Source organism: Acinonyx jubatus, chromosome E4, assembly GCF_027475565.1.
Source record: "Acinonyx jubatus isolate Ajub_Pintada_27869175 chromosome E4, VMU_Ajub_asm_v1.0, whole genome shotgun sequence".
Taxonomy (NCBI): domain Eukaryota; kingdom Metazoa; phylum Chordata; class Mammalia; order Carnivora; family Felidae; genus Acinonyx; species Acinonyx jubatus.
This window is the reverse complement of record NC_069395.1, coordinates 3674100-3745475: the sequence shown is the minus strand read 5'-3', so window position 1 is coordinate 3745475 and position 71376 is coordinate 3674100. Positions and strand designations below refer to the sequence as shown.

General features: G+C 42.9%; 5 protein-coding genes across 5 annotated transcripts in view; all 5 read left to right on the top strand.

The window, feature by feature from the left end:
• Window positions 1-21879: 21879 nt before the first annotated feature.
• Window positions 21880-22841, top strand: LOC106987122 (olfactory receptor 6K3-like). Its single transcript, XM_053209471.1, has one exon. It carries the CDS (start codon window positions 21880-21882, stop codon window positions 22801-22803), a length of 924 nt encoding a protein of 307 aa, XP_053065446.1. The 3' UTR covers window positions 22804-22841.
• Window positions 22842-26521: 3680 nt separating this feature from the next.
• On the top strand, window positions 26522-29812 carry LOC106987123 (olfactory receptor 6K3-like). The gene is given in 4 exon segments (XM_053209711.1): window positions 26522-26846; window positions 26849-26940; window positions 26942-27461; window positions 29619-29812. Coding segments are annotated over 4 exon segments (1131 nt in total).
• Window positions 29813-33312: 3500 nt separating this feature from the next.
• Window positions 33313-34397, top strand: LOC106987124 (olfactory receptor 6K3-like). The gene has a single exon (XM_027048522.2). The coding sequence runs from the start codon at window positions 33450-33452 to the stop codon at window positions 34395-34397; it is 948 nt and encodes a 315-aa protein (XP_026904323.1). The 5' UTR covers window positions 33313-33449.
• A 9794-nt stretch (window positions 34398-44191) lies between these two features.
• Window positions 44192-45173, top strand: LOC106987143 (olfactory receptor 6K2). The gene has a single exon (XM_015085385.3). It carries the CDS (start codon window positions 44211-44213, stop codon window positions 45171-45173), a length of 963 nt encoding a protein of 320 aa, XP_014940871.2. The 5' UTR covers window positions 44192-44210.
• A 9451-nt stretch (window positions 45174-54624) lies between these two features.
• Window positions 54625-71376, top strand: part of SPTA1 (spectrin alpha, erythrocytic 1) — a 64674-nt gene continuing 47922 nt past the window's right edge. The window contains exons 1-13 of the mRNA XM_053209127.1: window positions 54625-54960; window positions 55943-56182; window positions 57729-57854; window positions 59762-59902; window positions 60627-60773; window positions 62829-62962; window positions 63518-63662; window positions 65814-65968; window positions 66934-67069; window positions 67169-67270; window positions 68727-68864; window positions 69457-69567; window positions 71322-71376. The exon at window positions 71322-71376 is cut by the window's right edge and continues 23 nt beyond it. Of these exons, the coding sequence (XP_053065102.1) occupies window positions 55946-56182; window positions 57729-57854; window positions 59762-59902; window positions 60627-60773; window positions 62829-62962; window positions 63518-63662; window positions 65814-65968; window positions 66934-67069; window positions 67169-67270; window positions 68727-68864; window positions 69457-69567; window positions 71322-71376 (1627 nt within the window). The 5' untranslated portion in view covers window positions 54625-54960; window positions 55943-55945. The remainder of the gene's footprint in view (window positions 54961-55942; window positions 56183-57728; window positions 57855-59761; window positions 59903-60626; window positions 60774-62828; window positions 62963-63517; window positions 63663-65813; window positions 65969-66933; window positions 67070-67168; window positions 67271-68726; window positions 68865-69456; window positions 69568-71321) is intronic.

Genomic DNA, 71376 nt, shown 5'->3' with positions numbered 1-71376 from the left:
TTATTTCATTTCATTTATTTCTACCTGTGACAGAGAGATTATTATTGTTTTATAAGTAGAAAAGCTGAGAACTGAGAGGGGAGAAATAACTTGTTCAAAAACACTTTTCGGGGATCCCAAACAGTTGCTAGGAGCCTGGTCTGTAGGCCTTAAAATTCCACGATTATTTTTTTGTTCCACAGTGGGGGATTTAGGTCCGGAGTCACCAGTCGTTCATTCTGTCTGCTTCGTACCCTGCGTACCTCTCTATCCTCAGGACTGTCCTGAATGTGAGATGAGAGCGTTGTTGGGTTTTCTTCTTTCTTTCTTCTTTCTTTCAGGTCAAAAGCAGATGAAAATAAATGCATCGCAGGTTAGGAAAAGCAATTTATATAAAATGCCTCTCGCCTTCAGCCTCAAGCCTCGAAGAAGGCTTTGGAAGGGAAGAAGCTTCAGTGCTTAGCAGAAGGGCGGAGCCTGCATTGGGAGAGCTGTGAGATCTGAATGCTCTCTGACTGAAGCAGCCGTTTACTTCTCTGTCCTTTCTCAGCCAGAAGCAGCCAGACAATGGCCATGCTGAGTGGTCTTTATGGAGAACGTAGATGGACAAAGTGGGAGGCTACGGTGTTAGGAGAAAAAGGAAGCAAGTTCGGCACTAAGTGGCTCATAGCGGGCAAATAGAGTGGCCGCTTTGCAGCCCTGAGTGAGGCCCTTCTCACTAGGAAGGCTGCACCATTGGTCACCGTTCAAACATTTATTCAGTTACCAGTCACGTATTGACTGACCTTCCGCTAAGTGCCGGTCGCTGCCGTCGGTTCGAGAGCTAGCTGCGGGTGAATAAAACCGCTCTCCGAGATTCTGCGCTTCATTCTTTTGACCGTTTCGCTCATGTAATACAGTTCTAAAAATATGAAGTTTTACCCCAGACATGGAGGAAACTTTACCTTGGAAAACGAGGGCAAATCCGAGTCCGGAGGAGTTAAGGATACGAAGAAAGCAGGAGGAGGGGAGGCGGGTTAGCAGGTAGATTGGAAAACTTCCTTTCAACAGTCTTTTGCACTCGCCTTGCCTGAGACCACAATGACGTTCTTCAGAGTCTCTGCAGCTACCAGCCCCTGCCGATTGTCAGCAGGGGTATTGATGTCGGGGAATTTCTAGAGAAAAAATCCTCTCCTGGGACTTTCTCTTTAGAGGATGCAAGATCCGAAGGCAAGTGGTGTATTTGACTCTCCCCCTCTGAGGGATAAATTAAGGGGAAAGTGTCACATAATAATTAGAGATTCCCCAGGGTCGGGTCTCAAAGGCCTCCTTGTGGCCAAATCACCTTGTGTCGCACAGGGGAGTACAGAGCTGGGCCCTGGGGCTGGACTAGTGGTGGGCGTCAGAACTGACCAGTCGGGGCCCTGCTTCTCTGGAAACACTCTCCCAGCTTTCACCATGCTGTCCATTCCCTCTGCTGCTCTCAGAACAATGATGATAATACTAATGATGAATCACTTGGGTCATCAACAAAAATAAGGACCTGTAAAGGATGTGTCACACAAAGACGCAGTACGTTATAAAACTATGTTGGAAGATATCAAACACCCAAATAAATGGATTGATATGATGTATTAATGAATAGAATGTCTTGATTACAGAAACACGGCAAATCTACACAAATGAGTCCATTCCTTCAATGCAATTTCCACCAAAATTCCATTTGGGTAGGTGGAGTGGGGAACGTCAGGAGGAGGGACAAGACTAAGATATTTCAAAGGAGAAGATTAAAATGGTAAGGCCTGTCCTACTATGGATCAAAGGTTATAACAGCGACATAACAAGCAAATGGAAGCCAGGGAATAGACCGACGCAGTGTGGAGCTTTGACATATGGCGGAACAGAAACCACAGAGCAGAGTACGGGGGGAGGATGGGCAGAGACGCACAGTGGGTCTACAGAGTAAGGGCTGATTATTACTAGGTGGTGCGGGAATCTCGATTTAAACATACGAGAGACATAAAATAAAACTCGTCCTGACATTACATTCCCATACAGCTACAGGTAGAATGAAGGTCTAATATGAGAAATCAACTTTAATGCTTTTTTTAAAAAGATTTTATTTTTAAGTAATCTCTACACCCAACATGGGGCTTGAACTCACAACCTTGCGATCAAGAGTCACATGCTCTACTGACTGAGCCAGCCAGGTGCCTCCCTTTGAAAAAAATTTTTTTTAGTTTTAAAACTTTAATACTTAAAATGAAATTTGAGAGACTATTTTATTACTTCACATAGGGAAAAAAATCTTAAGTCAATAGAAATATAAATTACAAAGGAAAAGATCATTAAATTCAGGTATATTAGTATTTCCATTTACCAAATGGTACCATTGAGAAAATAAAAAGACAAAGTTCCTGTTAGGAAGCTGTATTTGTAAATGATATAACTGACAACAGTATTTGTAAATAGCTCCTGCAAATTAAAAAGAAAATGATGTTTTTTTAAGTTTTTTAAATGTTTATTTATTTTTGAGAGGGAGAGAGAGACATAGTGTAAGCCAGGGAGGGGCAGAGAGAAAGGGAGACACAGAATCCGAAGCAGGATCCAGGCTCCGAGCTGTCAGCACAGAGCCGGTCGTGGGGCTGGAACCCATGAACGGCAAAATCACGACCTGACCCAGAGTCAGGTTGCTCAACCGACTGAGCCACCCAGGGGCCCCTAAAAAGAAAATGATTTTAAAAACCAGGTGAATACATGTATATAATATACATGCAGATGCACACATATACACTCAACCTCACTGATAAGCAGGGAAATGCAAATCGAAAAAATAGTGCATTATTTATACGTACAACTGAACAGCAACAAATGTGACCACACACAATGATGAACAGTAGTAGAAATTCATGCTTCATTGATGGAATACAGACGTTGAAAAACAATTTGGCCATCTCTCACAGAGCTGAAGGTGTAAATGCTCGACAACACAAAATGTTCACACCTAACGAATGATTAATTTGTGTCCCATTAACACGAGATGGAAGTATGTATTTAGAGCTGCAGCCACATAGGTTGATATGAATGATTCTCAAAAATATGCTGAGTGAATAAGCAAGTGGCGCAAAAACACCTAAAATATCATTCAATTTACACAGAGTTAAATAGACAAAACTAAACACTGTGTTGTCTTTGACTGAATATCCACGCGCTTACAGGGCAATGAACACAACATCCAGGTTAACGGTGATATGCAGCATTTGAGGGTTTGGGGACAAGGATCGGATTGAGGAGGGGCGTTTAGTGGACTTCAAAGTTATTAATAATGTTCTTTCTTACCTGGGGTCATGGGTTCGTGTGAATGAGAGGTAAAAATGTAAAGCAAAATGGACATAAGAAGGTAAACTACTCTCTAAAGAAAAGCAAGAAGGGGGAAATGAAGGCCATGCAATAGCCCAAAAGCAACCATAAATAGAGGGTGAGTATGTATTTTAAGATGAATGCATTTGAACATATTTATAAGTGGAAGGAGCAGACAACATAGAGAGGAAGCAGTGAGAAGATTCTTAAAATTAGTGAATTCACTCATTCATCCAATTATTTTTTTAACAATGTATCCATTCATCAAGTGCTTATCAGGGGTCTGTTTTAAAATACCACCTTCTTACATGCAAACATTTGTTGAATGAATAAATAATTTTGGTATAATTGATGGGTGCCACCTTAATAAGGTGATTCTTTAAAATTATCTTAATGTTTATTTTATTTGTAAGAGAAAGAGAGACAGACTGCGAGCAAGGGAGGGGCAGAGAAAGAGGGAGACACAGAATCTGAAACAGATTCTCGAACCCACGAACCATGAGACCATGACCTGAGTTGAAGTTGGATGCTTAACCAATTGAGCCACCCAGGCGCCACCTTCATAAGGTGATTTATATTGCAAACAGCATGTACTACAAATGTTTAATTAAAGCTTCATTGTATGAAATGAAATGAAATGAAATGAAATGAAATGAAATGAAGTGACATGGAGTGAAGTGAAGCGAAGTGAAGTGAAGTGAAGTGAGTGAAATGAAATAAAATAAAATAAAAATAAAGTAAAATAAAATACTACCTTTTTAAAAACTAGTCACTGAGTCAACAGTGTCACCCTTACTCTACCATGTATATTCCTTTCACTATCAGGGTTGTTGTTTTTGCTTTTGTTTTTGTGTTTAACTCAAATCCATTTTCAAATTCTGTTTCCTTTCTATATGTACTGCTGCCAGTCCATTAGATTTTTAACACTTCATACCTGTTTTATATGTCTTTTTGTAAAAGGATAAAAATCATCTTGTGGTGTACGTTTTTTCTTCCTCTGGCTTTGCTCACCTGGAGGTAAATGTTAGACTCACGTTTTAGTTTAAAAGAGAAAAAGAAAGAATGAAAGTATCCTTCTGGTTGTATTCCCCACTCATTATGTGGGGGAACTTGTCAAACCCCAGGTCTCTCCAAGGGCTAGCTCGTCAATACCTCTTTCTAGTGGCAGGAAAAGCACCTGCCACTGAGACCATCGAGGTATGCCACATACCCTCCATGGGACCCCCTCGTTCTCACTCCTGCCTCTACTGCTAATGGCTCTGTGACCCCCAGGATGCCTCTGAAAAGCTCTGCTGAGCCTCGCTGGGCAGCTGCTGGCAGAATCTTCTATGTTGTTCTACAGGGGTGCTGTGTGCCACTGAACTACTCTGAAGCTGCTTTGGTGCAAAGTGGAGAAAACCTTCTGCCTTTGAACCACATTTTGTTAGCTTCACTCCTCTTGTTCCTCATCCTTCTTCTGTCTCGGCAGATAATTTCTATATAAACAATCCTCTCACCCTTTGGACAAGAAAGGAAACCAAGTTTCCCTTGCCATGAGGCGTCTAGCCAGACTCAAAGACCTGGCTTCCCAAAGGTGTGGCAAATTCATGAAAGGGGAGCATGGCAGCCAGGGTTCCCCTAATTAACCACAGGGGACATGGAGTTGCTTTCTCTGGGACCAGAGAGAACCTTTCTGAAGAGACCCCTTCTCCCACTGGACGATCCCCTGAGACGCCCGGGGCTGTGCTTGCAGTCATAACTCTCCTGTTTGTAGACTGCACAACCATGGAGATGAGGACATTCATCAGACAGAGGTGGCCCCTGGGTTCTGGAAGAGGTGGCTTTGGGATGAGGGGTGGGCTCTGTACTTTGGTGTGTGCATGGGTGGCATTTGGGGCTGTGTATTGGGGAATTTTATTTTTTCTGTTCGTTTTCAGTGCAGACCTGTGGAAGCTTGGTCTAGGCTTAGCAGCATGAGTGAGGTAGGGGGAAAGGCCCATAGCTCAGGGATGAGGGGGGTGGTGGACTTCCCAGGACTACCAATGGTCATAACAAACATCATTGAATTTTGTCTGGGCCACTAGCTGTATGACTCTCTTAGCCTCCATGATTTCTGGGTTAACTTCTGATGCAGGAAGCTTGCGTTTTATTTAGTGGAATCAGAAAATGCCCTCAAGATAAAGCAATGCCGTGGCAGCCAGAGGAGCCTAGTCATTGAGATTCTAAAAGGGAGCTCCACTCTTCCAGAAAATACACAAGTCCAATTAGATACGATTGGAAGGCCCAATATTGCCTTCCTATATGCATCTCCTTTCCTAAAGACTCAAGTTTCTGAAGACCTGCCAATTTTCCTCTTTTCCACGTTTCGATTTCCTAATTCCAAAATGTACTGGCCACAGAGCAAAATGTTAGTTTCCCTATTGATCTCCCCGCTGCCTCTGAAAGAAGAATTCAGAACATTATAACAGTGTTAACTTCTGTCATGAGGAGTTTATACAGGGAATAACAGAACTGAGAGATCTTGGGATGTCAAAATGATTTAAAAGTCTCATGTACATTCACATTATTTATCATGCTAGGATGTTTAGGCTTTATTCGGCAGCCTCTACGATTCACCTCCACGTCTGTTTTCAGACACAGTATTGACAGCTTTGCATTTAAGAAAGATTATTCCAGAATCTGAGTGGACGGTAAATTGGGACAAATCAAGTCTGAAAACAATGAGTCTAGATAAGAGTAATTAAGGCAAGACACCATCAGAGCCTACATTACTTTTGCTTGTAAACTTCTGTTTTTTCTTAAGTAGACGTTTTCTTAAAGAAAAACAAAGGGAAATTTTGCCTTTCGTATTTCTCCTGTTTCAACATAGGTTTAATATTCTGCTGTATTTACAAAAAGGAAGAACGAAAAAAATTAAAAAATATTTGGCTGCCATATACCATGCTGACTCTCCGTTTGTTTAAATCCTCTGGAATTCTACTTTCAGAATAATTTTATCTATTTTTTGTACCTATTGTCAGCTCACAATTGCCTTGACTCTTTGGGATTGATATCAGTTGTTTTCTCCTTCGAGGTATTTATTTTAATATAAAAGTTTTGAGATATGACTGGCACTTAACATCGTGTAAGTTCAAGGTGTGCATGCCGGCGTGATGCATTTGTAGACTGCGGTGTGATTCCCGCCTCAGCTCGATTAACATCGCTCCCCCGTCATGCGACTGTGGAGTCCCCATCTCTGACAATTTCACCCCGAGGTGGTTTAATACAGCGAAGGCACGTCTCAGAGTTCCGCCACACATACAAGCATTTAAGGGCAAACAGGCACATTATCACACCTGTTCTTCGAAGTTCATGGAAGTCCCAACTTTATTCTTTTTTTTCCTTTTTATTATTGAAATATAATCGACATCCAGTCTTAGGTTAGTTTGGGATGTGCGACATCGTGATCTGACACCTGTATGCGTCACGCAGTGTTCACCGCGGTATCTGCAGCTACCTCCTGTCGCCATACACTGTCATTACGACACTGATTGTATTCCCTATGCTCTACTTGTCTTTCCCATGACTTATTTGATAACTGTGTGTTAGTGCCTCTTAATGCCCTTCATGCAAATCTCTGTACTTCAGGCTCTCTGATTATGAGAAGAAAGAAAAAATCAAAGACAAAATTAATCAGACAAAGTAAAGACAAAATTATCAGAATTCTCTCTGGCGGAAAAGCTAACCTGGTGAGATCAGGTGATGGACCATCTGTTAAGGGAGGGGCACAGAAATGTATGTGTCACGGTCCTATTGCTATCCCCTCCCCTCCAGCCTCAGAGGCTGCTTGGCTTGTTGTGTTATTTTATCATTTCAGATGAGGGGGTAGGTATATTTCCAGCCAATCTACGTATCTTGGTCACCTGGTTTTTTTGCTACCCCCCCCCCCCTCCAATTCTAACATTCCGTATGCCACGGATTCTCAACTGGGGCGATTTTACTCCCTCTTCTCCCCTGCAGCGACACTTGGCAATGTCTAGAGACATCTTGGTGATCATGGGGGAGGGGTCCATGCCACTGACATCCAGGAGGTAGAGGTCAGCGTTGCTGCCAATCGTCCTACAATGGACAGGGAAGCTTCCAGCCTTTCACCTCCAGCAAAGAACTATCTGGTCCGAAATATCAGTTGAGGAGATCTGCTCTATGCTAATTAATGAGCCCTATAGTGTGGATACAGACATGGATATTTGACGCTCTTACAAAACCTGTGCAGTGTGGACTGCCGATTAGTCTTCTTTTAAAAACATTTTTTTAATGTTTATTTTTCAGAAAGAGAGAGAGAGAGTGAGGGGCGGGGGGGGGGGGGCAGAGAGAGAGAGGAAGGCACAGAATCTGAAGCAGGCTCCAGGCTCTGAGCTGTCAGCACAGAGCCCGACGTGGGGCTCAAACCCACAACCCCTGAGATCGTGACATGAGCTGAAGTCAGATGGTCAACTGACTGAGCCACCCAGGTGCCCCTAAGATACCCACTTTAAATGATCTTATTCTTACCCACAGAGGGGATCATTCTGTCACAACTCATTTTGTGTCTCCAACATTTCATCTCCAGACAATAAAGATGTCTACCGACTTAAGTTGTTTCTAATTTACTAGTATAACAAATACTCCAATGAGTCTTCGTATACAATATTTTACTCTTCAGAATATCTTCCTCGTGCTATTTTGGTGAAACGGAGGCTCTAAACAGTCTCAAGAGTCTCAATAAAAATTGCCAAAATGCCATTGAGAAGAGTCTGTACCAACTTAAGTGTCCGAACAGCAAAATCACTTGCCTAGTTAACAGAATAGTTGGTCCCATATGGTGTCATAATTACTGCTAAGTGTTTGCAAATTAGACAGGATCACCTTATAGCTTGCAGAGCCACTCACAGACACATGTCGGCACTGACTTCGTGACGTCTCTGTCATCTTGTCATCATCAACCCCATTGTGCTTATGGTTCACATTGTCTGAAAAATTCCAGAGTAGGTAGGTACTCCTAGAAGCTTGAAGGTTAAGTAGATGACCTACATAGGTTTGGGACCAAAACAAAAAATGTACACATCATGTAAACACATGTATGTGTCCATTTTTAAAATTAACAGCACTATATTAAAATGCTCTGTGTTGTGTCAGGCTGTATTAAAATTTCACACCAGTCTCACCTCAGTGTCTTTTTTCCTTACTATTTTTCTGCCCCGGCTTGTTTCTCCCTGCCTCTCTCTCTGCCATGGAATTTATACTCACCATTACAAAGGCCACACACATTCTATCCCCTGGGATAAAGGTCTCTGCCTTCTCCCCAAACGACACTAATAATTTCAGGGACTGAGGTAAATGTCTCTAGAAAAGTAAGTGTTGGCCCAGCTGCTGTGGGAAACAGACCAAGGACACAGGGTAATTGTCAGGGGTTTCATGAAGAGAAGGAAGGCAGCCAGCAGCTGGGGGAAGAAGAGAGACGTGTCAAGAATGGAAATGTCAGTAGCATAGGACACAAGAAGCAGATCTCAGTCACCTCCATCCAGGTAGCTGGATAAATTCTCGGTCCCATTTGGGGGTGCCGACCTGGAAGAAGAAGAGCTTACCTTAACCCCTCAACCCTTGGAAATACAAATCCTTTCCTATATTATTGTGAGCTTTTTGAAACTCAAGAAAAAAGTTTTCTGTGTGAAGAAAATTGTACAGAAGTTTCTCTGGTTATAAAATCAAACTACATTTATTTGAAGTAAGTATTTAAGAATCTAGTTCTTTGATATTTGAATTACTGCTTAAAAATCTTAGTATTCCAGGGGCACCTGGGTGGCTCAGTCAGATAAGCGTCCGACTTCGGCTCAAGTCATGATCTCTTGGTTTGTGGGTTCAGGCCCCGCGTCAGGCTCTGTGCTGAGAGCTCAGAGCCTGGAGCCTGCTTCAGACCTGTGTCTCCCTTTCACTCTGCACTCCCCCCCCAACTTGCTCTCTCTCTCTCTCTCAAAAATAAACATTAAAAAACATTTTTAAAAATCTTAGCATTCTATTTATAAATCTAATAGATTTTATCCCTCACTATTAAAGATGTTTGACAACTATTTCATCTGATTGATAAGCTTGGCGATTAAATCCTTTTAAACATTTCAATGATATACATTATTTTGTTTTTAAGAACCTCAATATTCTAACTTAAATAACAAAGCCTCTACAGTTTCTAAAAATAACCTTTATAATAAAGAAATAAAAAATATGGCTACTGCAATATCCTTTTTTAAAAATGTTTATTTACTTTCGAGAGAGACACAGAGAGAGAGAGAGCATGAAGGGGGGATGGGGGGAGAGAGAAAGAGGGAGACACAGAATCCGAAGCAGACACCAGGCTTTGAGCTGTCAGCACAGAGCCGGACACGGGGCTCAAATCTGTGAACCTGGAGCTTAACTGACTGAACCACCCAGGCACCCCCAATCCTAAATTCTTTTAAGTGTTTCCATCCTGTGATAAATATGGTGAGATCCCAATTTTAAATAACAAGCGTAATGTTTTGAATTTTATTAACTATAAATTTTACCTCAATAGAGTTGATTTTTAAAAAGTATAAATTACTTACTCTATTACAAATTTAAAATTTGAATTAGAAGTTAGATTTGGTATTCTAATAGGTCAAACTGTTTTAAATAATGCAAATACACAAAATACTAAATGCATAGGCTTTTCTTAGAGCAAAAGAGAAATAATAGTTTTGATTCTATTACCTGTTTCTACAGTTGGCTCTAAAATCTTTCTGGGCTTAAAAGATGCTAACCCACTACAGAAATTATTATATGACCCATTTCTTTATTCCTGCAACAATTATTTACTGAGGCTACTATGCCAAGAACTGTTTCAGGTGCTTGGGATACAGTTGAGAACAATTTCCTGCCTTTATATAGCTAACACTGTGGTGAGGGGAGATGTTTTTTAAAATACATATTAATAGTAAACCAGAAAATTGGCAAATTATATGAAACTATGTCCTGTGGGAAAAAGAAAAGAAAATGTTGCAGGACAAGAGGGTCTGGTATGGGTAAGGAGATCATAATTTTAACCAGAGTGGTCACGTTGGACCTCATTTAGTAGGTCACATTTGGACAAGGATTTGGACAAGAAGTTAGTCGTATGGTTATGTGGAGGGAGAATAGTCCAGGCAGCAGGTAAACCTGGTGAGAGAGCCCCAAGGTGGGCAAGCACTGGCCTGTTCAAGGATTCAAGGAGACCACTGTGGTTGGAATGGAGTAGAGGTGGAGGGAGACCACTGCAGGGAGAGTGCAGGGAAATAAAAAAAGATAGAACCTCTAGGGCCTCAAAGGCTATTGTATGTATTTATAATTTCTTAATTTATTCTGAGAATGGGGGCCAGTGAGAGTTTGGAACACAGGAGAGTTATCCTGATTTAGAATTAAAAAAAAAAAAACATGGCTGCTTCCTGTTGAGAAGACAATGAAGGGAGATACGGAGAAAGCTGGAGTCCTGGGGAGGATATTGCTACAATCCTGTGAGAGATGATGGTGGCCTAGGTCAAGATGGCAGCAATGGAGGTGAAGAAATGTGGCTGAATTCTAGATATAATTTGACAACAGAGCTAACAGAGTTTTCTGATGGATTGAAAATGAAGTGGGAAAGGGAAGAGTCAAGGATGACGAACTGGGATGGCAGAGATGCCATTAACTGAAACCAGAGGGGATGTTGGGAGGAGACAAATCATAAGTTTAGTTTAAGCATAAGTGGACTTTTGAAAATCTACTAAAAACACTGGGCAGGTGGGCCTTCACACTTGGGAGTGAAGGCCAGGATGAAGACATATGTGGCCATCATTAGCGTATATCAGGTATCTAACGCCATGAGACTGAAGGAAACCACCCAGGGTATGAGTTTTGGGGCACTCCACTGTTACAGATTTGGGGGAAATAGGGACAATCAGAAAATGTGACTCAGAAAGAGTGCCCAATAGGAAGAAAAAAACAAGTGCCCCCCAAAGCCAAATGAACAAGATAAAGGAGGAAGAAGTGATTGACTTTGCCAAATCCTGCAATAGTCAAGTAAAATGAAGACTGAAAATTGGCCATGGACGTAGTCACCTGGAGGCCACTCTTGAACTCAATGAGAGAAGCATGCATGAAATGTTGCAGGGAACAACCCGAACTGAGTAATGTCATAGAAAAGAATCAAAGAGAAATTGGAAACTTCAAGTACAGATCATTCTTTCATGGAGTTTAACTGCTGATGAAAGCAGAGAAGTAAGGTATTAAGGAACAAGTGGGATCACGGAAATATTTTAACTGAGATTCACAATAAAGAACGTATTTTAAGTCACAATATAAGATCCACATACATACATATTCATTTCCATATTTGTAACAAAAACACTTTATAAAACAGTACTTACACTTACTCCATTCAGTGTTTCTTGTCTTTTGTATTCTTTTTTTTCTCCTTATTCTATTCCATTAACATTGGAACTGATTTCACCACCCATTAACGGGTCGCAACCCTTAGTATGAAAACAAGAAGAACTTTAACGTAAGGAGTCTTTAACTCTAATTACACTTGTTTATGTGTGTGTTTCTGTTTATTTGTTTTAATTTTATTTGGTTAACATAGAGTGCAATACTGGTTTCAGGAGTAGAATTGAATGATTCATCACTTACATACAACACTCAGTGCTCATCACAAGTGCCCTCCTTCATGCCCACCACCCATCTAGCCCATCCCCCCTCTTTCCTCTATCAACCCTCCATTTGTTCCCTATCATTAAGAGTCTCTTGTGGTATGCTTCCTTCTCTCCTCTTCCCTCCCTTTCCCATATGTTCATCTGTTTTGTTTCTTAAATTCCATATATTGATGAAATCATATGGTATTTGTCTTTCTCTGATTTACTTATTTCACTTAGCATAATACATTCTAGCTCCATCCACATCATTGCAAATGGCACGATTTCATTATTTTTGATGGTTTAGTAATATTCCTTTGTGTATACACCACATCTTCTTTACTCATTCACCAGTGGATGCATATTTGGACTCTCTCCATAATTTGGCTACTGTTGATAATGCTGCTATACACACTGGGGTGCACCTGCCCCTTCAAATCTGTATTTTTGTATCTTTTGGGTAAATACCTAATAGTGCAATTGCTGGGTCATAGGGTAGTTCTCTTTTTAGTTTTTTGAGGAACTTGCATACTGTTCTCCAGAGTGGCTGCATCAGTTTGCATTCCCACCAACAGTGCAAGAAGGCTCCCCTTTCTCTGCATTTTCATCAACACCTGCAAAGCACATTTAATCTACACAGCTAATGCAATCCCTATCAAAATACCACCGGCATTTCACAGAGCTAGAACAAACAATCCTAAAACTGATATAGAGCCACAAAAGACCCCGAATAGCCAAAGCAATCCTGAAAAGGAAAAACAAAACTGGAGAAATCATGATTCTGGAGTTCAAGCTATATTACAAAGCTGCAGTCATCAAAACAGTATGGTATTGGCACAAAAACAGACACATAGATCAATGGAACAGAATAGAAAACCCAGAAATGGACCCACAACTATATGGTCAACTGATCTTTGAAAACTCAGGGAAGAGTATCTAATGGGAAAAAAAGAGTCTTTTCAGCAAATGGTATTGGGGAAACTGGACAGCAACATGCAGAAGAATGGAAGTGGACCACTTTCTTTCACCATAAACAAAAATAAATTCAAAATGGATGAAAGACTAAATGTGAGACAGGAAACCATCAAAATCTGAGAGAAGAACTCAGGCAACTCTAATTACCTTTGTATACATATTTCACAGGTTGTTTCTATGTTTACTTTTGTATTTAATTATAGTTTCTAATTTATTTATAAGAGTATTGCATGTTATTAAAAGCCACGTTGTACCTTAAAAAATGATAGTTTAAATGTGATGAAGAAAATATACACTCTCCAACAGTACTGATGTGATGTCAAAATGGCACAATCTTTTCTAGAGTGATTTAACAAAATGTGTTGAAAGAATTAATATACATCGACATCTATTCAGAAGTAATGCCAGAGAAGTCTTCTTTGATGAAGTATCATTTAAATTGACACTTGAAGACTGAGAAAGAATCGGCAAGGAAAGTGCATAAGGGAAATCATTTGTGCAAATGCCCTGAGGTGATTAAATAGCGGAGTGCACTATAGGAACCAAATGCAGATGTGCAGATGGGACAAAGGAAGAGTCACGAAGTGAAGGCTAGAGGCAAAATATGCAGAACCTTGGAGGTCATGTTGTAAGATACTGGAATGTATCTCAATTGCCAAGTGAGGACCCTGGAAAGATTTAAGTAAGCAATTACATTCTTAGAATCACATTTCTATTGTATTGATAGGCGATCAGAGTGGAGCCAAGGTACAGGTGGAAAGGTTGGTTTAAGAAACCGTATCAATTGTCTTTCACTACAGAAAGGAAACATCCCCAAAATTAGTGACTTAAGACAGAAACTATTTGTCTGTTAATTTATGGGTTGACAATTTGGCCTGGAATCAAATAGTGGTTCTTCTTGTCCTGGTTCACTCATGTATCCAGGGTCAGCGGCTGGCCAGGAACCCCGGGCTGAACAGGCTGGCATTAGCTAAGACAGTTGTACTCTCTTCCCTGTTTTCTTTCACCTTCCACAGGCTAGTGTGTGTTGTTCACGCAGTGGCTGGTAAAAAACTTCTTATGACATTGCCTATCACATAGTCAACAATGCTATTGCCATGGAAATTGTGTGTTGGGGAAATGCAACAGACCTTGAAAAATGCGACTACTCTTTCAGAGAGTAAAGAGGGGGGAGAAATCCCTAATCCAGTTGAAAGAAATTCTTCATTAAAATGTGGCTTCAGGAGTGACATCACCAAGATGATGACATAGGTTGTCCCTGACTTCACTCCTCTACACAAGAACAAATAACAACTATTCAAAAATAGGACACCCCTGAGAGAACCCTAGAGTTCAGGGGTGGGTCTGAAGCAGCCCTTCACCACAAAGACCGTGACCGACTGTGGTCGAAGGGGAAGAGAAGTGTGTATAAATTGACCCATCACCCTTCCTTGCAGGCCAGCACATGGAGCAGTTTCCCTGAGCCTTAGGTTCCTCTAGTGGGAAAGGAGAACCAGAAGGGGGTGGCACACAACCATCAAAAGAAGCCATCAACAAAGTGAAAAGACAACCTATAGAATGAGAAAAAAACATTCGCAAACCATATATCTGTTAAGGTGTTAATAGCCAAAATCTATAAAGAATTCATTCAACTAAAAAGCAAAAACTCAACCCAATTAAAAAATGGATAAAGGACCTAAGTAGATATTTCTCCAAAGAAGATAAATGGAAGGGCAACAGGTACATGAAAGGGAGCTCAACATCACTAGTCATTGGGAAAATGCAAACCAAAACCAATGAAATATCACCTCACACCTGGTAGAATGACCATCTCCAGAAAGACCAGAGATACCAAGTGCGGGTGAAGATGTGGAGAAGAGGGAACCCCCCCGCACTGCTGAACCGTTGGTGGGAACGCAAACTGGTGCAGCCACTCTGGAAAACAATATGGAGGGTCCTCAAAAAATTAAAAATGCAACTACCATATGTTCCAGCATCTCCATTTCTGAGAATATACCCAAAGGAAATGAAAACACCAACTCGAAAAGATATTTGCACTCTCATGATCATGGAAGCATTATTTACAGTAACCAAGACATGGAAACAACTTAAGTATTCATCAATAGATGAGTGGATAAAGAAAATGTGATATATATATATGTATATCACAACCTATGTCATATATATATATCACATTTATAATATATATATACACACACATATATACATATATATATAAGAAATGTCTTATATATGCATATATATAGTGGAATATTACTTAGTCATGAAGAAGGAAATCCTATCACTTGCCACACATGGATGTAACTTAAGGACATTATGCTAAATGATATAAGCCAAACCTAGAAAGACAAGTACCATATGATCTCACTTATATGTGGAAACTTAAAAAGAAAAAACATCTCAGAAAAGAGATCAGACTCTGGTAGAGGGGGAGGGGAGGGGAGAGGTAACTGGAGGAAAGTGGTGAAAAGGTACAAACTTCCAGTTATGACATAGATAAGTCCTAGGCATATAATGTACAGCATGATAACTAGAGCTAACACTGCTCTATGGTATATAGAAAAGTTCTTAAGAGGGGAAATTCTAAGACCTCTCATCACAAGGAGAAAATTTTCTTCCTTTTTTTCTTCTTTTCTTTGCATTGTATCTACATGGGAAGATGGATGTTAGCTGGACATTTCACAGCAGATGTAAATAAAACTGTCATGCTGTGCCTGAAACTTATACAGCAATGGATGTCAATTTTTCTCAATAAAACTGGAAAAAAATATGTATTTATATAATCTATTAATTCTGAGCAAATCTATCAAAGAAGGCTCATATTTTAAAAAGACTCTTGGAGTTCCTCTTACTCAGGAGAACTAATGAGAGAAGATCAGAGGAGGAGGTCCCACTAATTAATCTGTGGGGAGATGGGGTGGATGTTTTTTCTCTGGTTATCGGGGGGAATCTCCGGTAGAGAAATCTTCCCAAGAGTATTTTAGAAACAGGTTACAACAGTCCACCTGATGAACTGAAGGGACTTCAGCCGCATAAACCCAGGAAAGGACCTCCTTCGTCTATGCCAGAGGGTAAGAGAAAAAAGGCATGTGGGTCCAAGGTGCGGGCTTGTCCTGAGTCAAGGAGAAAGTGAATTGCCTAGTGGGTAGAAGAAAAGGACCCTTAGCCTGTGCTCCTTATGTTGACTTCACTAGCAAAATCTGGGGACATATCTGAGATTGCATGAATGGCAGAAAGCAATTGGGCTCAGGCAGGAGAAGATACATTTATAGGATTTAAAATTGGTGGTGATGGGGGTGCCAGGGTGTTTCAGCCAGTTAAACTTTGGACGTTGGATTCCACTCAGGTCATGATCTCATGATTTTTGAGTTTGAGCCCCACATCGGGCTCTGCACTTACAGTGTGGATCCTGATTGGGATTCTCTCGCTCTCCCTCTCTCTCTTCCCCACCCCCGTCTCTGCCCTTCCCCCTGCTCATATTTGCTCTCTCTCTTGCTCTCCGTCCTTCAAAAAAGAAAAAAATGGCGATGATGTTATATGTCTGGGGCATGATGGCTGAATAAGACTTTTCCCCTAGTAATGATATTGTTCCTCTCTTTGCACACCCTCAGATTTTTTCAAAATTAATTCTGATCCAGGAGGACACCATTTTACATACTGGTCTCTGTTCCCAGTCAGAGGACTACAAACCACATAAGGTCATGAATAAAGAGTGCAGACATACCTGAGTTTCAGATTCCTGAAAATCTTGTATCAGGGAAGTGAGTCAGACTGAACACAGTCTGGGCCCCCCCACCCCCTGACTAATGTTTTCTACCCACCTTCCTTTCGCCTGGTGGGATTAGGTGAGCTCATTTTGTCTCCATCCCGTCTCCAACAGATAAACTTCGAATTGGCACATTAATTTCTGTAGAGTAGAACATTGCTTTTGCCAAAACATAAGGACCCAGCTTCTGTTAAAGAGGTTATCATCACTCACTTCAGAGAAATAAACTGAGATGCCAGAAACACAGTGAGACAATAACTGTGTCTGCTTGGGAGGGTCCAAGATGTCTCGGTTCGAAGACGGTGGTCGTGGTCACCTTTGTACTGATTTGCCAATGGAGAGAAGTATGAACCTTCTTTGCCTCTTCCCGGACTCTCTACATGTGTGCCAGCGGTTCAGCTGAGCTAAGAGAGAGCAGCAGATTGAAACAACATTGAGGCCGTCTGAAAGTAACCGCCAAGCTCTTGATCCCTTACCATGTTAGTCACTTACTATGATAGCATGAGCAAAAGGCTGAAGACAAAGAAAGCACTTTCCTGCAGCACATTTCTTATCCCCTGTGAAACTGAGCACTGATCAGGGGTCAGGAGCAGCGGTGCAAGCCCGAGGGTCATTTCAGTGTTGTGGGAGCCCTGAACAAAAGGATCCAGAAGTTTTAGGGACCCTGAGATGGAGAAGATACAGCGTGGACTAAGTCAGCTAAGTCCACTCCTCTCCCTTGTCCCCTGCAGAGGCATCGGTAGAGGTGCCTGAAGAGGACCTTGGTCCAAGGCTGCAGATACAGATGTAGGGGTACGCTTGCTGGGCTGACTGGAAACACACAAAGGGCATGACCGGCCAGAGGAGCCACAGTCCTCGCTGCCATCCCCTTAGAGTCTGTGGTGCACAGGCCAAGACCAAGTCTGGTGTCAATGGGGCGGCTTGCCCTGGGCGTCCTGCCTGGGAAAGCCTTTGCAATCGCCTGCAGTTAGGGCTGGAAATCATACAGGTTTTCTTCCAGGGGCCAGACTCCTCAGTGCATATGTAATTTTGAGGCGGAGACGAGAGTGGGAGAGATCTGTTCACTTATTCTTATCCCTATGCCTTGGACTTTTAAGTCCTTTATTTGAAACGTTTGCATAACTTAAATCTTTTCCCTTTCTCAAGCAAAGCTGATTCCATCCACTTGGGTCTTGGGCCAGCCTAACCTTTCTGGGACTTTCAGTTCAGCCCTGTTCTTCCAACCTTTCTGGGTTTCTCCAAGCCCCTCCACTTACCTCTTCTAAGCTTCTCAGAGTCCAGAGGACCGAGAAGGGCAAGTCTGTTCCAATGGACTTCCCCAGGCTCATACCATTTTTCTTCTCTATTTGGCCTTGGCTTTATCAAGAGTGATGAGTCAAAGTTACTGCTGATGATTTCCCTACAGATATGGGTCACTGCAATGGTCCATCCCCCCGGGACTGAGATTTTCTTAGGCAAAAAATACTTTCTTGTAAACTCTTCTGGCCTCTACCTGTTGGCCAGCTCCAAGGCTAGTTCCATATTTTCAGGTATTCATTAGAGGACCATCCCTATTTCTCAGTGTCAGTTTCTGTCTTAGTTCATCCAGCCTGCTGTGACAGACGTGTCACAGACTGGAAGGCTTAAACAACACACATTTCTATCAAGCACCTCTGCAGCCTGGAAGACTGAGGCCCAGGTCAGGAAGATTTGGGGTCTGGTTTGTAGATGACTGCTCCTCTCTGAATCTTTCACATGGCAGCTGACAGAGAGAAGCTATTTTCCTCGAGACTCTTAGAAGGGTACTAATGCCTCTCGTGCTCATGACCTCATCTAATCCTTATTACGTCCCCAAAGTCCCTCTCCTAACACCATCACATTGGGAGGTAGTTCCAACGTGTGAATCTGAGCGGCAGAGAGCAAAAACATTCGTCCCACAATAGTCTTAGCAATGGAATCATACAACGTGTAGCCTTTGACTTCTTTCCTTTAACACAGTGCGTTTGAGATGAATCCACATTGTGTGTCTGTCATTCATTTTCATGGCTGAATAGTATTATACGGGTGTACCAGGTTCGTTTATCCCTTTACCAGTTGGAGGTCATTTGGGTTGTTTACAGTTTTATAAATAAAGCCACTGTAAATATTTGTTTATAGGTTTTGGTGTGGCCATAGACTTTCTTTGGGCTAAATACTTAGGAGTGGGGATGCTAGATGACATACATCCGTGTTTGATTTTACAAGATACTGCTAAACTCTCTTCCACAGTGGCTGCAGCATTCTGTGTTCCCAGCAGCACCTGCAGGAAAAGATAATTACTCCACACCCTCCCAGCACTTGGCATCACCAGCTGTTTTGTTAAAAAAAAAAATAGGTTAATTGTTCTTATAAATGTGTGACGGTGACGTATCTCGTTGCGGTTTTAAGAGTTTTGAGTTTTCCTGTTTTCTGGAAATGTCTTTAGGCAGATGCATGTCTCACAAATACTTTCTCCCAGGGTGGCTTTTTTTTTTTTTCATTCCTGAGGGCCATCAATTTTGATGAGGTTCAGTTTGTCAGTTTCTTCTTTTACGTATTGAGCTTTTGATGTTAGAGCATCCACACTTTTGTTGTGCCAAAGGTCATAAGGATGTTCTCTTCCATTTTCTGGGAGATACTTTATGGTTTTGGTTTTACATGTAGATCTGTGATCCATGTTGTGTTCATTCTTGGGTATGATGCAAGACTTATTTTAGCACACGTATGTCCAGTTTTCCCAGTGCCATTTGCCCAAAATACCTTCTTTTCTCTGTTGAATTGCTTGACCATATACGTGAGTGTCTATTTTTGTACTCTCCTTGGCTCCATTGATCTGGGTGTCTGTTCTCCTGACAATATTACATTGTCTTGATTTCTTTAGCATTACAGTGAGTCTGGAAATGTATATCAGCAGTTCTGAGTCCTCCAGATTTGTTCTCTTTTATCAAGATGTTTTGCTTTGTCCCTTGATTTTTCATTTATATTTAGAATCGGCTTCTTGATATCTATTTTAAAAACCCACCTGAGTTTTAGCGGAGGTTACATTGAATGAATGTATACATTATATTACATATACAATCATTGTATGTATGTATACATTCTACATGCATATTCATAGGCCAGATGTTCTATAATGGCAGAAAAATGAATGGCGATTAATATCTTTAGAATATTTATAATCCTCTCATTTTATGAAAATGTGAGGGATTTGCATGTATAAGAATAATAAACATTTCCTAATTCTCTGTGGGCACTTGATTTTCCAGAAGTTGCCGAAGTGGTATTTGTCAGATTTAGTCTATATAAATAAAGCAGTTCTTAAAAGAACATTTTCAAGATACATACTTAGTTTTGTAATGAGATCTCTGAAAAATCTCAGAATGAGCCAAATATTTTCCATTGGCTCCATCTATGTTTCAAATGCTTCATTTTAATTTGGAATTTCAAATGGTATTTTTTTAATAAAGTTGTAAGCTTTACATTGATTCTGCTTATAAGTAATTTTTCAAGTAGTGTTAATTCAGGGGAAATATCCCTGCCTTCCTAGGGAATATTGGCATACAGCATAATCAAGTGTCCTAATTTCATTGTATGAGGAGTTTGTTTGTTTAACTTATTATTTTTGTGTGAGAGAGAGAGAGCAGAGGAAAAGGGTAGGGGAGAAAGAGAGAGAATCTTAAAGCACTCTCCATGCTCAGCACAGAGGCTGGATCGGGGTTTGATCTCACAAGCCTGGGATAATGACCCAAGTTGAAATCAAGAGTCAGACGCTCAACTGACTGAGCCACTCAGGCACCCTGTGAGGAGTTCATTTTTAAAAGGCTCTAGGGGCGCCTGGGTGGCTCAGTCCATTAAGCGTCCGACTTCAGCCCAGGTCACGATCTCACGGTCCGTGAGTTCGAGCCCTGCGTCAGGCTCTGGGCTGATGGCTCAGAGCCTGGAGCCTGCTTCCGATTCTGTGTCTCCCTCTCTCTCTGCCCCTCCCCCGTTCATGCTCTGTCTCTCTCTGTCTCAAAAATAAATAAACGTTAAAAAAAATTTTTTTTTAAATAAAAGGCTCTACACGATCTCAAAAGAGAACTTATCTTTCAAATTCCTTTGCGTTCTCAATATTTCTCTTTGGCTCATTTTCGATTCAGGTTTCTGAATTGCTGGGGAATAGTACCCAGTACACTCGATGAGATTCCTTGAACTACTTTTAGAGATCTCTTCATACTTCATGCAATTTCAAGGGACCCAAATTGTGCTGGAATGTCACATTTTGGCTCTCACCTTCTAACTCCTTGATGGTCTTTGTCAGACTATAAACAATCCATGTAGGGAGACTTAGCTAGCTCAGAAACACTCTCTGCTTCTTTTTAATATCTCTGGTGGACTGACATTTAGAAGCGTGATGGAAAGATTTCAAGAACAGGTTTCTCAAGAGAGAACTCCCTGTTCACAGAATGGGCCCTCTTTGTTCTTCCAGAACCCTCTAAAGCTCAGTTTCTGGAATTTCTCTTCCCTCTGTGCTGGCCAGTTTCCACTAGCTTTATCTCTTCCGCTGCTGGGAATAGGTTCCTACCATAGCTTCACCTTGAAATATTTCCCTAAAAACCTCACCCTTTCTCTAACTACACTCAGAACTCCTCTGTGGTCTGATAAAGGAACTGAATACCGAAAACTGGGGATTTTCCAGAAAATGCAGAATACAACTTGACAATAACTGTGTAGACAGGATAATAACTAAAAGTTTTGATCGTCTAATCGATAGCCAAGAAACATTAGAGAATGTATCCGGTATGTGATTCAAAATGATTTTGGGAATTCGTATAAAAAGTGATTATTAGTAGTCCCCCTAATATCTTACTTTGCTTTAGTTAGCATAGCTTATAAAGATGAAATTATACAATCTTACTTATTTTTATTTGTCTCCTTCACTGGAATATAAGCTCCATGAAAATGGAGTGTTTTCTTCACTACTGAATTCAACAAGCCTACAGTTGTGTTTGGCACATAGTAGATACTAAATGGACATGTTTCATTAACCCAAGAATGATAGGGATAAATCATCTACCTAAAGCATTTCTTCCTTTGAATCTTATTTGAAACAAGAGATCTAACTCTTTATATTTCATCTAGGGAGTGAGCTGTGTCTTTCTACCCAAAACACTTAAGGCTGTTGAGACCATGGTAAGAAATAACCAAACTTCGACAGTGACGGAGTTTCTCTTCTCTGGATTCCCCCAGTTTGAAGATGGCAGCCTCCTCTTCTTCATTCCTTTGTTCATCATCTACATCTTCATTGTGATTGGAAATCTCATTGTATTTTTTGCAGTCAGGATGGACACCCGTCTCCACAACCCCATGTACAATTTCATCAGCATCTTCTCCTTCCTGGAGATCTGGTACACGACAGCCACCATCCCCAAGATGCTCTCCAACCTCATCTGTGAGAAGAAGACCATCTCCATTACTGGCTGCCTTCTGCAGATGTACTTCTTCCATTCACTGGGAAATTCCGAGGGGATTTTGTTGACCACCATGGCCATTGACAGGTACATTGCCATCTGCAACCCTCTCCGCTACCCGACCATTATGACCCCCCAGCTGTGTGCTCAGCTCTCTGCAGGTTCCTGCATCTTTGGCTTTCTTGTGTTGCTCCCAGAGATTGTTTGGATTTCCACCCTGCCTTTCTGCGGGCCCAACCAAATCCATCAGATATTTTGTGACTTTGAACCTGTACTGCGCTTGGCTTGTACAGACACGTCCATGATCCTGCTTGAGGATGTGATCCATGCTGCGGCCATCATCTTCTCTGTCCTGGTTATCGCTGTCTCTTATGTCAGAATCATCACTGTGACCCTGAGGATCCCGTCTGCCGAAGGCCGCCGGAAGGCCTTCTCGACCTGTGCGTCTCATCTTGGTGTCTTTCTGATGTTCTATGGCAGCGTGTCCCTCATGTACCTGTGCTTCTCCACCACTTTCCCACCAACTTTGGACACAGTCATTGCACTGATGTTTGCCGTTCTTGCTCCCTTTTTCAACCCTATCATCTATAGCTTGAGAAACAAGGACATGAAGATTGCGATTCAGAAGCTTCTCTGCCTTTAGAAGGTGTTTAATGCACCTGCAAGATGATGTTACCTCATAGGCACCTCTCACTTTGGGTGTTACTCTAAGATACTAAACCACAAAACTAGCATATAACTCATTCATTGTCACACTGATAGTTTCTATTTATTCCATTTCTTCCCATGTTTGTTCTATTTATACATGTCTAATGTATCACAGACTACCTGTTCAGACATGCGTAGGTGGATAGATAATAGGGAGGAAATATGATGTTTAAGCCATTAAAATATATGCTGTAAACATTAATTTTATTTCTATTACGTAAGTATTATTCTTATTATTCCATAAGCATTAGTAACAACTGCAGATTATAAGATACAGTGGTTAAGAGCATAAGATCTATAGAAGAGAGGCTCATATTTTACTGGACTACATACAAGCTTTGTGACCTTAAACAGGAAGTAGGTCTGAGAGGTGTTGGATACATATGTTGCCTTGACTGTGGTGCTTATATGTGGTGTTTGCATATGTTCACACTCATCTATTGCACATGTTAAATATTTTCTTTGTATACAAAGTATACCTCAATAAAGTTGTTAAAAATAAAATAGACCATTTCATGCCACGGTAAACCATTAGAAAGGATATTTTTTCCCATTAACATTTTTTCCAGATCTTCTCATGTGATTTTTTTCTTTAGTTTGTATATAGTTGACCCATAATGCTACATTAGTCCCAGGTGTACAACATAGTGATTCAACACCTCTATACTGTACGTCATGCTCCCCACGACTGTAGTCACCATCTGTCATCATGCAGTGTTATGTTCCCTATGCTGGACCTTTTATTCCAATGGCTTATTATTATTTTGGAATTTCAAGAAAAAATATTATGAGATGTTAGACCAGGAAACTACGTCCCTATGTCACAGGAAGAAATGTTAGACAAGACTCAAGAGAGAAAGAAAACACATCTTCCCATCCAAAATTTGACACATAATTCCAAAGGGGATTACATGATAAAAGCAACTGGATTTGAAGAAGAAGAAGAAGAAGAAGAAGAAGAAGAAGAAGAAGAAGGAGGAGGAGGAGGAGGAGAAGGGGAAGGGGAAGGGGAAGGAGGAGGAGGAGGAAGAGGAAAGTAACAACAACAACTCAGTTTTCAACAGAGCAGTGGATTGAGCACTTGGAATACAGAATAATCCTGTGAAAAGTGGTGAGACACTGACTGTCACTAGAGAGGTCAGCAGGACCCACGTGGATTGTTTAGGGGAAGAGAGATTCACATGCATTTGTGGCATGAGAAAAAAAAATGACATTTCCCCCTCACTTCACTATTGGCACAAAATCCCAATGACCTGTCTGTTGTGAAATGGTCTTATTTTCTATTAACTATTTTTCAAGTTTTTTTTCAAGTATGTTTCCTTCAAGACTTTCCACACGTGTGCGTTCATGTAAGAAGAGGAGGACCAACACAAAGTGCTCTTTGCAGGGCACCGGGTAGACTTACGAACACCTGGGGCGATAACCACGGTGGTGGAGAAAGTAGTTTGCCATGTCCAGAGATATGAGTACAATCAGGAAAAAATACTTCATGACGACTTTGATCCCGAAATCTAATGAGACGAGCGTACAATGGGGACCTTTTTGCTAGTTAACCCTGTGAGGGAAAGTGATGTTCTGCACTGGGGGGCAGGGAGGGAATCCCCAATGGAGCCCGCTTACCCTTCTTGCTATTCCCTGGGATGTCTGTGAAAATAACTGTAAGATCCCTTTTGGAGGGGCGGAGGAGTGTCAAGGATGCAGAGATCCACACAGACAGGGGAGCCCCTGCAGTCTTGGGTAGAGGTGAGTGCAGGAGGCTAAGGCTTGAGAAAGAATTCACTCACCATGCACTAGAAAGTCATAGGGGTTCCTGGGTGGATCAGTGGGTTAAGTGTCTAACTCTTGATTTCATCTCAGATCATGATCTCATGGTTCGTGTGTCCAAGCCCCGTATCGGGCTCTTTGTTAACAGAGCGGAGCCTTCTTGGGATTCTCTCTCCCTCTCTCTCTCTAAATAAATAAACAAACATTAAAAAAAAAGCCTGAGGACTCAGAAACTTCAAATTTTGGTAGCGCATAAAGGCAAGTATAACGGGAAACTTACTGTGCACAGGCATAAATAAAACAGGATACTCCATTATGGGGCCATCCTTTGAGAGGCCAGTTTTTCCAGACTTGCTTAGGACTCTCATTAAAAGTGAATTGTCGGGAAAAAAAAGTTAGAGGGGGAGGGAGCCAAACCATAAGAGAGTCTTAAAAGCTGAGAACAAACTGAGGTTGATGGGGGGTGGGAGGGAGGGGAGGGTGGGTGATGGGCATTGAGGAGGGCACCTGTTGGGATGAGCACTGGGTGTTGTATGGAAACCAATTTGACAATAAACTTCATATATATATATATATATATATATATATATATATATATGTGAATTGTCATACTTCCCTTTCCAGTCTCCAATTTTCTTTTCTCACTTGTCCATGGCTGTCTTGTGGGTTTAATTCTAATTGCATCAAGAGTATGGCTTCCAAGTTAATTTATTTGACACCAACCATTTTTTTTTACATGCCAACCCTGTTCTAGGTTACTGCCCTGAAGGAAGAGCCCAGTCTAAAGAAGGGAAAACAGGGGCACCTGAGTGGCTCAGTTGGTTAAGAGTCCAACCCTTGGTTTGGGCTCAGGTCATGATCTCAAGGTCATGAGATTGAGCCCTGAGTTGGGCTCGGCGTTGACAGTGTGAACCCTGTTCAGGATTCTCTTTCTCTCTCTCTCTGTCTCTCTGTCTCTCTCTCCGACTCCCTCCCCACTCACTCTTGCTCTCTCTCTCCCAAAATAAATGAATAAACATTTAAAAAAATAAGGGAGGAAAAGCTAGTAGTTGATGATGAAACATAATAAATATAATCCAGAAACCCCAGTGTAACAGTGCCCAATATTCTGGAGTGTTGACTATCTTCCTGATGCTACTCTAAGCCCTGAAAGTGTGTTTACACATATTGGCAGGGGCAGTGGGTTCGAGCGCTTCCTCAGAGATACGGTGCACAGATTTACATTCTGACTTCAGGCGAGAATCCCGCGGAAAAGGGTTTCACCTCTCTGTGTCTAAGTGTTCTCCTCTGTAAAATGAGGATGATCTTGCCTCCCTAGAGCATCTGGAGCATTAGGGAAAGAAAATACAGCCTGTGCTTGGGGCGGTGCTTGCCACAGTGACTGACTCCATACCCAGCACACTATGCAATGTGGTTCTTGCTATTGTAAAGTGTTTGGCCATTCTCAAAGCCTTCTGTGCTAGTATTAATATTTTCTCCCGTCCGCCTCCGGGCTTCGGCTCGGGTCATGATCTCACTCACGGTTTCATGGGTCTGAGCCCCCCATCGGGCTCTCCCCTGACAGCGCGGAGCCTGCTTGAGATTCTCCCTTTCTCTCTGCCCGCCCCTGCTCCCACTCTCTGCATCTTTCTCAAAGATAAATAATAAATAAAACACTTAAAAACTTTTGGGGACTGCTGTTTCTGTGGTTGTGCCTCTGAAGGAGTGGGGAGAAAAAGCCAAATACTAGTCAATGTGCACGAGAGTGTGAAATTAGAAAAGAATAAAACTTGCAAGTTATTTCCTGTTATTCATCCAAGTTACTTAGCTGTTCACCACCCGTTCTTCTCTGCCTCCTCGTGAGCTGGTGTGTGCCCTCTCCTTCATTCGCAGGGAGCTCTGCTGTGCATATGGAGAGGGGAAACCTGTCAGCCATGACTGAATTCATCTTCACTGGCTTCCCGCAGCTCCAAGATGGCGGCCTCCTGTACTTCTTCCCGCTACGTTTTGTCTACACCTTTATTGTCATTGGGAACCTGATGGTCTTCTTTGCCATCCGGCTGGACACCCATCCTCACAACCCCATGTACAATTTCATCAGCATCTTCGCCTTCCTGGGGATCCGGTACATGACAGCCACCATCCCCAAGATGCTCTCCAACCTCATCTGTGAGAAGAAGACCATCTCCATTACTGGCTGCCTCCTGCAGATGTACTTCTTCCATTCACTGGGAAATCCCAAGGGGATGCTTTGACCACCATGGCCATTGACAGGTACATTGCCATCTGCAACCCTCTCCGCTACCCGACCATTATGACCCCACACAGCTGAGCTGTGTGCTCAGCTCTCTGCAGGCTCCTGCATCTTGGATCTCCTCATCCTGCTTCCTGAGATTGTGATGATTTCCACACCGTTTCTCTGTGGGCCCGACCAAATCTGTCAAATCTTCTGTGACTTGGTCCCTGTGCTGACCCTGGCCTGTACAGACACGTCCACGACTCTGGCTGGAGATGTGATCCATGCTGTGGCCGTCATCGTTACCGTCCTAATCATTGCCCTGTTCTCTATCAGGATGGTCACTGTGGTCCTGAGGATCCCCTCTGCTGAGGGCCGGCAAAAGGCCTTTTCTACCTGTGCAGGCCATCTCGCTGTGTCCCTGATTTTCTTAGGCCACGTGTCCCTCATGTACTCACGATTCAATGCCACCTACCTCCCAGTCCTGGACACCACAACTGCACTGATGTTTACTATCCTTGCCCCCTTCTTCAATCCCATCATCTATAGTCTGAGAAACAAGGACATGAAGAACATGATTAGAACACTGTTCACCTTCAGAAAACGTTCGACATGTTTGGAGGTTAATTCTGAGCCACAAATCTCCTCCCCCCGTCTTACTGTTTTCTGTAACAGATTAAAAAAAAAAAATGAAACCACTCTATACATAGTTCTTTGTCACACTGAACTTTCTGTCTGTTCTCCTCATTATTTTCCCTGATATCTAGGAAAACACATTTATACTCTAGGTCATAGCTATTAACACTGATGTACATACGGTCAAGAACCTTATTATGGGGTTGATTTGCTTGCTTTCTTCTGAACGGTTGTAATTAAAGGAAAGCTCGCTCATCACTCCAGAAGCTGGCCGCGTGCTTCAGGTGATGGATCTCGGGAAAGTTCTCTATTTCATTATGGATCATGGATTACCCAATTAGGTTTGTTGGGAGTAGATATCTTTTTTTTTTAAGTTTTTGAAATTAATTTATGTATTTTGAGAGAGAAAGAGAGCACAAGCAGGGGGGAGGCACAGAGAGAGAGAGAGAGACTGTATCCCAAGCACTCCCTGCACTGTTAGCACGGAGCTTGATATGGAGCTCAAACTCACGAATGGCGAGATCATGACCTGAGCCAAAACCAAGAGTCAGATGCTTAACTGAGTGAGCCATCCGGGAGCCCCGGGAAGCAGATATCTTAAAATAATGATAATAATAATAATACTTACGGAAGTAATGTATACTTTCATTTTTAGTTATGTAATTAGTTCTTCATTAGAATAATAAGCGTATACATTTAGTAAGACTAAATGATTCCTGATGCCAGACATGTTCATAAGAAACCTACCATGTAGGATACTGTTGACACATATACACTTCGGTGCACGCAGATACACACAGAGAGGAATGTTAGTTATTGCTGGTCTTCCTGGGGCTAAGCATCTTCATTTCTTCAACACAAAAGTCTTCTTTGCCATCTATGGAATGGCAGCTTCAAATAACATGATTCATTTGACTTTCTAACCGAACAGCTCTAAAGAAACTTTTCCTCTCCTTGCCATATCCAGTGTTGTTGCCTGAAGTTTCTATCGTAATTCATGCACAGCTCTTATAATTATCTTCATAAAACACACGTACAAAACTTTTGGTATAAAAATAGCAATTTTATCTTATGTACTTCAATTTTCTTCGCCAACAGTCCAATAAAACAGCCCAAACCACGTGGATATTAATTTCTTTAGAGACCCAAAAGGCGCACAAACCAGGAAACAACCCCACCTAGCTTACATCACAAGCATCCTTCTGGCGGCGGGGGGGGGTGGGGGGGGGTGGGGAAAAAAAACCTCTGTAAGTCCTGAAAAACAAAGAAAGGTGAAGTCAATAGACAAAATGTAAATAATCTCTTAAAGTCATAGTACATACGACACAAAATTTAAGGGAATTCGGTACAGGCAAGAGAAGGCCCTATCTGGGAAATATTTTGCAGGAATCTTTTTTGATAAAAGTGTTGGAAATTCCAGGGGCGCCTGGGTGGCTCAGTTGGCTAAGCGTCCAGCTTCAGCTCAGGTCACGATCTCGTGGTTTGTGAGTCCAAGCCCCGCATCAGGCTCTGTGCTGACAGCTCAGGAGCCTGGAGCCAGCTTCAGAATCTGTGTCTCCCTCTCTCTCTACCCCTCCCCTGCTCACGTTCTGTCTCTCTCTGTCTCTCAAAAAGTAAACATTAAAAAATTTTTTTTCAAGTGTTGAAAATTCCAAACAGAAGTTGGATTTTGATAGATATGCATTGGGATGGGGGCTCATGAATGGGTATCTGGAATGTTTCTGTTTATCAAGTGGGGACTTTACCTCTTCAACTCCTGGGTTTCCTTTGGTGGATGGCACATGAAGTGAAGTTGGGACATCTTTGCCTCAAAAGTCTGAGTTTAGGATTCCACAACCAACAGAGAAGAGGCACATTAGTGGCTGTGTGTCATTGACTTGTTTCAAGTCCCATCAAGGAAACCATTTAAATTAAAGGGCCGCTGACAAAAGCAGCTAGAAATGGAGAGGGGGCCTTGGATGCAGTCACATACAAACTTCAGTCCTACTCGGCCTCCGAAGCCAAACCCCGTGATTTTGAACTTGTGCCACGCTAATCGTAAATAACGAACACAAACAAAAGCAGATAAGGAAACAAGAAATTATCCAACAACATCTGTTCTTGACTTAGGATTGCACTTCACGGCTTCACCGCAGCCTGGCCAGAAAATCTGTATTCCTGTTCCATGGGCAGCCAGAATTCAAACGGTCATATCCGCATTCCTGAGTTTGCGGGAGCAGGCATTGGAAAGACAAATGCACCACGAGGGCAGGAGGATCCACAGAAGTGGAGGACGTGTGACGCATTCCAGTGGCTCTCCCACATACAAACGCTTGCTAATGTCAATTAAGTATCGGATAACTTTCCATCCTGAAGGAAAACAAACAAAAAGGCTTAAAAATGCTTCTGCCAATCTAGAAGTGTACTTATTCCTCCCAGTGTCACAAAGGGCTTCATACACCCAACTGTTTATATTTTTCATGTGGTACATTTGAAAAAGAGCAGGGAGAAGAATTTTATTTTTTTATTTTTTTATTTGTTTGCTTCAAAAAGCAACAAATCAGAGAATCAGAGAATAAAGAGACTGTGCAAGTATGTTTCTCCACGTTGCTACCACTGGTGCCTGTTTGCCAACTGGACGTTCACTTGGGTTGCAGTGGGGCAACTCTTGACAATTCAAGTCCACGGTGAAGGCTGGTCTGTTAGGTTTAAAAAGGGGGCACTATGGTCATTCAACTATTTCCATTTCTAGATTTCCTAACACCTGGATAAGGACAAATACAGACAAATTAAACATTTCTTTTCTCTTTATTTAAAAGTTTTATTTATTTATTCTGAGAGAGAGAGAGAGAGAGAGAGAGAGAGATGGAGAGCATGAGAGGAGATAGGGAGAGAGAGAGAGAATCCCAAGCAGGCTCTGTGCTATCAGCACAGAGACCAACGCGGGGCTCAAACTCACAAACTGTGAGATCATGACCTGAGCTGAAACCGAGAGTAAGACTCTTAACCAATTGAGCCACCCAGGCACCCCAACATTTCTTTTTCTTAAAGTAAAGTAAGTCACTTTCCGTTCTTGTTAATTTATGCATTTTCTCATAGAAATAATTTTATTTCTAGAAACAGATGCACCGCAGATTATATCTGTAAAGCAAACTTGCCAAATGTTGCTGATACTAAAAATCAGGTTAGTTTTCATGGGGCGGGGGGATAGACAATCTAGATAAAATTGCATATTCAAGGGAGCATATAAATATTTCTTAGCGATAAGATTTTGGTACTACACTCGAGAGAAACATGAAGGGAAAAAAAATCTTCCCTGATAATTTTCAGTGGTTAAAAATAAACGTATCTTACACAGTCGTTGTTAATATGAGTTTATTTTTATAAAGTATTCTAAGTCACCAAATTCTATGATTAGAGATGAGAAGTCCTTCTTCCTAACATTGTGCATTCTTGAGCGAGGCTCCGTAACCACATTCACACGAGAGACATGACCCCATCGCTTTGCTACCGTATCAGGAAACTTATAAGATATTTTCCGTAAGAATGGTGAATAGAAAACGAATTAATATATGTGTATTGTTACACTGGATCACTTTTCCAAACGACATGTTTTCCCAGAAATTGTTTTCTTTTTTCTTCACTACTTTATCCATGATCCTTAACATGCCAGTAAATCACCTTCAATGCGGTTCCTTTTTTAATTTTTTTAAAATGTTTTTATTTATTTTTGAGAGGGAGAGAGATGGGGCATGAGCAGGGAGGAGCAGAGAGAGAGGAAGACACAGAACCCAAAGCAGGCTCCAGGCTCTGAGCTGTCAGCACAGAGCCCGATGTGGGGCTCGAACTCGTGACCCACAAGATCATGACGTGAGCCAAATTTGGATGCTTAACTGACTGAGCCACCCTAGGCACTCTAACACTGTTCTATTTCTTGTGAGTTTTTGTGAGGGTAGAGTCCTATCAAAGCTGTTCTTTGTATGGAACCCTCTCAATTCCATACCGAGATGGGAACTGACTGGTTAAATCGTAACCAGTAACAAGAAAATGGTGGTAACAATGGTCACCAGGATCTGTGAGTCTTGCTTGGGACACTGATTCTCCTCTGACCTGAAGATCTAATGAGAAGACAGGGCAGGGGTGTCTGATAATTGACCCCATGCGGGAACAGGTTGCCTTCTACTTATTACCGAGGGATAAAATCTCAGTGGAGTTCATTTTCCCTTTGGTGTCTTTGGTAGGATGGCTATAACAACACTTCCAGAGACAGTGGAAGAACATTCGGCAATGCAGAGACCCAGGGAAAAGGAAGAGCCCTCTGGTATTTTGCAGAGGTGAGTTTAGGGTCACTGAGGGCTGGGGAGAAATTATCCATTTTCTTTGCTAAGGATGAAACACATTCTAAAGACTCAGTGTAAGATCTGGGGAGGCTTGAATTTGGGCATTGGACTAGGGCTTCTGAGAAAGTTCCATCTTTGGAATTCTGGGCTCTGCATATTTTCAATCAGAAATTATATCCAGTTATTCAGACCATGTGATGGTCCAAGACATGAATGCTCATCCTCTCTTCTCTACCTGCCTTGCTTCTGGATTTTTCTGGCTTTAATGATGTTTGCAAGTCAGATCCAAACCTAGTCATTACAAAAGAAGCTACTTTCAAGTGCTTAATATATACTAGGGGTCGTGAAAGACAAAGGCTCATCCTGCCCGAATGGAAGCTCACAGTCTAGTGAAGTTAAACAGAGAACAAGAATTGCAGTGAAACTTAATCAGGTTAATGGTAGGGGCCCTGCCGAAGACACAGAGATGAGAATAAACCCAGAGGCGTATGTGTACATGTGTGTGTGTGCGTATGTGAATGTGGGGAAGGACACGAGCGCACTTCTGACAGGAGGCAGTGGCTGAGCTGAAACCCAAAGGAAGCCAGAAGCATCCTGGTGAAGAAAAGCGAGTCCGAATGCCTTCCCAAAAGAGTGTTGGCCTTCACAAGGCAATGATCTCGGGGAATTGGAGGTAGACCCTGAAAGCTGCCATCGTGCAGGAGGAGGGAGGGGCGGGTGGGGATATGCTGGGTGTGCGGATCTGAAGTCTGGAAACACACCTGTGCTGGAGACAGAGGCTTGATGCCTATGTATTGTTCATCCACAGACAGTGAGGAAAGACAGGACTTCAGGGGCCACAGCAGAAACTTGCCATACACAGCCATGTACCGAATGGGTAAAGAAGATGGGTCCATAACACATAGAAGGAAACAATGATATAGCGAACACACGAGAAGAAGCCTCCATATAGGAACAGGGCGAACCTGGAGTGGGGTTGCATGAGAGCCAAGGGAGAAAAATCTTCAAGTAGCGGTAATCAGGAGTTTCTGGCGCAAAAGGGTAGTCATAATATAATAACTGAAAAGTTTATGTTGCTTTGCAGTTATCATGTCACTGACACATAGGACAAAATGTCTTCTGTAAGTGGCAGTAAAGAAAGAATTCACACAGCAAATGGTTGAGGAGTGAACAAGATCTGAACGAGATACTGTTAATATTACTGCTTCAGAAAGCCGATCTCGGAAAGAAATGAGAACAGATATTGATCATGAATGCCGGGGGCGTTGATACATTAACTCATGTAATACAACTCCGATTGGACAAATAGGTTTTCACCTATTTAAAAAGATGCCAAATCTCAGAGAGATTGTGGGACTTGCCCATTATCGCCCAACTAATAGGCAGCAGGATGAGAATTCAGGCTCAGTATGTTTGATATGTTCGATTTGAACCCTGGATGTACTAATCATTAGCTATACTGTCTCCCAAATAAAGATTGCAGATACAGGCAACCCACTGGTCATTTTGAACTGAGGAAGTGTCAAAACACACGCAAAAAAACCGCCACGTAACCAAAATACTGTTTATGTTTACACTGCATCGATTTCCTTCTCTGTTAGTTCGGTATAACCTCTCCCTTATCCACAGGAAGCTCTTCTGGAGATAATGGAGAGTGAAAATCTATCAGCCGTGACTGAATTCATCTTCACTGGCTTCCCGCAGCTCCAAGATGGCGGCCTCCTGTACTTCTTCCCCCTCCTTTTCGTCTACACCTTTATTGTCGTTGGGAACCTGATGGTCTTCTTTGCTGTCCGGCTGGACACCCGTCTCCACAACCCCATGTACAATTTCATCAGTATTTTCTCATTTCTGGAGATCTGGTACACCACGGCCACCATCCCCAAGATGCTCTCCAATCTGATCAGCAGCCAAAAGACCATCTCCTTTACTGGCTGCCTCTTGCAAATGTACTTCTTCCATTCACTCGGAAATACTGAAGGAGCCTTGCTGACCATCATGGCCATCGACAGGTACGTTGCCATCTGCAACCCTCTTCACTACCTGACCATCATGACCCCCCGACTATGCGCTCAGCTTTCTGCAGGCTCTTGTGTCTTTGGTTTCCTCATCCTTCTACCTGAGGTTGTATGGATTTCTACCCTACCTTTCTGTGGCCCCAACCAAATCCATCAGATCTTCTGTGATTTCGGTCCGTTATTAAATTTAGCCTGTACGGATGCCTCTGTGATCCTAGTGCAAGACGTGATTCATGCTTCGGCCATTCTGATAACGAGTCTGATTATTTCCCTTTCGTACATCAGAATTGTGGTTGTTATCCTGGGCATCCCTTCAGCGGAGGGTCGTAAAAAGGCCTTCTCCACCTGCGTCGCCCACATTGCCGTCTTCCTGATGTTTTTTGGCAGTGTGGCCCTCATGTATCTCAGATTCTCTGCCACATATATGCCGTTCTGGGACACAGCCATTGCTGTAACATTCTCTGTCCTTTCTCCCCTTCTCAATCCCATGATATACAGCCTGAGAAATAATGATATGAAAGATGCTATTAAGAAGCTCCTTTGCCCTCAAAAGATGTTTCGTGTACGTGGTAGGTAACTTAGGAAGCAGTCTTCTATATGGATGGAACTTCTTCGCAAAATACCGACCCCACAAACACGAGAACTGAAAAGAATTATGCAAGTAGTCCAAATTTCTTCTCCATGAGTTGGTGAGAAGACTGACAGAGAAAGTCCTATGAGGACTTACAGAGACGGCGAAAATACCGTTTTCTTTTCTGTATCCCTCATTTTGTGCATTTGATTTTAATTTGCTCTTTTACTTCAAGGTGGTTAATTGTATAAATATTAATAATACTCATAGGTGTTACCTTTCTTTGGTATCGAATCTCTTTACAAAGCTCCCAGTGACCTGATGGAGCCCATGGAGCCCACTCCCCATGACACTAAGGTGACGGGTCCAAGTTCTTTCTGGAAGCTACTGGACATTAAGCAGAAGTAAGAGCTTCTGGCACCCAGACCATAGACTGGGTCCCCCATCTTTGCTTCCTTTCCAGTCAGCCTTGCTGGTAATTTTAAGATCTACATACTGGGGCGCTCTGTACGTGACGCTGTCGTGAACAGCGGGGGTCACGGATGATGGGCAGTTATGTTAACCCCGTAACTGTGAAAAGCAACTGAGTAGATCAGATCCCTTTAGAGCCATCAGTTTAATTATGGCAAAAATTGGATTGGATATGCAAATTACTTCTCTCTTTTGAAACTTTATATTGTTTCCTGGCTATCACCATTCTTTTTTTTTTTTAATATTTATTTTATTTTTTAAGAGAGAGAGAGAGAGAGACCGAATGCGAGCAGGGGAGGGCCAGAGAGAGAGAGGGAGACACAGAATCCGAAGCAGGCTCCAGGCTCCGAGCTGTCAGCACGGAGCCTGATGCGGGGCTCGAACCCATGCACCCTCAGATCATGACCTGAGCCAAAGTCGGATGCTCAACTGACTGAGCCACCCAGGTGCCCCTGGCTATCACCATTCTTATAAATATGGCAATTATCTTTTTTTTTTTTTTTGCATAAAGTTCTTTCCATTTTCAAAAACTTCTGTCTCAAGATAAATTTCAAGAAGTTGACTCACTAAAGTAACGTGCGCTGATATGTTTATAGCTGTTGGTAAAAATATTGTTTTTGCAAATGGTTGCACTAGTGCATCGATGGGGCACTTTCGGTACAACTTTGATTGCATGGATTAAGTAAGAAGTCGAGCTGCTCTGTGAAGCTGCCAATTCTGTCACGGACAAGGCGAAATTGTAGCACGACTGTCATAAAGGGCAGTGGTAAGTTGCAGTGATCAACTGAGTTATTGGTCCCGATTCTTCACATCCCCGTAACGGAATTACAAGTTCACAAATCTTCAGGGTGGGTGGCGTATACTTTTCTGCCCCATAACTTTGGATTGCCTTTTTTCTTTTTCTTTTCTTTCTTTCTTTTTCTTTTTCTTTTCTTTTTTTTTTTTTTTTTTTTTTTTTGACTATTGGGATGTCAGTGGACATTACGGGGGTTGAATCGATGCCTTTGTGGTTGGGTTCGCTCTGGAAGCTGCTTTTCTGACAGGATTGGACTCATGAGGCCGTGTGCCTGGGAGCCCCTGGTGCAGAGAATTAGACACATGGGGGGCTGATCTGCCCAAAGCCTGGTGCCTGGAGTCCAGAACCAGAACCCAAAGCCAGGAGTCCAGCCTAAGTCACCTTCTTGCAGCTGACGAGCAGACTCATCAGTAGGAGGCTAAATGATTATTGTTTTAATATCCACGTGTGAAACACTTCATAAGTTACTGTGTTCTGCTGTGCGTGGGCTTTGTCTGGCACCGTACCAGCCCGGAATTGTCGAAATTTAATAACTAGTCCTTACTGTCTGAATCTTAAGATTGTCTTTTGGGTTGTAAGTATTTTAGAATCGTATTGTTAATTATTTCTTAATAATTCTATAATTTTCAGAAACATTATCTGCATCAAATGTGTAATTATTGAACCATGCCACCTGGTTGTGTGTGTGCATATGTGTGTGTGTGTGTGTGTGTGTGTGCATGCGTGGGAAAGATATTTTACACATTAAATGGATTTTTGCGGGGGACGCCTGGGTGGCTCAGTCAGTTAAGCGCCAGACTTCAGCTCAGGTCATGATCTCACGGTGCGTGGGTTCAAGCCCCACATCAGACTGTGCTGACAGCTCAGAGCCTGGAGCCTGCTTCGGATTCTGTCTCTCTCTCTCTCTCTCTCTGTCCCTCCCCTGCTTGCGCTCTGTCTCTCTCTTTCTTTCTCAAAAATAAATAAACATTAAAAAAATTAATAGATTTTTTTTTTATCATTTAGAAACAGAGAAGGTGCTGGAGACCTGCAGTGGGGAGTTGGGGGGGGATATGCAGGTGGGCCATTCTTTGGAAAGACCATTCTTTTTTCTATACCATTTTCCTCACCGTTTTTGTGGCTTATAGTCATCTTGCACTTGATCAGTATTTGGAAATAATGTTACAGCATTAAAGATTTTTTAAGGTAGAATAATAGTTAAATACAAAAGCTTTTAAAACAATGTGAAAATTAAAAAACATATGCACGACATATTGAAGAATTGTAGAGATTCTACTTTTGTATTCTTTTTTAAAAAATATTTTAAACTTTATTTTTGAGGGATAGAGCATGAGCAGGATAGGGGCAGAGAAAGAGAGGGAGACACAGAATCGGAAGCAGGCTGGAGGCTCCGAGCTGTCAGCACAGAGCCCGATGCGGGGCTTGAACTCATGAACCATGAGATCACGACCTGGGTTGAAGTTGGATGCTTAACCGACTGAGCCACCCAGGCACCCCCTACTTTTGTATTCTTATCGTTTGTTATACGTACATAAGCAAAATGTTTTGTGTTTGTCCAAACATAGCATAAAGTTCATATGAATTCTCTATAGTAGTCTCTAATTAGAAACTGCTGTTAGGTAAATTGGTGAGCGTGTCTTTTTCTGAAACCATAATACCATTTCTTGTTGCATATTTGTTTAGTTTATTTGGGGTGAGAAAAAAATCATTTTCCTTAAAGTAAAAGATTTCTTTCAAAGAAGAACAAAGAAAAGAAACTTGGAAGAAAATCAGCAACAAATATAGACAAGTAATTTAAAATAAGATAAATGCAAAAGGCTCATAATCACATAAAGAGATGCTTAAACTCTGGGCCACCTGAAGCTCAGTCAGTTAAGTGCCCTACTCTTTGTTTTGGCTCGAGTCATTATGTCACAGTTCATGGGTTTGAGCCCCGCATCCGGCTCCATGCTGTCAGTGTGGATTCTCTCCCTCTTTCTACCCTTCCCCTGCTCATGTGCGTTCTCTCTCTCTTTATCTCTCTCTCTCTCAAAAAAAAAAAGAAAGAAGAAAGAAAGAAAGAAAGAAAGAAAGAAAGAAAGAAAGAAACATGCTTAAACTCTTTATTAAGGCTCAGTGTTGGAGGGGATGTAGAGACAAAGAAACACACATACCCAGCAGGTAATATAAACTAGTGTAGCCATTCTGGAGAAAATTCTGGTAGAACTTAAACTCGAGTGTATCCTCTCTCCTAGTAATCTTGCTCCTAGGAATGTGTCCCAAACATATTTTCACACGTGTTAATAAATCAACATGCGTGAAGATGTTAGTTGGCTGTGGGGAAGTTGTAAGCAATCTGTGACCTATGATGGGGAAGAGTTGCTTTAACTAAGATCAGTGAATATTTCAGAGGATCATATAGGTGCTAGATGGTGTGAACTCAATGAACACAAAGAAACCTAAATAACTAAAAAATAATGCTGAGTGAAAAAAAAATCAGCAATGCAACGAAATCAATCCGATACAATTGATGTGAACAAAAAGCACATGTACACAAAACACAAATGCTTGTTTCGCAAGGAAACATACCTACGGAAGATATCTTACGATTACAGTTAAGTAATTTAAATAGCTGTCTATGGAGAAAATAGGAGGAAGTATGAAAATTAAGGAAAATAAATAAAAACGTATTTCCATATAAATTTCTCTCTCTCTCTCTCTCTATTTTTTTTTTTTTTTTTTTTTTTTACAAAAGCAGATCATTGAGGCGCCTGGTTGGCTCAGTTGGTTAAGTGTCCGACTCTCGATTTTGGCTCAAGCCATGATCTCACAGTTCGTGAGATCAAGCCTTGCATCAGGCTCTGCGCTGATGGCACGGAGCCCGCTTGGAATTTTCTCTCCCCTGTCTCTCCGCCCCTCCCCCACACTGTTTCACTCTCTAAATAAATAAATAAATAAACTCTAAAAACAAAAGCAGATCGCATGCCATCAGAGTTAACAACACATTTGTTTATGTCTTTCCAAGTCACAGCACAGAGGTCTAGTATTTCCATATCAAACAACTGCAGCGTAGTATGTTGCATTATGGTTGTACCCCTTAACCCTATGGCTGCAGATTTAAGTTTATTTCAATCACATCTAAGCGTAAACATGTCACAGTGAAATCATGTCACAGTGAAAAACGGCATGTATGTGTGTAGACTGCGATCTTGTTGCAAGATTAATTCCTAGAAATACAGCTGCAATATTCAATAATATTCAGGATTTAAAAATGAAGTAGTGCCAAATCACCATTCTCGATATCCTAAGAATTTGTATAGTCAGCAACATTGAGAGTTTACATTTCAACACATTACCTCGTGTAGCATGTATCCCTTGGCATATTCTTTGTCAATCTGAGACAAAACAAAAGGAATGCAAACACGTTTATTTGAGAATCACTGGAATGATATCGCATATATTTAATAACCAGCGCAGATCTTTTCTGTTTTTCCTTTTAACTCTTAATTGTTATGTGTTGACAATTTTTCTTTTTCTTTTTTTTAAATATGCTTTTTTTTTTTTTTTTAATTTTGGTGATTTATATTGATGGGGCGCCTGGGTGGCTCAGTCAGTTAAGCATCTGACTTCACTCAGGTCATGATCTCACAGTTCGTGCGTTTGAGTCCTGTGTGAGGCTCTGTGCTGACAGCTCAGAGTCTGGAGGATGCTTCGGATTCTGCGTCTCCCTCTCTTATCTGTTCCTCACCCACTTGCGTTCACTCTCTCTCTCTCAAAAGAAATAAGCATCTTAATTTAATTTTAAAGTTTATTTATTGGGGCACCCGGGTGGCTCGGTCGGTTAAGCGTCCGACTTCTGCTCTGGTCACGATCTCACGGTCTGTGAGTTTGAGCCCCGCATCAGGCTCTGGGCTGATGGCTCAGAGCCTGGAGCCTGCTTCCGATTCTGTGTCTCCCTCTCTCTCTCTGTCCCTCCCCCGTTCATGCTCTGTCTCTCTCTGTCTCAAAAATAAATAAACGTTAAAAAAAAATAAATAAATTTTATTTATTATTTTTGAGAGAGAGAGAGAGAGAGAGAGAGAGAGAGAGAATCCCAAGCAGGCTCTACACTGTCAGTGCAGAGTCTGAGACAGGCCTCAAACTCATGAACCATGAGACTATGACCTGAGTCATGATACCAAAGTAGGAAACCAAGGGTCAGTTACTTAACTGACTGAGCCCCCCCAGATGCCCCTACACGTTGACAACTTTAATACTGAGTCCTTTGTTTCATAAAATTTCATTCATTGAATAAATGGATACGTATTTCATTGTTGTTATCATGCTTCAAAACGTTAAAAAATAATTTATACTTTCATATTGTAATTTAATGTCATTTATGAAAATAGTGGATTGTTCCAATAAGTCTAAAATGGCTGCAACTATATAAATTTCTTAGACATGACTTCATGTACTACTTGAAGGGAAACTTTGCCTGAGTTTGGAATCGATGATACAGAATTAAATGTCATCACGGGTTGTCAAGTAAATTTGTTTCCATGTAAATAACCAATACCTTTTATAGAGTCTCCTAAAACAAACACAATGCTTAAAATTATACAGAATTTTAAAATTCGACTTAATTTCCAAATTAGTATTTTAAGGTGAACAAGGATATAGCAGATCCTGTTGGCTCTGTTGTCTAATCCAGGACCCACACCTAAACCTATTTTGCCCATGTCTCTGAAGGGGTTCCGAGTATGGAGATGTTGGCAACAATTTGCCAGGATTTCTGGGAGAGCTATTGCTGGTGGAGTCCCAGCGGCACAACTTTTTTGCTGTGAGTGTGGAAACGATGCCTGGCACTTAGAGATCTATTTTGCAACCTTAAGGAAAAGTCCAAGAGAGTGACTCATCTATTCGGGATCAAATAAGCAAGGAGCATTCCTAACTGATACAAGTATAAAGAGTAGTTTAATTATAGAGTAAGAATTAATAAGCATTTTTTGAAGTACCATGTTAGCACCCAGTTGAACTTGCCAATGAGAACACAAAATTTTTAGGACAATGTGTTATTAACTGTCAATTCCCATGTCAAATATACTAAAAGAAAAATGTCATTTCCTAAAATTCAGATTTGGGTTCCTAACAGCTGTTTTTTGTAACGGAACCAGAACTTTTTACAGAGGAGTTTAGCCCATAACACAGAGAAGGAGAAATTCAAAGAGAGAATGGAATGTCTTATAGCTTAAAAGCAAATTTGCTTTTTCCTAAATTTGGCTTAATGGCTGGAAATAAGTAATCGGGATGGAAGTCTGGATCTCGCTTGTCATTGTTCCACCAATCCGCTCCTCTCTGCTGAATCAACTTCCTTCAAATCCAAGTGTTGGATTTTCAGTAGTTTGATTCATTTAAAAGTCAACCCAACCAAAAGTACTACAGAAAAGGAAGTTTTTAAAAACACATTCATTCTGGGGATCCTGTGTGGCTCAGTTGGTTGGGTGTCCAACTCTTGATATCGGCACGGGTTGTTACCTCAGGGTTGTGGGATCGAGCCCCAGGTCAGGTTCTGTGCTGAGTGTGGAACCTACTTGGGATTCTCCCTCACCCTCTCTCTCTCCCTTCCCTATTCTCTCTCTAAAACAAAAAAACAAACAAACAAACAGACAAACTTAGAAAAATACATTTATTCCAATGCTTCAGGCTTCCAGACTATCTCATTTGTCCTGGACTGGAGTTCTCTGGGAGTTCCCTGCGACTGGGTTCTCCTAATTACCAGGCTGAACTGTTTTTCTTAATTGGAGCTATTATGGGGAATGATTGTTTTCTTAGTTATCTTAATTAGCCTATGTAAAATCCCCAGGAGAGTCTGTCTTCCCATGCTGGTTATGCTAAGAAAAAGATACACACATACATACTTATGGGGCTGGGGCAGAGAGAGAGAGTTCTACAGGAAGCATCAGATCTATAAATCTAAAAAACCTGGTGAAGGAAACGAAGTTCAGTTGGAGGACTCAGGGTAGAAACACAGCAGAAGGGCAAAGGCAGTTGGTCTTAGTGACTCTATATGGCTGGCAACATCAGGGTAGAGAAAGATTGAGTCTTCTCAATGTTTGTCCAACTTTGGAGTCCAACAGCAGGAAGGTCAGTGAATTAACTAATTTGGGGAAATTGAAGCTACCTAGGAAAAGAATAACCCACCTGCATAAGAATAGATAACCTTAGAGTGCACGCAGATACTGTGAATATCTGTTGAGATTATTTGGAGCAAGGAGAAATTAGAAGAAAACGTTATAAGGCAAGTTCATACAAAGCATAAAAGTTTCCCAGGATTAAATATCAAAATATTAAAATTTCCCAGGAAACGTGTGGGATGTAAATGGGGCCAAAGCTTACGTGATTTTTGCTTTAAAACCACAAGTGAGCATAGTGATTGATTTCTGAAATGTTTCGGGTATCAATGCTTCAGGAATCAAATGAGATTTCCAGTTAGCTGTTTGGCATTAACATCATTAACATTTGCACTAGATTTAGGATTACTAACTTTTGGATGAAGATAGATGTGGGTTCAGTGGCTTCAACGTCAGGAATTTATTTTCTTACAATTCTGAGAACTAGAAGTCTGAGATCCAGGTTTGGGCAGAGTTGCTTCCTCATGAGGTCTTTGTGGTTTGTAGATGGCTGTCTTCCCCCTGAGTCTTCCTGTGGTCCTCCCACTGAAACTGTCTGTGTCCACATCTACTCTTCTTGGATGTTCACCAGTCATATTGGATTAGGACCCACCCGAGTGACCTCATTTTGATTTAATTATCTCCTTAAAGACCCTTTCTCCAAATAGAGTCACATTCTGAGGTCCCAGGGGTTAGAACGTTAACATGTGAACTTTGGGATGACGAATTCAATCTGTAACAGGTGAAGAGAGCAGGTTTGTGTCCAGGTGAGACCTCTAAGTGAGAGGGTTCCAAAGAAAATGTGGACCACCGGAGAGAGACCCACAAATAAGGAATTCTGGAGCCACTGTAGTGAATGAGTGTAGAAGGCCAAAAGAAGTTGATAAGCAATCTTGAATAAATAAAGTCTCTGTGTGAGAAAAAAATATGGAGTAAGAAATAATAAACAAAGATAGAAAAAATAAACAAACATAGAAATCTGGGAGGTGGAAGACAGAATAGCCAATGAGGGAAATCAGGATAGCATGATGTCAAAAAGGCCAAAAAGGAAAGACTTTCAACGATCAGGTGATTGACCTTTGGACATTAGTGGCAATGAGGAGACAGGGGGGTGGGGGGCACTGGATTTTTAATCAGAAAGCCACTGATACACTTTAAGAAAAGAGATGTAGAGCATTGAGAGCAGATCATTGATTCAGAGGGTTTCAGGAGCGAATGAAGTCAATAAATACATATTAACGTATTAGGGAAAAATGATGTTGATACAAAAGAAATAAATAGTCTGTGTAGAGATGGTACTTTTCTCCCAGGATAAGATTTGTGCCCATTTGATAGCAGAAAAGAGAGAATCAATGAAGAAAATAAAACAAATGTTTTCAAAAGGGAATAAATTAATAGGACCATATCCTGCAATGCCTTGAGTTTAAATTGCATTTCACAGAGCCTCCAGGCCCCCTGTCCACCTCCGCTCCCCATACAATCCCCCTGGAGCAGCTCTGCATTTATGGCTTCAATTAGCCACTTTCCATGAACTACGTCATTTGACCAAAGTCTTCTGTCACAAAACACACTTGAGATCCATTTTTCTAGAAGAGGGGGAAGGGAAGGAATGGGAGATTGTAGAATGACCCATCGTTTCTTAAAAAAAAAGATGAACGGTGGTTTTTCTTTTCTGAATATTCTCTGAATAATTGTTAAATACATATTATGTATATTATGCATATATACATGGAGGGATGAAGGGAGAGAGAGAGAAAGAGAGAGACAGAGGATGTCTTATTTAGAGGCAGAAAGGGAAGGAAGAGGGTGAAATTCACCAGTGATGGTTTGTCTTTGGCATTAGAATATTCAATGAAATCATATGCCAAGAATTAGATGAGGAATTGGGAGTTTGAGGAAAGAATTTTAAAACCGTTTTGGGGAGATCGTTGGGGAACCAGTAAGACTTGAATACAGAAGAAACATCACCTAGCTGTTCCCTCACTGCCTTGTCTAATTCTTTCTTTGTCTAAACACACCTGACCAGTAGGATTAGCATCACCTAGAAATGTGTTAGGCATGCAAATTCTTTGGCCTTATCCCATACCGACTGAGTTAGAAACCTTCAGGATATAGACCAGCAATCTGTGTTTTAACAAGCCCTCCATATGGCTCTGATGCATGCTAAAATTTGAGAATCACTGATCTAAAATGTTGACTCTGCTTTCTGCCTGGATATTTTTCCCATACTACAACCTTAGTTGTAAGCATCTATGGAATATGGACTATTTCTTTCTTCCTTTGTCTTCCTCTGCATCCCCAGTACAGGGATCTACACAGTGCTGGCATTCGGTAGGCATGTTTACTTCCTGGCCAATAATCGTAGGCACCTCCTACAAGGCTTGAGTGAACTGGGAGCTGGAAGTCCTTGTTTTCAACTAGAAAATGGAGAGCCCCAATCAAAGTGCCACTCGGGAGTTCATCTTCTCTGCTTTCCCTTATTCCTGGGGAAGTTCTGTCACCTGTTTTATTCCACTGCTCTTCATTTACACCTTCATTGTCATTGGAAACCTTGTCATCATCACAGTGGTCCAGCTGAATGCTCCCCTCCACACACCCATGTACTTCTTCATCAGCACCCTTTCCTTTCTGGAGATCTGGTACACCACAGCGACCATTCCAAAAATGCTTGCCAGCCTGCTCGGTGAGAGGACCATTTCCTTAAATGGTTGCCTCCTGCAGATGTATTTCTTCCATTCCACTGGCATCAGTGAGGTTTGTCTCTTGACAGCTATGGCCTTTGACCGCTACCTGGCCATCTGCAGCCCTCTTCATTATCCCACTATCATGACCCCCAGGCTGTGTGCCCAATTGACTTTAGGTTGCTGTGTTTGTGGCTTTATCACACCCCTCCCTGAGATTGCCTGGATCTCGACACTGCCATTTTGTGGCTCTAATCGCCTGGAGCATATCTTCTGTGACTTCCTCCCCGTGCTACGCCTGGCCTGCACAGACACACAAGCCATCGTCATGATTCAGGTGGTAGATACTGTCCACGCAGTGGAGATTATCACAGCCGTAATGCTCATTTTCATGTCCTATGTTGGCATTGTGGCTGTAATTCTACGTATTCGGTCAGCTGAAGGCCGCCGCAAGGCCTTTTCCACGTGCGTCTCCCACATCACTGTCTTTTTGCTTTTCTTTGGCAGTGTGGCCCTCATGTACCTACGCTTCTCGGCCACCTACTCCTTATTCTGGGACACAGCCATTGCTCTGGCCTTTGCAGTCTTGTCCCCCTTCTTCAACCCCATAATCTACAGTCTGAGGAACAAAGAGATGAAGGAAGCTATAAACAAACACTTGGGTCAAGCTAAAATCTTTTTTCATAAGACCGAGGACCTCAAGTAAGATCTAATTATTGGACGTCTATGTGGCCACTGGTGCCTTTTCACTCTCAGCTCTGTGATCTGTCCTTTCCCATCAGCTGTTTACCGAAACTGGTCTTACAAAGGTCACCAAGGAACAGAATTCCCTAATAACTGAATTCAATAGTTTCTTTTGCTCTGTACCCAACTTGACACATTTTTTTAGAGTACGTAATTTATTTATTTAAATTAAAGTTAGGTAGCACACAGTGTAGTATTGGTCTCAGGGATAGAACTCAGCGATTCATCTCTTACATACAACACCAATCTCATCTCGACAAGTGCCCTCCTTAACAAAGTCAGATAAAAACAAATATGTCAAGTGCATTAAGGAGGGCGCTTGACATATCTTTGGATCTGACTATGATAATTAAGCTTTCTGCCACTCACTTTAGTCAAGATAAGTTGATTGTCTGGAAATGATCTGGGTAAACATTTAATTTTAGCATTGTCAAAGTATTTGTTTGTAAGATACGGTAATGGAAAAATTATCTTCATAAGACTAAGTTCTCTCCATGGTACTACCAATGGATACAGTTGAAAAATAACCCTAATTCCTAACTTGAATATTTATTATTGATAAATAGCCATATAGACATATTTCAGCAGGTCCTATTATGACTCTCCTGCTCCTTTTGTACCTTAGCATGTTGTGCACGGTGAGTTCCAGTCTGGGTCAATAATGAGTCAAGGCCATCTTTGTGTGCTTGCGGCCAACTGTAATGTGTGAAGCTAGTGGAGTCCATTGTGGTCAACAGTAAATCAACTTCACGTACATTGGTGACCATGAGAAACTAGGAGAATGGGCAGGCCTCTGTAGAATTGACAGGGAATGAGACCCAAAAAAGTAGTTGGCTGCAGTTGTGTGGTGGTTCAAGACGATGACAAAGAATCTTAGAGCAAGAAGATCACTAAATAATACTTTAAAAGCAAAAACAAAACGAAACAACACAAACAAACAAAACTTGGCCTTCAAAAAAGTGAACAAATATAACTAATCTATTCATTAATGAATCAGTATTTTTTTCATAGTGAATTGAAAAACTTAATCTTTGTTTTCAATGTCATAAAGGGTATTGTATTAATTAAGCAGCAAAAGAAAGAGGAAAAGAAGGCTCATGGGGTGTGTTGACATTCATGTGTTACTTTGTAACACTGCTCTTAGTAAATCTTGGGGTCAAGTGGCTTCTGACTTGGTCAGCACAGGAACAGCCAGCTCATTCTTGTTAATTTTAAATATATTTCTTTTCCCAACAAGTGTGCTGCATTTATTAACCTTACTTTCACTTCTAATAATAAAATAACATTTTATATCTTCACGGTTGTAATTATATTAATAATAACAATATTATATTAATAATAATAATACAATTTTCTACTTATTGGGCGTGCATTATATACAAGACATTGTAATAAATGTCTCCTGTATATATGTTACTTGATAACAATCCTAAGCAATGGGTATTACTATCATTCTTAGTATATAAGTGAGAAAACCGTGGCTCATAGGGTTTAAGTGATTCGTCTAAGGACACACATTTAGTAAGAGGCCGGACTGTGATTTGCACCCCATTCTATTATTTCAAAAGCCTTGCTCTAGGGGTGCCTGGGTGGCTCAGTTGGTTAAGCCTCTGACTTCGGCTCAGGTCATGATCTCCCAGTTCATGAGTTTGAGCCCCACATCAGGCTCTGTGCTGACAGCTCGGAGCCCGGAACCTGCTCCACATTCTGTGTCTCCCTCTCTCTCTGTCCCTCACACTCTGTCTCTCTCTGTCTCTCAAACATAAATAAACATTAAAAAAAATTTTTTTAAAGCCTTGCTCTTGGGGCACCTGGGTGGCTCAGTCGGTTGGGCGTCCGACTTCAGCTCAGGTCACGATCTCGCGGTCAGTGAGTTCGAGCCCCGCGTCAGGCTCTGGGCTGATGGCTCAGAGCCTGGAGCCTGTTTCCGATTCTGTGTCTCCCTCTCTCTCTGCCCCTCCCCCGTTCATGCTCTGTCTCTCTCTGTCCCAAAAATAAATAAACGTTGAAAAAAAAATTTTTTTTAATAATAATAATAATAAAAAATAAATAAAAAAAATAAAGCCTTGCTCTTAACCACCATGTTATATTCCTAATATTGCATCGATGGTCCTGAGAAAACAGTGACATGCGGAGGACTTGCTTCTCAGAAGCTACTCAGCAGAGACCATCCCTGAGGTTCCTGTAGGTGCTATTGAAATACTTCACCTATTTCCTCAAGAAACGTCTAAAAATTATCTACCATATGCAGGGGAGAGTGATGTGTGTTGGAATAATGCCGGGACGAGGCACATTCTCTGATGTCTGGAAGCTCACGGTCCGGGATCCGAGTTGAACAAATGCAAGGAGCTGAAATATTTACTTTGCTTTTCCTCATCCAGTAAGCAACCATTAAACTTCGTCCACATTAAAAAAAAAAATCAGCATGCATAGGATTAGCAAGGGTCTTCCGTAAGTGGTGGGACAGCATAGATTACTGTTAATTAATTTACTGTTATTAATTATTAGTGTAATTAATAAATTACTGTTATTAAAATATGGAGCTGGCTTCACATTTGTTCTCATCGTTTGCATGGTGGAGTTCAGCTGTGGGACTACTCCTTAATCACAAAACAAGGTAAGAATAAAAACCCGTTTGTATTCAGGAAGATATTATTAAGGTGCCGGAGAATAGAACACAGGATGCTAATTCTCAGTAACTTTGTACAATTAGTCACTACTGCAAATCTAACGACTTGCATCGTTTTGATACTTAACTTCTGCCTGCTCAGCCCACGCACCTTTGACCCGGTGCTGTGTCATTCTTGGAAAGCTGCTACAAGAAATCAGAGATGTTGTCCACACCGAAGAACAACAGGAACTGCTACAACCCATGATGAAAAAGAATCACACAGAGTTAGGGAAGGTCATCAAGAGGACGGGACCCATGAGCTGGATCCCGGGGATGGGAGGTCCAAACCCCCTCCCCTGTCCTTGGAATGTGGGCTCCGTTGGCCCTTCCCCCTCTTGGAGGCCGGCCAAGGACCCAGATGCTCACAGCTGCTGGCCAGTATATGCAGCTGAACCCTGTTAATGCCTCACTATAAACTGTTAAGACCCTGGCGAGTGGGTACAGGAACCTGTAGCCGCCCAAGACAAGCCCGGTATGTAAGTTCCCTTTGCTTATTATACCCGCCACCTACCGACCTGGAGTGGCCCACCTCTTTCTGGGTCTCTCCTTGTCCTCCAAATATGGGGACTGGTCTCAGATCACACCTGCAGAACTCCCCGCGGTGGGGTGGGGGCTTGCAAACCAACACAGAGATGCTGTCGACTTTATCCTGAAAAGGTACTTGTCCTCCAACACTTGGAATCTCGGAAGAGGCTGCACTGAGCACGAAGGCCGCCTGTCACCTCCCCCATCCTGGGCTGCCCCCAAAGTTTCAAACGGTGGCTGCTACTTCTGGGAATTGATCATACATAATTGCTAACCAACCTACCACCCTGTGGCCCGAGTTGAATGTTGGGATCAAATCCGAAGTATCTCCTGGGGCTTTGCTCCCATCTCGAGTCAGTGCTGGGGGCAAAGGGGAGGGTTACTTAGAGGGGACCTCCGTGGCTCCCTGCAGTGACCCTGCATCCACATTGAGAGGGTGAGCCACGAGCCCTCCTCCTGCTTCCCACCTCATCAGTGTGCTTATTAGAGTTTACTATGTTTATTATATATAATTACATACTGAAAAACCCTCATAAGTAATTCAGCATGTAATTTGAAGGTAATTATGTTCACTGTTAATGTTGTCCCACATTTTTTTTAATTAAAAAAAAATTTTTTAATGTTTATTTATTGAGACACAGACAGAGACAGAGCGTGAGCAGGGGAGGGACAGAGAGAGAGGGAGACACAGAAACAGAAGCAGGCTCCAGGCTCCGAGCTGGAAGCCCAGAGCCCCATGAGGGGCTTGAACTCACAGTGAGATCATGACCTGAGCTGAAGTCGGATGCTCAACCGACTGAGCCACCCAGAAGCCCCCCTCATTTTTTTTTTAATCTCAGACATCTCATCTGCATGGATTTACTGAACAATTCATTACTGACCAGTTCTTACACATGAGGCATTGATAGTTTCTGAACAAAAGAGTTTCCACTGAAGCCCTGGAGAGAGGCCTGTAAAGGCACAATAAAAAGAAGTAATAACAAAATTCATAAATCATAGCAGAAGTAGTAACTAGGCGGGGTGCCTGGGTGGCTCAGTCAATTGAGCGTCTGACTTTGGCTCAGGTCATGACCTCACAGTCCATGGTTCGAGTCCCGCTTCGGGCTCTGTGCTGACAGCCTGGAGCCTGCTTCCGATTTTGTGTCTCCCTCTTTCTCTCTCTGCACCTCCGCAGCTCGTGCTCTGTCTCCCTCTATCTCTCAAAAATAATAAACAAAAATGTTAAAAAAAGGAAATAGAAACTATGCTTGCAGAACCAAGAAAAACTTCAAAGAGAAATCCTGTTTCTTCTGAGACGTGCAGAACCTTTACTGTTTCTTTATGTTTGTTTATTTACCTTTAGATCTCCATCCACATTCAATTTAGGAAAAGTTCTTGACACAAACCAAGGACAGACAAGGGACTGCTTTTAAGGAATACCTTGCTCTATTTCATCCCCAACAATGGTGGCATAGAACTTTCTCTGGGAGGAATGGAAGCTGCTTTCTAGGCAGTGTCCTCTCTTATTCCAAGTAAAACCAAGAGCTGACACACCCCGAATGTATTTGGGGTAAATGTGTTTTAAACATTGGTTCCGATTGAACTTTTGACACTTAGATAAAGTTATCTTTACTTATTCATTCATTCTTTCTTTCTTTCTTTTAGAAAAGATTTATCAAGTGTCTATTGTCTATTAAATAAGGATTGTTTCTTGCACCTCGAAGGTAGATATTTATCGCATGTCTTACCAGGGTGTGTCCTCTTGGTGGGAACATATGGGCAGTTCAAGAAATCAGAGCACCTCTTTTCTTTTGGAGTCTCTGGCTATCATCGCCTTTCTCTGAATGCCCCAGGTGGCTGACTCTTGCCTCCGTTCACATGACACTGGCAATGAGGAGGCTCATCTCTGGACCAGATTTTGGAAAGACCATAAAGCGGTACTAAGTTTTCTCCAAAGTCACCTCAAAAGTAGCTCTGACATTCTTTTCACTGAAATTCCTCTGAACCCTTCGACGCCAACTGATCAGAGTGCCGCATTATCTTTTAATTTGTTTCAGAAACGGGGAAGAGAGGCCGTAATGGAAACTTTGACGTAGACATGAAACTTCCCTTTCAGTGACCGATTTACAAACGTCCCCGTTCAAGTGGCTTATATGTGCAATTACGAACTGTGCTTACGTCTTTTTGTAGAAAATCCAGTGTTACTGACATCACTTTGCTGTAGCACATGCATTTTGCATGCAGACAGCTCTCAGTGCAGGACCATTAGCACAATCTTACACATGCAGTGTGAAAGTGCGGCCTCTGGTTTGTAAACTGCTCGAGAGCAGGCATCTTGCTTCGGTCACCTGTATGTTCCCTCTGCCTGTTAGAACTCTGTGTCCATGGAAAGGCTCAATAATAGTTTGCTGAAAGTGTAAAGGGTTTTTTTTTTATTTCTTTCAATGTTTATTCATTTTTGAGGGGAGGGGGCAGAGAGACAGGGGGAGACACCGAATCCGAAGCAGATTCCAGGTTCTGAGCTGTCAGCACAGAGCCCGACGCGGGGCTTGAACCCATGAACTGTGAGATCGTGACCTGAGCCGGTCAGATGCTTAACCGACGGGGCCACCCAGGCACCCCTGAAAGTGTAAAGTTTTAGAAGAGAGATAGTCTATGCTTCTTGACAAATTAGACGTTATAAAAAAGTTAAGGTATAGAAAAAACTCAGACGGTTCCCACACTCTCCAGGGTACGGCAGGGGAGGGCAAGTAATGGGTAAAGGCAAGGTATGTGAAATATACACATATAGCAGTTTTTAAAGAATGAAATGAAGCCATGTCACAGATAGTCCACTAAAATTTCTATGACTGGCATATATTTAGATGCTAAATAGAACTTTCACTGATATCATGGGGGCTCTAGTCTGTTAAATATAAGAACTAAACTTCATAGTTTAATCAGGGCTGTGAAGGAAATAATATGTTCAGTCTTGGCACTTGGCTCCTACTTCCCTTTATTTTAATGAGAAATAATATTTTTTAGTTGAGCTCTTCTTTGCCCCGAGTGGGGCCATGGCACTGAACCTGCTATCTTTACAAGGTTTATGAGGACTTAGCTTTATACAGTTTCCTTTAGTGCTGCTGTACTCAAAGAAAATTATTAGTGGCTGGGAACATCAACCAGCTTTATGCAAGACTTTTAAATGATGCATCGCAAATCATCCTTGAAAAGATAAGCCCTTAGCTTTATGAGGGATTATCCCACAGCCGATCCCTGCCCTTTATATTCTGATTTTCAGAATTAATGATTCAGAATAAAATGTATGACCTGTAACTGAAACATAAAGTGAGTCATATAACAACACCCTGAAATAGGTAGGTTAGTCATGACTGTCCCCATTATATACTTAACAAAATTTAAGTGAATTTCCTATGCTCATCAGGTTATTAAGTGGAAGAATCAAGCTTTCAAGTTAGATGCTTCAGTTTGAGATCCAAGGGTTTTGCCATTATCCCAAAGTTTCCTTCCTGCCTCAATCACATGGTTCATTGCAGAAAGAGCATGTCATGGGTTTTATTTTTCCTTATTCCATGCAGGAATACCAAGTAAAAAATAATAATAATAAAATACACAAGGGAGGGCGAGAGAAGACTGTAGTAGGGGGAAAAGAATTATATTTCTTTTATTGTAGGATTGCAAACTTGAATAATGTATATCCCAAATAACTTTAGAGGATAGGCAGTGATAACAATTAGCATGGGGACAGTTAACTGCAAAGAGATCGTTTTATGTTTTTGAATTATACTATCTAATATTCTAACCCCTAGAAGAGACAAAAAAAAAAAGTAGAGACGTTTTAAAATGAGAACTAATTCTGGAAAAACAAAAAAATAATAATAAAAATGTTTAAAAAATAAACTAATAATGACCTTTATCCCATGGAAGAAAAGATTAGTCTTACACTAAAAGTAACATAGTTTTCCTTGTTGGTAGATGAGCTGAGAAAGTGGGACTCCAGAAAATCCACAGTCAACATGATAGGGGTGTTCGTGCTATGGCTTGGGGCTGCTTCAGACTTTGGGGCGTGGAGCACCTCTGGGAGTTCAGGGCCCAGGAAAAGATCTGATAGCCAAAGGGGGCCCCAGGGAAGCTGGGCAGGGCTGATTAACCGCCGTGTGGAGTACAGATCTGCCCAGAGCCGATACCCACGACCCATGCAAGGGCCCTGCCAATCACCCCCGCCCTTGTACCACTGAACGTGAGACTCATCTCTGATGAAGCTGTCGGGGACGCCCTCCACCTTCGTCTGCAGCCGCTCAGCCCTCGCTCACATACAGAGCAACACGCAATTTTAAAGACAGTACACGATTCTAAACCTCCACTCTATTCGCGTTCTTTACCTGAGTGTCTGGAATCAGAGTCGGTCTATCATCAGAGCCGACGAGCATTCTTGGAAAACTATGAAAGTGGCAAGAGGGCTCAGGGCTCCAAGGGTGAAGCCACCAGGATCTGAGATTTTCTTGTCATGACTCTCCATCCATCCCAAGGGCACCCAACAAGGGTGGCGCTCTGGGACAGCAGTGGCTCCGTCAACCTGGAGGGCCTGAGAAGATGGGCTGGGGAGGGACGTAGCTGGTAGCTGCCACATGGGCAGCCAGACTGCTGACAGAGAAGCTTGCACCAGGAGCCCTCCTGGCTGCCATGGTGGAAAAGTCACACAACACTGGGTTTTGATGCATAAAACCTCTTTCCTGACCCTTGTGCGTTTGCACATCTCTACCTGCTCTCAAGGCTATTGTTCTCACCCACTGTTATTTCATTATTTCATGGTGACCAGTCGTGCTGATGGGGCCCTGTTGTTTCCTTGGTCCCAAGGTTTTCACGTGGTTGTCGCCGGGAAGATTCTGGAATGGGACAACCAGCAATGTTGATGGATTAAGAGGAGCTTGGCTAGCACAGATGGAGGGCAGGGTGGCATAACGGTGTTCCTCATGGGGACTTGACTCTTTGTTTACACGCACCCAAACTGAAAGCCATGGGATGGGATCCCTCTCAGACACCACCTCTGTTCTCATATAAAAATGGGGATGATAATCCCTGCTTCCCAGAATCCTCTAAAGATTGGAAGTCAATGTGAATTGATCATGCCAACATATAAATTATATGTACCTGAAGATAGGATAATTGATGGTGGTCCTTACATCTTAGATAAAAGTTTTTAAATATCCTGTCCACCTCAACTCCAGTCGCAGATTCCTTGGCGCATGTGATATAACACATCCACTAAGATTTGTGTTGCTGCCTTGAGTACCCTGTTTGATTTGAATAGAATGAAACTGTACGGAAAAGTAAAGTAAGACTAGACGTTCAAGAAGAGAATTTGAAGCTCTCTCAGTTGTTTTGGGTGAAGAAGAGGGAAGAGGGAAATCAGAGGTATAGAACCTTGTTCTACCTTAATAGACTATGAACGCTTGGTTATTCAAGGTGGATCCAACCTGGAATGAAGTGTGGGTCACATACTTGGCTTGGGCAGTCCCCTGCTTTGTAGGAGGACCTGAAACCATCCCGGTATTTTCTCTTTGTTTGTTTCATTTTTGTAACGTGGCCAAAAAGGACTGTGCCTTTGGTGAACTGTTTCTGCTTCCTTTACACTCCATTAAAAACAATTCATAAAACACGATGACTTTTATCCCATATTTTAGAACTCTGTCCCATTCTCAGATATTTCATTCGTTTGTCAAATGAGGTATGCTCATTTTTGCTTCATGAAATACGAATAAACACACACATGTCTTCCTTCCTCCATCTCTTCCATTTAAATGGTTAAGGGAACGGCTGAATGAGATTTTTAAAAACCCAGCCTGGAAGACCAGGAATACAATTTTCTTCCTATTTTCACAAAGGCTCTACGGCAAGAATTAGCATATCTTACTGATTTCAGGGCTGTGAAAAATCTGCTTCTGTGTTTTCATGAAGTGGTTGAGTTGTATTTCCTAGAAATGGGTTGGGACAAGAACCTATGTGTGCCCCCAAGTTCTTGTAATTCTGCAGAGTCCAGAGAGCAGATGACCCAGAATTCCTTCATGATTTGCCATTCGCAGACATAGCATCTAAGACGAGTCAAAGAAACAACACAGAATTATAACACGGCTTCTTTATCTTACGTCTATCTGTAATGGCTTTTGCTTTCTAACTTTTCATTTAAAGAAAAAACCCTCCTTTTATTTCCTATGAAATAGGAAATAGTTCCTCCTGAGAAACTTTTAGAGCTACATACAGTCTCTGAACCGCTGAGTCACCCAGCGACTGCCCAAGTTAACAGCTGCCTCTGCTGAATGTGTCTCCTGCCTTCTGAAGATAACAGAGACTCTAGCTGGCGGGAGTCTGGGCCCAGGGCTTTTCTTTTCTTTCTTTTTTTTTCTTTTTGACTCTTCCACATGTGTACCATTGCTTTCATTTTTATCGGAAGAAGACTAAACAATTCCATGTGAATTCTCTCTCTCTTTCTCTCTATTCCTCTCTCTTCCGGAAACATTTTGTCTTGCCAGGTTCTTGACCTTTACGAAAAGTGAAACGCTTTCCAAAGGAAACCGTGAGTATGGAATTCTTTATGGCACAGTTTGTCGTTGATATAATGAGGAAAGCAGTCTCGTTTGACCTTTCTGTACCGTCTTGGACAGAATCTGTAAGCATTGTTTCTTGGCTTTTAAGAAGTAGAGAAGATTGATTTTGACTCTCTTCTTGTGAGTATCCCGTCTTAAACCACGACCTTAAGCTTGTGGCTTTATAGCATGAAAATCTAGCGATGACCCATTTACACGGGTCCGTATATGGAACAAGTAGAGAACTTGGAGCAAAATAGTACACAAGAAAGATCTGGGTCTGTAGAGAATGAGTTGATTCTGTAGCCCAAGTAGTAAAAGCGATATACAGAGTAGCAATTATATTTCAGAGGAAGATTAAAATTTGAACTTGATATTCAGTGTCCTGGCGGAGGTAAGCTAGGGGAAACTGTGCCCACATCCAGATGAATGAAGGTAATCCTATGGAGATTTTTCAAGTTATTGCCCTAAACAGGTTGGTCCCACTTATGGTGTTTAACAGTATGATCTTTTATGTTGTGGAAGCCAATTACTGAGATGCTAATAATTTGAAATGTATGATAATTGGATCAAAGATGTGCTGAACTTTTTGTTTGTAGTGTTTGTAAATATAAAGCAAATAAAAAAGTGGAGAAGATTAATTTTGACTTAATTTGTATACAGAATGTATATATTATATATCCTAATTAATTTTTATATATATTTATATTTATATATACCTTAATTTATAGAATGTAATAGATGTTGGCACACATTTATGTGAAAAGTTGGAAGAATGTCCTGAGTGCTAAAGAATTATTAGCCAAAAGGGTAGCTAGATAAGGTTGAAATTATGTAGATACACTGGACCCCTAATAACAACAGGCTTCAAGACATCTGAATCTAAGTCCCACAAGAGTAAAGGCCTGGGTACATACAAAAGGGACATCACAGAGATTTGAGCACCAGTAAGAGAAGATTTTTAACTTTCAGGCTATGGAGACTAGTGGCCCAAAGGTGCTGGAAACTGCGGAGGCGATCCAGGAGAGACGTAGGGAGGTGCTGACTCGGTACCAGAGGTTCAAGGAGCTGGTTGCGGAGAGGGGTCAGAAGCTCGAAGAGTCCTATCATTACCAGGTTTTCAGACGGGATGCAGATGACTTAGAGAAGTGGGTCTTGGAGAAACTCAAGATTGCAGATGATAAGAGCTACGAAGATCTAACTAACATACAGGTACTCAGTCGTTTGACTTCCCCAGAGCAGACCCTGAGATCTCCAGGGAGGGTAACATTCTTGTAATGTAAGTGCCTACTTAGTTAACTGTCAGGCGATGTCACAGAAAGATCAGACTACCCATTAGGGACCATAATTCTGTTTCTAAATGGCCCGTGTCTTTCACTTCTCAAGCCTCAGTGCCTTATTTACAAGCGAAACTCGCTCTATGAATGTATTCTTTTTTTTAAGTTCATTTATTTATTTTTGAGAGAGAGACAGAGAGAGAGAGAATGGGAGGGTCAGAGACAGAGGGAGAGAGAGAGAAGCCCAAGCGGGCTCTGCCCTGTCAGCTCAGAGCCCAATGTAGGGCTCGAACTCACAAACCATGAGATCATGACCTGAGCTGAAACCAGGAGTTGGGCACTTAACTGATGAGCCACCCAGGCGCCCTTCTATGAATGTATTCTGAATCTGAAATTAAGCCATGAGCGAAACAGTGACTGAGAGTTCAAAGAATTTATGACACACTCTGTGATTTTAATATTTTGAGGTGAAGAAACGTCAGTGCCTCAGAATCAGTTGCCCTCCACCCTGCTCAGAAGGATAGGAATAAAGTGGAATTTTTCCTGGGTTTCTCCCAAGGGGCTCTCCATGCCCTTCATAAGTCCACATGACAGGTGTCAGGAGGAGAGCTTTGGTGGAAGCTCCTCTCCTCCTTGTCCTACAGCATGCGACAGAGTCACGACCAGGAGAAAAGGTAACCTGCCTAAAAAGGGTACTTGATGTTGGAGAGGAAGCACTGGGTCAAGAACAAAGTGATATGGATTAAGTGCATCCATTTATATAGGCCAATAACAGCATAATCTGAGAAGCAAAAACATCTCAATCACAAAAAAGCCATTATTGTAATAATCACTTTCCTCATTGCGTTCAACTTTCCATAGCACTTACTTCCTCTTTTCTGAAGAGGAACAAATGTGGGGCATCTTCTCATTCCCACCGATGGCGATGGAGGGTATTTACTGGAAACTCCCCAAAGGCGATGGGAACAGGACAAAACATTTCTCTGTGGCCCTTGACTTGGAGCCTGGGGGGGCCAGGAGTGACCATTTCTTGTAGGATGTGACTCCTCCAGCCCTGAGCACGGGTTACCACTTAATCTAGGTTGTGAAGCAAGTAGTTCCGCCCGAAAGTAAAAAAAGGAACAGAAGAACATTTTTAGGACCCAGGGACGCTAGGCTTCATTAGCCATGTCCTCTGATTTCTTTTTTTTTTTTAAGTATACCCATACTTTGTTTTATTTTTACTTTTAAAGTTTTAATTCACTTTTTATTTTTTACAGGTTTTTATTTTATTTTATTTATTTTTTTAAATATGAAATTTACCGTCAAATTGGTTTCCAGACAACACCCAGTGCTTATCCCCACAGGTGCCCTCCTCCATGCCCCTCACCCACTTTCCCCTCCCCCCCATCAACCTCCAGTTTATTCTCAGGTTTCAAGAGTCTCTTACTGTTTGCCTCCTTCTGTCTCTGTAAACTTGTCCTCTGATTTCTAAACTTCAGGGCAAGTATCGGAAGCATGAATCCTTGGAAGCAGAAGTGCAAGCAAAGTCCAGGGTCATTCCTGAACTGGAAGAGATCAGGGAAACCCGGTTTGCAGAGGGGCATTTTGCCCATGAGGACACCAAGGTAACTATACGACATGACTCTGGAAGAGATGAGTCCAACTTTTTATTACGTTATCAGAGTTTTCATTGATTATGCCAGGTATGCAGCTAGATGCAGCTGGCTTGGAACCGGGGTTCCTGCCTCTGATCTTCTAGTGGGGTGGGGCAGGAAAAATGACGGGACGTCCTCCTGTTCCTGGGGTGGGAAATGAGCTATGACACAAAAGCTATCCTGGGATAGCATCACACTCCTTGACCACCGCAGGATAACTTTGCTGAAGATCAAGTCCTTTTCAACCCAGTTCCACGTGTCCCAGATGACTTGGCCTTCCCAAATGTCATTTCATTTTTTTTTTAATTTTTTTTTTAATTTTTCTTTTTTTTACAGAGACAGGGTGTGAGTGGGGGAGGGACAAAGGGAGAGAGAGAGAATCCCAAGCAGGCTCCATGCTCATTGTGGAGCCCGACGCGGGGCTTGATCCCATGACCCTGGGATCATGACCTGAGCCAAAATCAAGAGTCAGACGTTCAACCAACTGAGCCACCCGGGGGCCCCTCCCAAATGTCATTTCTGATTATTTCTTCTGACCTCAGGGTCCATGTTCCTTAGACTCTTCAAACAAGGGATGTTCTGCCATTTGAATCTTCTCTGAAATGCCTGTCTGTCTGTGATGCCTCCTTCTCTTCACAGCCCACGTGCTGTGACTACTATCGTAGTTCTGTAATCTGCTCCCCAAATCCTGTCTTCAGAAAGTCCTCCCTGAACACTGAGGACTGAAGACCATCACCCCTTTGGAATCCATTACTAACAGATCAACTCTTTTCTGACTTCATTCACACACTCTTCCAACATGCTTGTGTTGATAAAGTCACTTCAGGATCTCTTCTGCATGAGTGAGATCTTTCTTTCTTTCTTTCTTTTTTCTTTTTTTCACTGAGTTTTTTTGTTTTGTTTTGTTTTGGAAGCGTCAGCCCAGATTTACGTTACATATTTAAAAATTGGGTCTAGTCTTTCCACATTTGGCATACAAATTCTGGTCCATTTTACTGTCAACAAAATATGGTCAGAGAACACAGACTTTAACCAGAAGAGAACCTTATTGGAAAGGAGTCTGTAACGAGAAAAATCTCAAGACGTACCTATTGGTGTACAATTGAAATCGTTTTTGTGTTATTCCCAGCTTTGTGTGCCACAGATCCCCTACATCAATTACAATATCTGAGCCACGTTTGAAACCTTTTCACAACTATCGGACTCACTGTGCTCCATCAGACTGCACCACTATAGGATTCGGAGAGAAGTGTGGTCTGTGTGCTACCTTATGCCATGGACCAGTTGGAAAATATAAGATTCTTGTGGACATAACACAGACGATACCTTCAGTTTTTCAAGTTATGTAATACGTGATCTTCTAAGCTAACCTGGCGTCAAAGCCTTCGACTGCATAGTCCAAAAATTCTCTTATGGTTTTGGTGCCACGAATCTCCACTACAAGTTAGCAAAACTGTAACTCTCACTCCTTCTGGCAAACAGTTCGTGCTAAGTTTCTTCTACGACTTGGACAGTACTTAGAACGCCCTCTGCCTATCATGGACCTTTCCAAATCCTATCTGTTCCTCAAGGTTCAGTTCACATGAGCACTCTTCCATGAATCTTTGTGGCCTCCTGTCTTGTGGTCGGCAATCGTTTCATCCTGTAAAACCTCAAAGCACGTTTACATTTTTTTCTCTCGTGGCAGATCACATCCAGCCTGGTTTAGCAGCTACTCCCATGCATGTCGATTTCCTGCTGTAAATGTTTGTGGAGCCATTAATGCACGAGCGGATGACATTTTTATCCAGTCCCCCCGCCCCCCGGTGGAGTGTGCACCTGCCCCAGCTGCCCTAGGCAGGTGCGGTGTCTGAGTGGTTTTGCCTCTCTTCCCAAAGGCCCATCTGGAACAGCTGCGCACGCTGTGGGACCTCCTTCTGGAGCTGACCCGGGAGAGGGGCACCCTGTTGCTGCGGGCCCTGCGTCTACAGCAGTACCTGCAGGAGTGCGCCGACACCTTGGAGTGGATCGGAGACAAGGTAGGGACCGCGCAGGACACAGAGGACTTCCCGTTCGTGTCCCAGGCACCCCGCGGCCGTTGAACGCAGGCTATTCGTAAACCAGTCTGGGTGCCTGTTCCTGGACCCTGTTCCCGGAAAGTAGGAATTTTGGCAGAGATGTGGGGGTATCCTGGAGACCACTGACATTGCAATGTGGGGGGAAAGTGCTCCCGGCCTGTCCCCGGCTACTTTCCGTGCCCCTCAGCTCCTCCTGAATTTTTGCTCTGACTCTGGGTCCAGGCTGGCGGTGTTGCCTGCTCCTTCCCTAAGGGCTGCCTCTCAGTACCTGTAACTATTTTTCTAGACACTGAAAGAATGATCCCGTAGTTAGGGCTGAAGATAACAAGTAAGCAAGTAAGTGCATAGTGCAGCCCTTTTGCGGATACTCAGTGTGTTGACCTGAGTAGAACCAGGATGAATTTATTTCTCATGTTCCAAAGTACAAAGGGTGCTTCCGGGAGCCTTGGCCAACCATGTCCCTGGTCTTTCTGGAAGATTACCTCAAAGAGTGCCATGCCCTGGGCCAGAGTGCTCCCTCCGGACACCCGCTCCTGCTTCTGGCTCTTTCCTCAAGGTCTCTCCCAGGCCCCACCAGCCCCTCCTTCTGAGATTTCCGGGGAGTGTGGGCAATGGTTTGGGGCATTTGAACTGCAGGAATTCTGAAACGTTTGCCGGTGACTCAACAGACTTTCCTGGTCCACAGGAGGCTATAGTGACGTCAGCAGAGCTGGGTGAGGACTGGGAACGCACAGAGGTCCTGCATAAGAAGTTTGAGGAGTTCCAGGCGGACCTGGAAACTCAGAAAAGAAAACTGGATGGAATGAACCAGTATGCCAACCAGTGTGCCGAGGTGAGATGGGGAGCAGAGGGTCAATGCAGGGAAGGGCTCCTGATGGCCAAAGCCTTCCGCCATCAGCAGGTGGGACGTGAGGGACACGGGCATCGGGAGAAAACAAGGCTGCGTGTCCTTGTCGTAACAGGTCCGGGGCAACTTCCTCTCCTGTCCGGGTCATCCCTTGCCAGTCTGTGCAAATAGAGGCGTGACTGGGAGGGAGAGCGTATGTGTTCACACCTGTGGGTGTGCCTGTGCACATGCGTGGAGGAATGAGACCCGCAACCGGGTAACTCCTGTGCGGAGCACCAATTGGTCAACCACTCAGTTTTATGCAGCACCCTTTTTGTGGAGAAGAACCCGAATAAAGCAGCAAAGAATTTAAAATAATGGTGGGCTATCGTAATATGGACGATGCCATTATACATGATGTTTGTGAGTGGGGGAAGGAGAAGGGAGGCAGATTTACCTTCCTTTACTTAAGAAAATGTTTAAATAAGCTTTCAATATCTGAGCAGACAAACAATTCAATGTGGGGCTACATAACCGTAGGATGTGCCAAGAAAACCGGGAAGCCAGCCTGGTTTTATTTGTATATAAAGGAAATTTTATGTGGATAAAAAGGAAATTTTATGTGGATATAAAGGAATTCAAAACTCCAAGCGTTGGCTATTGTGCTTTTCCATGTGGTCTCATCCTCACTGCATCTCCAGAACGGCAACGATCTTTCTGTACTAACAGAACCGAGATTTCAGGACGAATGGGTGGGTACCTGAGGGGGGAAAGTAACTGACTCTCAGTTTTTTTCCAGGCCATGTTTCCAACAGTCTCTAAATTTTCTCTCTCCGCCACCTTTGTCTTGTTGTGGAAGTTGTTTAGTTATTCGGTGCTATCTCACAAACCGTCACAAAGCTGAAAACAACAAATGTGTTACTTCTTCCGGATTCAGTGGTTCAGCTGTTCCGCTAGACAATGCTCCTGGTCCCACCTGGGTTTCTTAAGTGGCTGCAGTTATTTGGTGGCTCAGTTGGGGCGGAGGGTCCAAAACGGCCTTGCCCCCACGTCTGCGGCCTTGGCGAGGATAACGAGGGGTTTCTCCACACGGTCTTTCACGTTTGTTTATGTGTCAGCGTTCCAAAGGTTAGAACAGAAGCTGAAAGTACAGGAACTCGTATAGTTTCTGGCACATTCTATGGTAAGCGAGTCATAGGCCAACCCAGATCCAAAGCGTGAGGAAACGGACTTCACGTCTCGAAAGGAAGGCTTCCTGGTAAAATAGCATGGCCATTTATCTAACCTACCACGGGAAGGATCAACACGGCTTAGAGTGCGTCCTCTGCTCTTTTGGACCGGGACCCACACGGCGCCAAACAGAAAGGACCATCTATCCAGGAAGGAGAGTCTCGAAAATCCCGTCTGGAGCAGCTTCAGAATTGGGAATGGAAATGTGAAGAGAGACAGGGACAGGAGGAGCAGAAAGACAGACACGTGGGAACTACTCAAAAGTGCCAAGTGTCAACATAGGCTGATGCTGTTAACTTAACCTAGTATTCATTAATCTCAGTGCTTTAGATGCTTTGCAGCAATCCATGAAGTTTTTCTCCAAAATGAAATGTGGATACATGTGTGTATAATTCTGTATAATCTCTCAGTAGATTCTCGAAGGCGTCAGGACCCGAGAGGAATTAAGAACCTCAGTCGCAGAGTTTTGGAAAATAAAGTCATATTTCACAGACGGGGCTTTTTCTTCCTTGGTTTTCAGGATTTTCAGGGGATTAGCAGGCACCAACAAGGTGGAATTCTGAAAATAACACCATGGCTGGGCAATGTGTGTTAATAGGGTGCCCCAGGGCTGCGAGTGAAAGAGACCGCATCTGGCTGCTTGGCGTCTGGAGTTTGGCAATGTGGATCGGGTTAAAGCTAGGGCGCAGGGCTAAGGTGAAGATTGGGATCTGGCCAAAAGGTCGTTCTCCATGCCTGGCAAAGTACGAACTAGCGTGAAATGAGAAATGTCAAATGATTTTTGGAATCATCTCAGCTTTGCCTCACTCCCGCACTGGTCCCCTCCCACAGGAGAAACATCCTGACCTGCCCTTGATTAAGCTAAAGCAGGATGAGGTGAACACCGCCTGGAAGCGTCTCCTCAGCCTGGCTGGGCAGCGACAGGAGACACTGGCCAATGCTGCAGACCTCCAGCGATTCAAAAGGTACGAATCTGGCCCGCACGTTATGGGAAAGCCTACGACAGCGCCGCATCTAATTGTGCCAGCCTCTGTCTGCTGCTGGCAATTACTGGCCAATCCCTCGAACCAAGGGAAATCATGTGCTTGCATTTAAGGCAGCAAGGGAGAGCGTAGTTAAGACAGCTGTGACCCACCCCGTGGCCAAGCGTGCGATGACTGGAGCCCAAAGCTATAAAAGTAGCTCAGGTGAATTAGCGATAGAAAGGCTGCAGAGGCAAGGAAAGCATATTACGAACTGGATGGGAGTGGAAGGTTGAGTCGGGAAGAAGAAAGACTCATGAAGAGCTGACCCAGTTATGGGAAGTATATGCAGAGGCCCAATGACCAGGGAGACGCCCAGGCCCCTACATGTCAATGGAAGCCATTAAAAGCAAGAACTCTTTGCATTACTCTTCGATAGTGAGTAGGAATTCCAGGTAATTGCTAGCCGAGTGGACCAGGGCAGTCTTTGCCGTGTGTGTTGTTTGCCCTGTAATTCCTGACATCTTCTTTGTTGGAGCTCATGTGGCTGTCTGGCAGGGATGTGACGGAGGCCATCCAGTGGATCAAAGAGAAGGAGCCTCAACTCACCTCTGAGGACTATGGCAAAGATCTCATTAGCTCTGAGGCGCTGTTCCACAGTCACAAAGGTCTTGAGAGGAACCTTGCAGTCATGCAGGACAAGGTAAGCCACTGCTGGAAGAATGGCCAGCCTCCTGGGCTAGAAGAGGTATTTGCTGGCCATCTTGCCTCCAGAGGATGCAGTAAGTTCATTATTTCAATGAGGGAGAAATTCCTTGGCCCTGAATATTCTTCTTGTTCTAGTTCGTGACTTATACATGGCCATTGGATATCCTTTAGTTTTCTTTAAAGATACACAGATTTTTATATAGTCTTGTGTTTTTTTGCAATGAATTTCGTGATTTTAAAAACAAAAAAAAAGCTACCTCCCAGAATGGCCTCCTAATCTCACTCTGTACCTGCAGCCAGGGAATCTTTTTTTTGGTCAAAACACACTCGTCAGTTCCAGCTCAATCTTGCTTGGTTTTTTTCCTGCACTCGGTAGATAAGGGAAGACATTTCTTCTTGCTCTTCTTTAAGAAACTCAGAGACACCTAGGGCACGTTACTAGGTCCACCTTTGGGTTTTCTTCTCCTTTTTTAAAAATTTTATTTATTTAAATTCAAGTTAACATACAGTATAGTCTTGGTTTTAGGGGTAGAATCCACTGATTCATCACTTACATAGAACACCCGGTGCTCTTCCCAACAGGTGCCTTCCTCAATGTTCATCCCCCATTTAGCCCATCCCCCCACCCACCTCCCCCCCAGCAACCCTCAGGTTGTTCTCTGTATTGAAGCGTCTCTTATGGTTTGCCTCCCTCCCTGTTTTTCTTATTTTTCCTTCTTTTCCTCCACGTTCATCTGTTTTGTTTCTTAACTTCCATATGTGAGTGAAATCATATGATATTTGTCTTTCTCTGGCGGACTTGTTTTGTTTAGCACAGTATACTAGCCCCATCCACATTGCAAATGGCAAGCTTTCCTTCTTTTTGATTGCCGAGTAATACTCCATTGTTTATATAGACCACATCTTCTTTATCCATTTGTCAGTCGATGTTTGGGAGCTTTCCATACTTCGGCTGTTGTCAATAGCACTGCTGTAAACCTTGGGATGCATGTACCCCTTCAAATCAGCACCCTTGTATCCTTTGGATAAGTACCTAGTAGTGCAATTTCTGGGTTGCAAGATAGTTCTACTCTTAACTTTTTGAGGAACCTCCATACCGTTTTCCAGAGTGGCTTCACCAGGTTGCATTCTCACCAACAGTGCAAAAGTGTTCCTCTTTCTCCACATCCTCTCCAACATCTATTGTTTCCCGCATTGTTAATGTTAGTCATTCTGACAGGTGGGAGGTGGTATCTCATTGGGGTTTTGATTTGTGTCTCCCTGATGATGAGTGATGTGGAGCATTTTTTCGTGTGTCGGTTGGCCATCTGGATGTCTTCTTTGGAGAAGTGTCCATTCATGTCTTCCGCCCCTTTCTTCGCTGGATTCTTTGTTTTTTGATAAGTTCTTTATAAATTTTGGGTACTAACCCTTTACCTGAAAGCTGGAAGACGCGGGTCCCTATCCCTAGAGGAATAGACATAGGCATGCCGGAACTTAGTACAAGCCCCTACTCCAGACTGACTTCCATCTTTGCTTCTTCCCCCTCACAACATCACCCATAAGTTCAACCAACTCCATGGAGTATGCACAGCAGTCAGCCCACTGAAGGGCTCCGTGTGCTGTGCCCTGACCGTAGCTCTGTCCCTGGAGCAGTTTTGTATTTTGTCTTACTTTTTTCTCCCGATAACAAAATCTCAAATCCTAGACGACATCTGATGATAGTTGAATATAATGATTCCCACAACAATATTTATGGAAACAGTGTAGAGGGTGGTGAGTGACAGCCTGAGGTCTAAACCTTGCTCCTGGTACTTAGTCACTAAATGCCCTTGCACTAATAAATACCATCCCAGCTTTTGCAAAAAAGGGGAATAAGAATAGTTTCTACCTCTGAGTACTATTTTCAAAAGACTGGAAAACAAGCAAACACATGTGAAATGCTAAGCACCATAAGAAACAAACACGGTCAGTAAATTATTAATGCTGAAATAGCACGTCCGCATATTAACATAAAAGCCTCAGTGTACGTGTATTAAGTTATTAGTATTCATACGGCTGCTTTCTCGGATCTCTCCCGCCAAACTTTGTCAGGGAGAATCAGAGTGCTTGGATTTCCCACCGCATTTCTTTCTCATCCCCTTTCTCTCTTTCTCTTTACCCAAAGGTAAAGGAGTTGAGTGCCAAAGCAGACAGGCTGATGCTTTCCCACCCTTCAGATGCATCTCAGATCCAACAAATGAAGGAGGAGCTGGTCTCCAACTGGGAGCACATCCGCGCCTTGGCAACCAGCAGATATGAGAAGCTGCAAGCTTCTTATTGGTGGGAACCCCCTCCTCCCTCTTGCTCTCTCTCTATAGGGTTCAGGTATAACGTCAAAAGCAGAAATTAAGAGTGAAAGCGAAGACATGAGGAGGGACCCAGCCCTCCCGCCTCCTCAATGGTCGAGGCAAAAAGAAGCTTCATTTGTTAAGAGGAGCCCTCTGCAGGTTGATGTGACGGTCAGAATGGCACCTCCACTCAGTGCACCCCGTCCGTTTTCTTCCACTTGCACAGTTGTAGGATGCTAGGAAGCTGCCCAGGGACCCAGAAAAGCAGCTAAAGAAACACCAAAATCCTGGCCCCAGTTTAGGCACCAAAATAAACTTCCAGGCTGAAGGGCGTAAAAATAAATCTGGAATTATTTCCTGAATGCCGTGTGGGCTGGCTTGCCAAAAAGCCAGGTACCATTTCAGTAGTTAATGTTTATGATTAATCATTAAAACCCCAGAAGACCATGTTTATCCTACTTTTACGATCCCAAAGTAACTGGTGAGCATTTAAATGTTTGACTAAGTAACCCTTTTCGTGGTTTTGTTTTTGTGAATAGGGTCAAGGGTGAGCTAAGGTGCAGGAGGGCTCCTAACCCCAGCTCTGGTCCCCTTTCCTATCAGCTGCTTCCTGTTATTTACGTGTCAGGGCTTATACTTTGGCCTCGTTGGCCAAAGTGCTTTACTCCAGTTCAAGTGCTTCCGGGGTAGGTGCGACGTTGTGATGTTGGAGAAGCAGGGCCCCTGCGCCTCATCACACGACAATGCACCCGTCCGGGGAGTCTGCAGCTTGGAGTGAGGGACAGCCTGCACCATTAAAGGAACAGGCAGTGCATCAGGGCAGTGGGAAGGGGGCGGGGATAAGGGTGAGGAGCACGTTGGACATCTCAGCTCAACCCAACCCTAACTCCAGGCTCCCAAGTCCGCTCACACCTACCTGGTTTCTCCTTCCGGCCCTTTACCTTAACTTCCCTGCAGGTATCAGCGCTTCTTATCTGACTACGAGGAGCTCTCAGGGTGGATGAAAGAGAAGTCTGCTCTGATCAATGCTGATGAGCTGCCCACAGATGTGGCTGGTGGGGAGGCCCTGCTGGACAGGCATGGGCAGCACAAGGTAGAGAAGAAGAGCCTCCCCAGGAGGAGGAAGAGGGAGGCGCCAAGCCTCCAGAAGGTTTCTTGCTGAATTTTAAGACATTCCGTCTTATGACCCTAGCACGAGATTGACTCTTATGATGACCGATTCCAATCTGCTGAGGAGACTGGTCGGGAACTGCTGGACGTCGGTCATGAAGCCTCTGATGAAGTTCTGGAAAAGGTAATCCGGTTTAACAGTGTGTGAAATTATGATACACATTTAGCCCCACTGAATCTCATGATAATATGATCATCTCCGAACAGGACGAGGGTAGAAGTCGTATCAACCTCTCAATATTGAGATGCTCCCTTCACATATTGCTTTAGCTGAAATGAGTCATCCGAAATTCTCAGGAAGTGAGGCGTGCTTCCTCACCTCTGAGCCTTTATTTCCTGAACCTACCAAGTTTCATTGACCCGCCTTCTACCTAATTCAAAACCTCCATACCATCTTGCCTTGTCATACTTGTGCTGTTTTATCGCTTTTCCATACTCGCCTCTAGACTGTAAATTCTTTGAGGACACTACCTACGCATCTTTGGATTCTCTAAGGTGCCTGGCCCACGGCTGGCTTTCTTCTCCCGTCTCGACAACCTCAAATTGCACTGATTTTTCTATACCTGTGTTTCTCAAATCTACATTAAATAACAGGAAAGCTTTACACAGTCCCACCCGCTGAATAATCAGGTTTGCCATGATCGTCTCCTCCTGAATCGCAAGGACTCACCTCATCCCCCTGACCCCTGAGAGATTTTGCTTCAGACGCAGAGTCACCGAAACTCCTTGGGATGATAAATAAAATAAGATAAATAAAATAAGATTTGCAGCCTTTCATCCTTTCATCAAAATCATTCAAAGATTTGCCTTTCATCCGATTCCAATCACAGCCTCCAGTGCTGGGGGTGGGTGAGGTTGAGATGGCCATAGTTTGAATTCACCCCGAGCTCTCTGGGAAAAATAAAAAATAGGGATTTTTGTTTTTTAAACAATTTTCTGCCAAAGGAAACTGAGATCCCTGCAAATGCATCTGTTATCCTGGGAGCCTGAGAAATCTGTGCTGCCTTTTTGCTGGACTTAGCACGGCAGCATTGCCAATAGACTGGGATTCCTTGGGCAGATGTGTGAGCAGGAGAAAAAGGCTCATATGGGTTTGCGAATGTCACCTTTCTCTTTCCTTGGGGGTTCTTATTGGCTTTCAGAAGGGAATGCAAACTTCTCAGAACGATCATTTACGTGCTGTATAAACGTCACCTTCCTCCAGCGTCCACCTTTTTTAGACACTGCACTTTGCTCTGGGGCACTTGTATTATCCAACAATCATTTGGAGTGATGATGCTGTCATGGTGTGCCCTCCTATGATCCCGGTCCCCATCCCCACCCTTTAAATCCCTGTTCGGTGCAACACCTGCCACACTCTACTCCCCGCTTCTTCCCATCGGAATTCATCTCTTCTCCTTCATTTCTACGTATTAAGTGTATTGTTGTGCCTCTGTTGTGGCCTTTACCCTCATCTCCCTGCCACGTTGTTCACCTAGACATTGACGTCTTCAGAGAAAAGCCCGCTTCTTGTTCATTTGTGTGTCCTTCTGAAGGCCTGGCATTGACTGGGCGCTCACGTTGTCTCCTCCTTTCCAAAGATGACCATACTCGCCAACGACTGGGCTGCCCTGCGAGGGCTGTGGAACCAGCGGAAGCATCAGTACGAACAGTGCTTATACTTGCACCTCTTCTATCGTGACAGTGAGCAGGTGGACAGCTGGATGAGCAGACAGGAGGTAACGGGAGGGGACCCTTTACCATGGGACTGCCATCGGTACCCTCACAGCTGCTGCTGAGGGCTGGGGCTTCTCCTAGGACCTGGAGGGTGATCCGTGGGGAGAAGAAGAGAGCAGCCCTTTCCATGAGGTTTTAGAATTCCCTCATGAACAGAAGCCTAGGAAAATACCTAAATACACAGCAGAGAGGCTTTAACTGCAAGCCAACAGGAGGCCAAATGGGTATCAAATTGCTAAGGGATCAGGGATAGAAAGTTGTGATGAGTCAGGGTTAAGCAGAGATGTCCTGAAGGAGGTGAGGGGTCCTCTTGAGGCAGCGCTGGGGGCTCAGAATGGTGCCTGGATTGGCCGGGCGGAATCTATGTGGACAGACCCAGAGACAGAGGTGGTAAAGGTGTGCGGGAGGATTAGGAAGGCATCTGAAGTTCCTGCTGTTTGAGGTTGGTCCCCACACACCATCCCGCCATGTGCTAATCCCACCTTGCTCTCCCACCACCTCCCTTCCATCCTTAGTCCTTGTGTCAGAGGTGTTCCAAAAGCAATGATTCTCACCAGTGAGGAGAATGGAGTTGTGTCTCTCTGTCTCCTACAGGCCTTCCTGGAAGATGAGGACCTGGGAAACTCCCTGGGCAGCGTGGAAGCCCTTCTGCAGAAGCATGATGACTTTGAGGAGGCCTTCAATGCCCAGGAGGAGAAGATCACAGTAAGAAGTGCCCCCGGTGTGGGCGCCGCATCCATGTCTGTTTGCGTCATCAGACAACTCCCGTCCTCAGAGAGGACCACGTGTCACTGCCAGACATAACGTGAGGATTACTTTTAAAAGAGGAAACATCCAGAAAAGTATTCATACCCATCTTGCCGTCACATTTCTTGTTCCACAAAGCGTTATTTAGAAAGTTTTTAAAGATTTTGGCCATTCGCATTTTCCGATGAATTGCAGGACTGCCTTATTTATTCTACAGTGTGAATGGTTATTATTGGATCCACATCTGATAGAGAACCATTACTTAGAAGTTTGAAAGGTATTTTACTTATAACGTATTATTTATTTAGCTTTATCTTCTCCAGGAATGTCTCCATTTAGTTTTCTCTGGTATAATGTAGATGCCTAAGTACCATCTATGCATTCCTGTATATCCTCAGCTTTGTGTCTCCCATCTAATGCAACCACGGTCTTCCTGTCAAGCCTATGTTACAATGTCCCAGAAACTGGTCAACATATAAGCAGGGCTCAGACAAGTGCAGGAAGATTTTATTGGTCCAGTAGACTCTATGTCTTTGGCTGTCTCCTAGGCTGGTGCTGGCTTTTAACTCACACACGTCTGCATATAGGACCACAACCAGCAGCAACAACCCTATCAATAAAATTCCAAGCCCTGTCTGTCAATCTTCAGTCAACATGGAGATTACTATGGTCTCTTATCAATCCATGTGATCACTCTGTTGATTGTCACGGGTAAAAGCTAAAATAATTTGTTCTTTTAAAAATGATATCATTTATAAATGTTTATTGATTTATTTTTGGGTGAGAGAGAGAGAATCCCAAGCAGGCTCTGAGCTGCCAGTGCAGAGCCTGACGCAGGGCTTGAACCCACACATCGTGAGATCATGATCAGAGCTGAAGTTGGACGCTTAACCGAGGGAGCCACTCAGCTGCCCCCATGCTTCATTTATTTTATGATTACTTTCCTATTCCTGATCCCTTAACCCATTCTGAGCTCTAAAAATCTGAGGAGTTGATGAATGAATATGAGTAAACGTTTTGGATACTTGTTCCCATGCAGCTAGAGATACAGATGTATAACAGATAGGGGGAGAGAGGAGAGAGAGAGAGAGAGAGAGAGAGAGAGAGAGAGAGAGAGAGAGAGAGAGAAGGTGCTGGCTACCGGACATGACTATATCCACAGTGCATCCTCCTGAAAACTTCAGAATAGATCAACTATTCACCTTCACGTGACACCAAAATGCATATACTATAAACTAGATTTTATTTTATTTCTTTTTTTTTAAATTTTTTTTAACGTTTATTTATTTTTGAGACAGAGAGAGACAGAGCATGAACGGGGGAGGGTCAGAGAGAGAGGGAGACACAGAATCCGAAACAGGCTCCAGGCTCCGAGCTGTCAGCACAGAGCCCGACGCGGGGCTCGAACTCACGGACCGCGAGATCAGGACCTGAGCCCAAGTCAGCCACTTAACCGACTGAGCCACCCAGGCGCCCCTATAAACTAGATTTTAAAAATATTATGGAATAAATGGGTAATTAATTTGTCAGGTATACATTTTTGAAACAGAAGTTGTGACAGAGGTCAGAACTAGTACCCAGATCTCCGATCCCAAAACTTGTACTCTTCTCACACTTCCGGGCTTCCTGTCTACAGTTGGCCAAATGCTGGCCACTGACTCAGGGGCCCCAGTAGAAAAACCACTCCAGTTTTTATCGTTTCTGTTTTTCAGACCTTAGACAACAATGCCACCAAGCTGATCGATAACGACCATTATGACTCCGAGA

Coding starts and splice junctions, on each gene's coding strand:
- LOC106987143 (XM_015085385.3), top strand. CDS start 44,211: ATGGAGAGCCCCAATCAAAGTGCCACTCGGGAGTTCATCTTCTCTGCT.
- LOC106987124 (XM_027048522.2), top strand. CDS start 33,450: ATGGAGAGTGAAAATCTATCAGCCGTGACTGAATTCATCTTCACTGGC.
- LOC106987122 (XM_053209471.1), top strand. CDS start 21,880: ATGGTAAGAAATAACCAAACTTCGACAGTGACGGAGTTTCTCTTCTCT.